The 51940-nt window shown below is 44.9% G+C and overlaps 1 protein-coding gene across 1 annotated transcript; it reads left to right on the forward strand.

Moving 5' to 3' along the window:
- Window positions 1-17752: 17752 nt before the first annotated feature.
- PRRT3 (proline rich transmembrane protein 3) lies at window positions 17753-45811 on the forward strand. The gene is made up of 4 exons (XM_081947402.1): window positions 17753-18398; window positions 22683-23970; window positions 30498-30641; window positions 41441-45811. The coding sequence occupies exons 2-4, from the start codon at window positions 22749-22751 to the stop codon at window positions 43372-43374; spliced, it is 3300 nt and encodes a 1099-aa protein (XP_081803528.1). The 5' UTR covers window positions 17753-18398; window positions 22683-22748; the 3' UTR covers window positions 43375-45811.
- The last annotated feature ends 6129 nt before the right edge of the window (window positions 45812-51940 follow it).

Here is a 51940-nt window from a genome sequence, read left to right on the forward strand (position 1 = left end):
CTCTCCCTCCCTCTCTCTCTCTCCCTCCCTCCCCCCTCTCTCTCATCAAAATTACTTTAGCTTAGCTTTCCACCTTTGCCACTGCAAAACCATAGATTAACCACCCCGTACATAACAGATAATAGCAGATTTGAGAGGCACCTTGGAGGTCTTCTAGTCCAACTCCCTTCTCAAGCAGGTGACCCCATAACATTGTGGACAAAAGCCTGTCCAATCTCTTCTTAAAAGCCTCCAGTGATGGAGCACCCACAACTTCTGGAGGTGCACAATCCATTCCAGTGCCTCAATTCTTCTGCCAGAATCCCCAGATTCCATGGAGATGAAGGTTCTTTGCCCAGACTCATTGAACGCAACATTTTAACAGTAACATCCAGGGTGGATGCTCCCTCAAAAGACTGGACAGCCTTTTGACTGCAGTGATATAGGGCCATGATGGCAAACCTATGGCATGCGTGCCAGAGGTGGCACGGAGAGCCCTCTCTATGGGCATGCACGCTGCCAGCTCCTCCTCCGGGTTCTGTCGTGCGCATGCACACTAGGCAGCTGGTCTTCACGCAAAGACCAGCTGCCTGGCATGCATGCGCGCAATGGAACCCAGAAGAGAGCAGCTGTCCAGCGGATATGCGCACGACAGAACCCCCGAAGAGCAGCTGGTCACCCCACACACATGCGCACCAGCCGACTTCTCTCTTACAGGTCCCAGTGCTCTGACGCGCACTCGCGGGCTCCAGTTTCGGCAGTCAGCGCCGAAAAGGTTAACCATCACTGATAAAGGGTCTCCTACTGGAGCAGGGGGTTGGACTAGAAGACCTCCAAGGTCCCTTCCAACTCTGTTATTCTGTTTTTCTGAGGCCCTGTGGACCCAATTGAGGGATTTAGTGTAGCAACAAGGTAATAGGGATTCGTAACCTGGCTTCTGTTTAAATCTTAAACGAAAGTGAAAGGGGACTGTGACTGTCTCTTCTGTCCTGAGAGATTGAGCTCATCCTTGTTTTTATCCTCAGCAGTTTATTGCTGGTCCTAACCACCAGGCAGGGAACTCCGTGTTCTGTTCCTTCAGCTGTTGAATAGCTGCTTCGTCTTATTTACATGCAATAATTTAAAAATATTTTTAGCCCACTGTCCAAGTAAAAAGCATTCAGAGCACTGAAGAAAAAACAAATCAAATCAGGATTAAAATATAATCTGCTTTAAAACTAAGATTCACCAACCATCTGGAAGGGTGAGAATCAACAAGAAAAACAACTAAATGAATCTGGCCAGAGCAATGGGAAAAATACCTCAGCCAATCTTGGATTTTGATGACAATTTCATATGAACCTTCTGGATTAGTTGGCTAGAGTCAATTTATCTCTGGTTCAGTGACTATATATTAGAAATTCAGATTCTCTCCCCCCCCCCCCGGCCCACATTTATTTTTAACGCTCCAGCTCTTGTGGAAGATCCATTTCCATTTGGAGGAATTTCAAGTGCCTGGTTTTCATGTCTTTCAAAGGAGAAAGTAGTTTGATACCTTTTAAGAGCAGTGGTGGCGCAGTGGTTAGAGTGCAGTACTGCAGGCTACTTCTGCCGACCGCCAGCTGCCTGCAATCTGGCAGTTCAGATCCCACCAGGCTCGAGGTTGACTCAGCCTTCCATCCTTCCGAGGTGGGTAAAATGAGGACCCAAATTGTTGGGGGCAAGAGGCTGACTCTGTAAAACCGCTTAGAGAAGGCTATAAAAGCACTATGAAGTGGTATATAAGTCTAAGCGCTATTGCTAAGCTCTCTCTTTTTGGCTTCCTCATTAGGATTTTATTATGCTTAACATATGGATGGGAAGGTGCATACAAATGTGTGTTACAGGTAGTCCTTGACTTACAACCATTTGTGGTTTGAAAGTTATAATAGCCTCTAAAAAAGTGACTTATAACCCGTCCTCAAAGTTACATCCGTTGCACCACCCACATGTCATGTGATCGCAATTCGGCTTACTTGCCCCGGCTCACATTTATGACAGTTAAGCAGTTATAACTAGTCATCAATATAATCTGACATACATCACTAGTCATTTGGTCAATGGTTTGACAACTGTGGCAAGAAAGGTCCTGAAATGGGGCAAAATTCATAAAATTCTGCCTTGCTTAGCAACGGAAAATTGGGGGCACAAGTGAGGTCATGTAATCTTCCACTCCAATCCCTGGGCACGGTGGCTTGGGCAGATCAATCAGTCAGAATACAACTGGAAAGGAACCATGGAGGTCTTCTAGTCCATTTCAGAAAGGTAGCTGTCCTCTCTTTTCTTAACTATCTCCAGTGATGAAGCCCTACAACTTTTAATGGTAAGCCGTTCCATTGGTTAATTTCACTGTTTGGAAATTTCTCCTTAATTCCAAGTTACCTCTTACCTTGATTAGTCTCCATCTGTTGTTCCTTCCAATGCTTTGGAAAATAAGTTGACCCCTTTATCCTCTTCTTTGTTGCAGCCCCTGAAATACTGGAACACTGCTATCATGTCGCCCCTAGTCCTTTTTTTCTCTAGACTGGCCATACGCTATTTCTGCAACCATCCTTCAGCTGTTTTTGTCTCCAGGCCAGTGGTGGGATTCAATTTTCTTACTACCGGTTCTGTGGGCATGGCTTGGTGGGCGTGGCATGGCTTGATGGGCGTGGCATGGCATGGTGGGTGTGGCAGGGGAAGGATACTGTAAAATCTCCATTCTCTCCTGATCCGTTGGGACACGGGAGGCAGAGAATAGATGGGGACGTGACCAGTCAGAGGTGGTATTTACCGGTTCTCTGAACTGCTCAAAATTTCCGCTACCGGTTCTCCAGAACTGGTCAGAACCTGTGGAATGCCACCTCTGCTCCAGGCCTTTAATTGTCTTAGCTGCTCTTTGAACTTTTTCCAAAGCCTCAACATCTTTTTTGTAATATGGTGATCAAAACTGGATGCAGTATTCCAGGTGTGGCCTTACTAAAGCTTTATAAAGCGGTACTAATACTTCATGTGATTTTGATTTTATGCTTCTGTTTATACAATCAAGGGTTGTATTAACTTTTGGGGGTTTTTTGGCTGCTGCCGCACACTGCTAGCTCATCTTTAAGTGATTGTCCACTAGGACTCCAGGGTCCCTCTCGCAGTTACTGTTTATGAGGGGGGGTCTCGCCTAATCTGTACTTCCAAGCATTCTTCCAAATCAACCGCTGCCGCCTTACCCAGCAGGTCTCTGATCCAATCCCTCCCTTCCACAGAGGGATGAGCCTGACAGATGACAAGAGGGGAGGGAGAGTCTCCCGCTGCATCACACAACACCTCCTGCCATGAATCTACTGCTAATTAGACTAAATCACAGGCTTTGTAATCTCCTGAAATAAAATAGCCTGACTGAACAGCTGACAGGCAGACAGGAGGTTGGTCTATGCAGCAGGAGCTTTCCTCCTCTGCTCTCGTTCCCTGTGAGCTCTGAGTCAGCTCAACTCGCCTCCCTCCCGCCACAAGCCAGTATGCGGAGAGGCCGGGATGGGCATTCAGCTGGTCCCTTCAGATCCCCCATGTCTCCAGTTCTATAAAGCAAGCATAGAAGTCTGGCAAATCAAGAGCTTTTGCTATGCTTTCTCCTGCCAGGATTCCTAGGGAGGGAAACGATGCTCAGAGGTTTTGCAAAAGAATATTGTGGTTAAATTAGCATGTGCCTGAGGGAGGTTTTCACTCTTTTAGTAGACGTGGTGACACAGTGGTTAGAATGCAGTATTGCATGCTAAATCTGCAAACTGCCAGCAGTTCAATTCCGACTGGCTTGACTCAGCCTTCCATCCTTCCGCGGCTGGTAAAATGAGGACCCCGATTGTTGGGGGAAATATGCTGTAAACCGCTTAGAGAGGGCTGTGAAGCACTGTGAAGCAGTGTATAAGTCTAAGTGCTACGGCTATGTGCAGGCGATTAACAACTACTTGTTAGCAACATTCAAACCAACAGGTGGTACTTATGACTGATCCTCATATTTATGTCAGTTTCAGTGTTCCCCATGGTCACGTGATTGTTCTCTTGACACCTGGCACATGGCTCACGGTTATGGCATTGCATGGTCTTGGGATCGCCATTTGCACTCTCCTTTGTTGCTTTCCTACAAGCAAGTGGGAAGCTGGCAGGAGGTTCTAAATGGTGACCATGGGAAATCCTCTCGTAACGAACGTGTGGGATTCACTTAATGAAAATGTCAGAATCTGCTGCAAAATAGGGCACTCTCACAATGGCTATGTTTTGCAATTCTTCGCTTAGTGACAGAAATTCTGATCTCAGTTGGTGTTGTTAAGTCAGGACTAACTACACATGACTGCAGCAGAATAGAGCTGGAAAGTGTCAGAGTATGAATGTTCATAGACTGGAATAGGCATGGCAACAGGTCAGCCAATGGGGACTGTTTGGAAACTGAAACCTAATATTTGTTTTTATGGGGCCATAAGAGACAGTTTGGAGTCTGGGCGTGGCTTAGACTTGCTGAACTGTATATAAGAGTTGGTTAGGCCTCTGTATAATATGCAGCTTCTGTACAGTATATGAGGCCTCTGTATCGCTCTACTGTATAATGACTTGCTTCTATGAATATTGCTTCTGTGTTCCTGATTTTGTATGCTGACTTTATGCTGTATGGTATGGTATGCAAAGAAGTTTCTTACGTAATTGAATCCTGCAGAAGTTCATTTACTTGTGTGCTGGTCGGATGTGCTGCACAAACTCTTAAATAAAACATCTCTACAATCAGCCAGTGGAACAGAAGTTGCCTTCGGAAGTTGTGGGAGCTTCATCACTGGAAGCTTTCAAGAAGAGACTGGACTGCCATCTGTCAGGAATGGTGTAGGGTCCCCTGCTTGGACGGAGGGTTGGGCTAGATGATCTACAGGGTCCTTTCCAAGTCTGTTAATTGTAAACACAAGGAGACCCCTCCTCTATTCTGCATCATGAAAAAAAAACCCATTTGGTAGATAGGGATGCTTAACCCAAAAGATGACGGTTAGCAACTAATCACAAATGATGGTTGTTTTGTCGGCATTGCCAACTTTGCAAATGAAGAGGATTTGTTCTAAGTGCAGTGGCCTTTGAATGATAAATCAATCAAGAGCTTGGGTACTTTTCTTACTGTGATCTGGAATTGCAAGTTGCCTAAATACTTTACCATCCGCTAAATCTACTCTTGTCCATCCATTGGAGTATGTTACAATTGGTTGCTTTTTTCCACTCCTTCATGCACATAGAATAAATGGAGCTCTATATTTCATCAGGTATATACACACACTTCTGCACAGATGGATTATTTGTTGCCTATTTTTATCACATAATAAGTTCAGTTATATTTTCATATCTAATTTGATAACTGCAGCATTTGAAAAATAAAGGCATGGCAATGGATTGGAGACCTGTTGACATTTGCTACCTAGGAGCACATGGAATATAGAGGTAGTCCTCAATTTATGGCTAACAATTGAGCCCAAGATTTCTGTTGCTAAGCAAGACAGTTCCTTGCCGTGGTTGTTAAGTGAACCGCTGCAGTTGTTAAGTTAGCGACACGGTTGTCAGGTGAACCTGCTTCCCCATTGGCTTTGCTTGTCAGGAGGTCCCTGTCGGGCCTGGAAGCCATCTTTTGCATTGGGCCTTCAGGCCTGCCACAATTATTGCTGTGGGAAACTGGGAGGGGAGATTATATGGAGCATGGGAGATATATAGTCTAAATAACATTCCTTTCTCAGAGAGTCAAGGTCATCCTGCCCTGCACCTGGAGTGGCGTGACTGGGAGGCATTTCCAGTTGGGACGGTGCTTGGACCCTGCGATGGACATGTGGGTATTGGACAGGGGCTTGAGCTTTCATTTACGTGGGGAAAGCTTTCAGATTCGGGTTTTCCCAGATGTGCCAATATGACATCTCTAATAAAATGGAACTTTGGGGAACTTTAAGCCTCTGAGTCTTCTTTTGTTAGGGGTGTTACTTGGAACCCTGACAGTCCCAACAGGTGATACATAACACACCAACCATCATAAATATGGATCAGTTGCCAAGGGTCTTAATTTTGATCGGGTGATCATGGGGAAGCTGCAATGGTTGTATGAAAAATGGTCAAAAATTACTTTTTTCGGTACCGTTATAACTTTGAACAATCACTAAGTGAATGGTTGTAAGTTTAGGACTACCTGTAGATGTAATCTTTATGTGGATAAATGTAAGGAAATGTGGGATTCCTTTATACAAAGTATACTAGGTTAAAAATTATGAAAGTCATATATTAGAAATTCTATATATAATTACCTAATGCTCTACAAACATTATTCAAGTAGCAATAACAATAGCACTTAGACTTATATACGGCTTCACAGTGCTTTGTAGCCCTCATTCAGTGATTTACAGAGTCAGCATATTTCCCCCAACAATCTGGCTCCTCATTTTACCGACCTCGGAAGGATGGAAGGCTGAGTCAACTTTGAGCTGATCAGGATCGAAGTGCCAAAATATATATGTTGTGTTACAACCCCTGGTATGCCCAAATATGGGAACACACTGCTTCCCTTTTCTGTCCTTTGGCTCACTCCAGGAGACCATCCAGGCATATTTTTTATGTTGCCTTTATTTATTTATCAGCACAAATACAACATATATATAAATATATATATATAATTTGTTTTTGTAGATTTTCATGGGTACAGGTATACATGTTTTGGTGTATTCGGGTCTTTTCCCGTATAAGATTGAAAGTATCTTGGCGAGGTTTCGACGAGATCCCACGAGGATGACGAGTATATATGCATCAACTTTATTGTCATAACAACATACTTTTTGTTGTCTTTTTTTAGTTTTAAAAACTCTTTTATATAATTTTATAACGTATGTATCATGTTTTGTTTCTTTTTTCCATTATTGTTTTAAAAGCAACAAAAGATTAGAAAAAATATTTCCATATCTGACTTTTTTCTTATCAAAACTGTCATAACAGGGTGTTGTTGTTTTTTTTTGTATAACTATTGATTTCCAAAAACACGTTTAAAAAATAAATAGACAAGAAAAAACGTTTTTGAAAAAAGATCAAGAAAGAAAGATAAAGGGGCAAAAAGAAAAGAAAAAGAATGGAAAAAGAATGGCTTCTGACTTTCTTTAGTACCGATATGAATAAAAAAATATACCAAATTCCTTCTCTAAGCTTAACATTTGTCAACATTACTTCTATAATCCCCTATAATATAAAAGGTCTTTTTTCCACAACACTCATGAATGTGTGATGATGCCAAATGATGACTTAAAAAACGAACTGGATGAATGCACACATTATGCGCTTTAAGCCATTCAAAAGATGCAACCACTTTTCCACAAGAATTCCTCTACACAATGGCATTCAAATATGTCCATCACAATGCCCAGTTAGAGCACAGAATCCAATCAAGTATAATATTTTTATTTATTTTATTTATTTATTTAGTTTGTCAAACATATAAAAAATAACAAGTATAAGTATAAACATAAATAGGAACACAGAAAATAGGTACGAATGAATGGGGTCAGTAGGACAGGGACGGTGTGCTTATGCACATCCCCTTTACGGACCTCTTAGGAATGGGGTGAGGTCAACAGTAGACAGTCTAAGGTTAAAATTATGGGGGTTTGGGGCCGGAGTGGGTTTATGCCGGCATGACTGCCAGTTCAGTGCATATCTGCGCTCCGCACGTTTACACAGTTGCCTATAAATAGATCTCCACATGCGCAGAACATTAAAAAAGGGGAAAAAACCATGTTGCAGTGACCGGAGAACCGGTTTGGGGGTGTGGCAAGCATGCTGTCCCTATTTTGCCATTTCCACTACTGGTAACACAGAACCAGTGCGAACCAGTAGGAATCCACCTCTGGTTTGAGGATGTAACAACGGAGTCAGGTGGAGCATTCCAGGCATTGACCACTCTGTTGTTGAAGTCGTATTTTCTGCAATCGAGCGGTTTACCTTGAGTTTGTATCTATTGTTTGCCCGTGTACTATTGAGGTTGAAGCTGAAGAAATCATCGACAGATAGGACGTTGTAGCAGACAGTATTGTGTACTCATATCTCCAGGCTAAAGATAAACACAATGTTGATTGAACTCTGCTTCAATTTCTTTGTGCATTGGAAATTGGTAATTAATTTCAGCACCCAACCCAATTGTTCACCATCCCACCGATGTTCAAATGTAGACTCAGACTCCCATGGGGCCATGCAGGGGCAACTCTGTAGCAGGGCTGGGTTCCTGCCAGTTCTAACCTCTTCTATGGAAGAGGTTCCACAAATCTACAGTGCCGTTTAGAACCGGTTCCAGCTCCCTCCCCCCGCCCGTCCGCACATCATCAAGATGAAGAGCGAGAGGAGGAATTCTGGGAGTTGAAGTCCACAAGTCTTAAAGCTGTCAAGTTTGAACACCCCTGGGGTTTTTTTCTAAAGGGTTAGGGGTGCAAGGATCTTGTAACTTGACAGCTTTAAGACTTGCGTGCTTCAAATGCCAGAGTTTCTGAGCCAACATGACTGGAGGAGGAATTCTGGGAGTTGAAATCCACAAGTCTTATAGCTGTCAAGTTTGAACACCCGTGGGGTTTTTTTCTAAAGGGTTAGGGGTGCTAGGATCTTGTAACTTGATAGCTTTAAGACTTGCGTGCTTCAAATGCCAGAGTTTCTGAGCCAACATTTTGGTTGCTAAGCAAGAGCGTTGTTAAGTGACTTTCACCACATTTTACAAGTTGGTCACACCCACCCAGTCACATGGCCAGGAAGCTACTCCCACCCAGTCACATGGCTGGCAAGCCACTCCCACAAAGCAGGCCACACCTACAGAAGAGGTTCTAAAAAATTTGAAACACACCACTGCTCTGTAGGCTGTCCTTAGTCCCAAAGTTGGTTGACTCTTGCTGGGCGATGATATGATGAAGTGGCTTTGGGATTCCTCTTACGGTTCTGCCTGAAGGAGGTTGATCTTTGTTATGTAGAATAGACTGGCCCAGGCCTTAATGGCCCATTGACAAAAGTGGGGCTGAATTTCTGCCTCCCTTTCAGGGGAAATATTCTGCCCTTTTAATATTTCCTAAAATATTTCATTTTTCAAGAAGAGGGATGGGTGTTAACTTCCTACTGTTGTATGTAAAAAAACAGGAGCTTTAATTGCACCATGGCAGCTGCCATCTGCACTCTCGGACCACACCTTGCAATCAATCTATAGCCATAGCTGCATTTTGATTCTTTTTGACCCATTCCCCGAGAGGCCAGACCCGGATTTCTGTTGTCAGTGGCTTCCCTTCCCCCTCCGGTCTGTGCAGATCAAGCATTCAGTGGCTTAGAACGAGCTATATTTAGCGGCTGCTGTCTTAATCAGTGACACAAGAATAAAAGGTGGGACAGAAGAGGCAGACTGCAGGGGAAAAGAGGGGAAATGAATACACATATACGCAAACAAAAATGGGGTGAGGATTTTGGCAAATGAGCTCTGAAATTCTCCTGCTCTGTAGGGGATCAACTAACATTTCCCCTTTCAATTTCTGAGATGCCAAACAGATCAAAACTTTGGCATGCAACCTCTAGCTGAGGAATGGAGACACCCGCACACACACGCTTAGAAAAGGCACTTTAAAACATGACCCAAAGGTGCTTTTTCAAGAGGCAACTGGACTTTCTGGTTTTTCTTTGAAGATGTTTAGCTGCCTGCTAGAGCTGGAGAAGCTTCTTGGATGAGAAGCGAAACATCTTCAAAGAAAAACCCAGAAAAGTCCAGTTGCGTCTTGAAAAAAGCTCCTTTGGGACAACCATGATCTGGATGACTGAGAATCTCCACAGGCACTTTAAAAGCCTTAAGGGTTTAATTCTGAAAGCTTCGAAATTTGGAAAATAAAGTTTGGACCATAAAAGCAAAAGGATTAAAAGAGGAAATCTTCCTGTCGGAATGTGAGAAAACAGATGGATCCCTGATTTAAGTTTGTGATGCTTGAGAATTGTAAGCCACCCAGAGTCACTTGGCTGAGATGGATGGCTATACAAATGGAATGAATGAATGAATGAATGAATGAATGAATGAATGGAGAAGCCTTTGCCCCTCCTCCCACCCCAAATCTTCTTCTAGCTCTAGATCAGGGACTTATGGATTTCAACTCCCAAAATTCCCAATACTGACTGGGGAATTCTAGAAGTTGAAGTCCACAAGTCTAAAAGTTACCAAATTTGAAGACCCCTGGCCTAGACTATCTGCCCTACATAACTAGATGTTGGGAGAAGATTTTTTTAAAAAAACAGTGTTTTTCAGCCTTGGCCGCTTTAAGATGGCTTCAATTCCCAGAATTCTCAGCCACCCATTCTTGGAGTCGAAATCCAAGTATTGGCATTTTGCAATATACTGATTCCTTGCATAAAAAGATAAAGGTAAAAGTTCCCCTTGCACATATGTGCTAGATGTTCCCAACTCTAGGGGGCAGTGCTCATCTCGGTTTCAAAGCCGAAGAACCAGTGCTGTCCAAAGATGTCTCCCTGGTCATGTGGCCCACATGGAACGCTGTTACCTTCCCACCAAAGGTGGTCCCTATTTTTTCTACTTGCATTTTTACATGCTTTTGAACTGCTAGGTTGGCCGAAGCTGGGACAAATAACGGGAGCTAACTCCGTTACGCGGTGCTAGGGATTCGAACCGCCGACCTTTCTGATTGACAAGCTCAGCATCTTAGCCACTGAGCCTCCGCGTCCCTTTTGATTCCTTGCATAAATATATACAAAATATGCAACGAATATAATTTTATTGAGGAATTATTTTTTAGCAAAATCAAAGCAATGCGAATATTACAAAAGAAACAAAAAAAAAACCTAAGAAGGAATTGTGAATACATGGGAAAGAAAAGGAATTCTGGGAGTTGAAGTCCATACATCTCAAAGCTGCCAAGATGCAGAAACACAGATGGGGGAGGGAGTGGTGGTGGTGGTGTCTAGGTTGCTGTTGAAACTGACCACTAGAGGGCCTCTAGGCTTCTCGTGCAATCTTCCCTGTAAGAAAAGCTTTGGAGTTTTTCAAGAGGAAACTGGATTTTCTAGTTTTTGGATGGTGGGGAATGGAACGATTTGGAAGGATCCATTCAGAGTTGAAGAAGCTTCTTGGATGAGAAGCGAAACGTCTTCAAAGAAAAAACAGAAAGTCCAGTTGCCTCTTGAAAATGCACCTTTGGGACAACCATAACCTGGATGACTGAGAATCTCCATAGACGAAAGGGTGAGTGATTCAAACTAGCATTCTTCAGACCGGAAGTGGTATTCAGCCAGTTCAGACCGGTTCTCCTGAACCAGTGGTGGAAATCGCGGGTGGTCTCACCCACCTGGCTCTATGCCATCCTATTTAGGCATGTTTTCAAGCTATGCGCATGCGTGCAAGCCGCACGCGTGATCAAAGCGGATACCAGTGGTGGGTTTCAAATTTTTTTAGAACCTATTTTGTGGGTGTGGCCTATTTTGTGGGTGTGGCTTGACAGTCATGTGACTGGGCAGGTATGGCCAACTTGACATCACTCATGCACACTCAGTCACATGACCACACACCCCCAAGCCATGTGGCAAAACATTTTGGGACTCCTATGAAGTGGGGGGGGGGAAGAGAGGGGAAAACCTCCCCAAAATAGACAACTGGAGGATTAAGGGCCAAAATTAGGGAGATCGGAGGAGGCAGGACAGAGGGGAATCCAGTAGAAAGCTATCACACGTTGGGGAAAGAACCTTGGGAGACGGGCGGGGTGGGGGGAGCGAGTGAGTGACAGGGCTGGGGCAGGCATTCTGGAAATTACTTCCAGGTCCACCGGTTGAACCTCCTCTCACCGGATCAGTAACTTTCACCATCCGGTTCTCCCGAGCCGGTGCGAACCGGCAAAAACCCACCACTGGCGGATACACAGAAGTTTGAGCGTATGTGTGGAGAGGGCACATGAGTTCACATCTGCAAACCGGTAGGGAAAGTAAGTGAATATCACTGCTGCTTAAGACCAAAGGTTGGGCACTTTGAGTTTTATGGAATTGGAGCAATCAAGACACCGTTTCCCCTCCCTTTGCAAATACATTCCAGGGTAGTAAGTGGGGCACCTGGATGATTCTTTATTCTGGACAGTCACATGTTTGAAATGGTATCCTTCTTGAGCAGAGGGTTACACTAGAAGACCTCCAAGGTCCCTTCCAGCTCTATTGTGATTGATTGATTATAGCTCTCATTAACACATTTTTATGAAGCAGCCTAAACAATTTTAAAGTGAAGCTTAAGTTGCATGTCATTCTTTCCACTTTTTTCTCATAAGAAACGTGCATTTTTTCCATCTTTCCATCTCATTTAATAAGCAGTTCAGCTTATATAATTTCTGTGTGATAGATTCCGACGCTGCACATCAGAACAACCAGACACAAGAACAGTTTTTCCCCAATTGTCATCACTCTGCTCAACAAATAATTTCCTCAACACTGTCAAACTATTTACTAAGGCTGCAATACTATTACTTTTAATCTTCTCATTGTTCCTATCACCCATCTCCTCCCACTTATGACTGCAGGACTATAACTTTGTTGCTTGTATCCTTATAATTTATATTGCTATTGTTTCCTAGTCTGATTTGATTGCTTATTTGTACCCCATGAAGAGGGTGGGTTCCTGCCAGTTCTAACCTCTTCTATAGAAGAGGTTCCACAAATCTACAGTGCCGTTTAGAACTGGTTCCAGTTCCCTCCCCCCCGCCCGTCCACACATCATCAAGATGAAGAGCGAGAGGAGGAATTCTGGGAGTTGAAGTCCATAAGTCTTAAAGTTGTCAAGTTTGAACACCCCTGGGGGTTTTTTTTCTAAAGGGTTAGGGGTGCAAGGATCTTGTAACTTGACAGCTTTAAGACTTGCACACTTCAATGCCAGAGTTCCTGAGCCCACATTTTGGTTGCTAAGCAAGAGCATTGTTAAGTGAGTTTCACCACATTTTAGAAGTTGGCCATGCTCACCCAGTCACATCACCACCCGGTCACATGGCCGGCAAGCCACTCCCACCCAGTCACATGGCCAGCAAGCCACTCCCACAAAGCAGGCCACACCTGCAGAAGAGGTTCTAAAAAAAATTGAAACCCACCACTGCCTATGACTATCATTAAGTGCTGTACTTTATGATTCTTGACGAATGTATCTTATCTTTTTATGTACACTGAGACCATATGCACCTAAGGCAAATTCCTTGTGTGTCCAATCACACTTGGCCAATAAAGAATGCTATTCTGTTCTATTCTATTCTCTTATAATCCAAAATAAATGTCTTTCATAGCAACCCAACCAGCAAATGGGGTATAGAAACAGACAGAACAGAAATGCAAAGCAAGATTCAAAATGGATGGTGGTTGCTGAAAACAACAAGGAGCGATAAAATCCTCGTAGGCTGAAAAGAGAGATGATTGTTAGTTGTTCTGACAAATCACTTCTGCCTGGCAGTCCCATTTTCGAAAGAAGGATTTCCCCAGGCATCTACTCTCTGCAGTCTCTTCAAGCTCTTTGCATCAGCTTGGCCAAACAACACTGAGGTTTTAGAAAGTGAAAAGTAACAGGCATTAAATGAACAGAGCAATTTATGGCAAGCATGGACAGATCAAAAGGGCTGGTATGACATGCACATTTATGTCAAGGCACAGTAGTGCTGGAATATCTGGCAAACACCCTCTCAGGCAGCTTTTACAAGCCACTCCCACCCTGTAACAGAATATCAGAATAAAAAAGTTGGAGGTCTTCTAGTCCAACCCTCTATTCAAGCAGGAGATTGTATACCATTTCCGACGAATGGCTCCCCAATCTCTTCTTTTAAAACCCTCCAATGATGGAGCAACCACAACCACAATGCCAGCGGGCGACACCTAGGAGTAGGTCCTTCTCTGTGATGGGCCCAACCCTCTGGAATGACCTCCCCCCCCGACATTCGAACTACCACCGACCTCCGTTCCTTCCGTCAGAAATTAAAGACTCACCTATTTTAATCAGCTGGCCTGGCACTCTCTTAGTTTACCTCCCGGGATATATCTTAATTGGGCTTGGGTTTTAATTGGGGTGTTTTTAGGGTTTTTTATAGTCTATTTATTTCTTGTACAGCCTTATCTCCTCCATCCAAATGTATTTAATTGTTTTATATTACTATTGTATTTTTATCTGCATTGGACTGTACACCGCCCCGAGTCCCTTTCTGGGAGAGGGGGCGGTTTAGAAATCCAAGAAATAAAAAATAAATAAATAAATAAAAACTTCGGAAGGCAAGTTGTTCCACTGATTGTTTTGTCAGGAAATTCCTCCTCAGTTCTAAGTTGCTTCTCTCCTTGATTAGTTTCCACCCATTGCTTCTTGTGCTACACTCAGGTGCCTTGGAGAATAGTTTGACTCCTTCTTCTTTGTGGCAGCCCCTGAGATATTGGAACAATGCTATCATGTCTCCCCTAGTCCTTCTTTTCATTAAACTAGACATACCCAGTTCCTGCAACCGTTCTTCATATGTTTTAGCCTCCGGGCTCCTAATCCTCTTCATTGCTCTTCTCTGCACTCTTTCTAGAGTCTCCACATCTTTTTTATAGTTTTTACATCAGTCTTTTTCTTTCTTTCCTTCTTTCTTTCTTTTCTTTCTTTCTTCTTTGCATAATGAAACAGTGAGAGCACCTTCCAAACATCAGCCACTAATTCAATCTTCATACCTGCTAAACAAGTTGCCCAGTCACTCCACAAGCAAATGATATCCAGTTAAACTGTCTGCATCTGCAGCTGTACCATTTTTTAAACATTACCAGACCATTCATTTCATTGTCCCCCCACTTCTACACTAACTTTTGTGTTTCAGTTCCAAATCTTCAATATATCCATCAAAATTATTCTGCATTTTCTCTAGCTCTTTTAACAGGTTCTTGCCGTCTTGTGCTATATTTCTGACCTATATTTTTATGCATATAAGTATTAGCATACATATTATCATTCCCTCATCTTCATTTTTGTAAAAATAATTTTCTTATTTTGCATTTGCCTTTTCCACAGCTTACATTTCATCTTCCTACCAAGCATCTATTTTGTACCTTCTATTGGATCAACTCTTCACAAACTCCAGCCACACAATTTTGTGTGATTTTGCAAGCGCCTTCCAACAATCACTTTCCTTACATCTGCTTGATTTATCCATGTATTTATTTGTGAACTTGATATGGCATCCCTGATGGCTTACAATGAAAACATTTTACAAATCTTTTAAAAAAGAATCACAGACAAAACTTGAGGAGGAAGATGTTACATCCAATATAACCACTTTGAAGGCTCTCTATTACCAGGGCATCCACAGACTTGGGGGTAGTGGGGGAACAGATGGACAGACGGATGGACCCAACTTTTTTAAAAAAACTTGTTTATTTATAAATTTTCCATTTAACATACATAAGTGCTTTATGAACAGTGTATTGTCTGGGTCCATTTTCTTACATAATAATACTTTTCTAGCTCCTAATTTCTACCTCTATTATCCAACCATTCATAAAATAAATAAACCCCATGTTTGAAAATACTTTTTGTCTTCTTTTTCTTTTATCTTTAATGTCAGTTGATCCATTTCTGCACTAATATTATTTTAATGACATCATCTTCTCTCGGCATTTCCTCATTTTTCCAGTATTGTGCAAATACAATCCTTGCTGCTGTCAAAACATGTAGTATTATATACAAATTCCCCTTATTCTACTTTTCTGGTATTATACCTAGCAAAAATATTTGACATCTTATTGTTGAATACTCATCAGTAAACAGATATAAGGGGCTGCCAGACAAATTGACCAATCCATTTAAACTATTCTTCCCGCCTGGATGGCGGGCCTGAGTGACGCCTCCGTTTCGTTGGCTTCACTCTGTTTACTGGTGAGTATTCAACACTTATGGAAGGCCATAATGATTGGGGCTAACATCACAACTCTGGCACATGGGGGGGGGGAAGCAGTCCCTCAGATAACCTTGGCTGCACAGAATCGCTGTCAGGCCTGCAGCCATCTTTTCTTTTGGATCTTTGGCCTGCCACACTTTCGATTATTCTACCATGCATTTTTCTATTGTGGGAAAATGGGAGGGGGGATTGTATGGAATTCGATGCTATGTAGCCATAACAACATTCTTTCTAGAAAGCCAAGGTCATCCTTTGTCTCTACACTTCTGCACCTGACCCGAACTGGATGGGTGAAACTGCCAGCATGGCAGTGGAAGATTGGACCATGTGATGGACTGGTGGGTTTGGGGGCAGGATCTTGAACTTTCAACTGGGTGGGGAAAACTGGGAAGCTTTCAGATTTGGGTTTCCCCAGATGTGCCAACATGGCTCTCTTAATGAATTGGAACTTTGAGGAATCCTTTGCCTCGGACTCTGATTTACTTTTGGATGCTATTTGGAACCCTGACAATCGCTTTCCATTGATCCTTTTGGGAGATGACCGTTGTTCCTCCTCCTCCTCTGCTGTTTAATCCTTGCCTTCGGTTTACAACAGTTCCTTTTGTGACTGTTCAAAGTTAGAAATCACCTAACTTCTGACCATTTCCCCCCACTTAATGACAGCTGCAGCATCCCCCTGGTCACATGATCAAAATTCAGATGCTTGGCCACTGACTTGTATTTATGAGGTTTGCAGCATCCCAGGGCCATGTGATCATCACCTTTCCCCTCGCTTGACCATTGACCTCTGACAAGCCATGTCAACGGTCAAGCGAGAGTCACTTAACGACCATGTTATTAATTTTAATAACTGCGGCAATTCACTTAAAAACGGTGGCAAGAAATGTCTTAAAAGGGGCCAACGTTCATTTAAAACTGTCTCACTTAGCAATAGAGTTTTTTTCAGAGTTTAGTCACAAGACAAGGAGAGATTCAACCTAGAAATAAGGAGAAATTTTCGGACAGTGAGAACAATTAACCAATGGAGCAGCTCTTTGCCTTCGGAAGCTTCAACACTGGAAGCTTTCAAGAAGAGATTGAAGAAGCTTTCAGAAGCCATCTGTCAGAAATGACGTAGGTAGGGTCACCTGCTTGGGGGGGGTTGGACTAGATGACCTACAAGGTCCCTTCCAACTCTTACTCTGTCCAATTACATTTTAGAAGCACAAGGCTTTTGATGGTCTTAAAGTAGCTTCTGATTCCTGGGGAAAAGGCAAAAATAAGGAAGAGGAGGAGACGAAAGGCAGGTCATTCTGGCTTGAAAACTTAAATCGCCGTTTTCCTTTCCCGCGATCGCAGCTACAGGTACGGCGGGGATTAGCCACCGCACGGAGTCACGTGGACACTGCGGCGTCCCGCTTCCCTCCTCCCCACAACGCCAGATCCCGCCAGTCCGGTGGCGGGGGGGGGGGGAGTGTGTGTGTGTGTGTGTGTGTGTGTGAGAGAGAGAGAGAGAGAGAGAGAGAGAGTGCAGCCGGACGTGCCAAACGGGTGGCTGATCTTCCGCCAGCCCCATAAGCCGAGCCCTGCCGGCCGCCTCCCATCCCCGGCTTTGGCTTTGCACGCGATCGTGCAAAGACGAAGCAGCGGAGCACACTCGGGGCCCTTCCGAAGCGCCATCTGAGCGGGCCTGTCCTTGGCGCCTTTTGGGCCCTGAGTGCGAATCCGGCACGGGAAAAAGCCTGCAGCGCTGTTCTTCTTCTTGCCCTGTCCCAACGCAAACCCTCCCACCCCTCTCACCCGCGGGGAGGGCGTCGGCGGACGGATCCGGGGCTGCAAAGCGCGAGTGGCGCCGCCGTCAATGGGACGGGACGGTAGCCGGGAGTGGACCTGCTGCCCACCCCACGCCGTCTCAGCTGTTGCGTCCTTGGCTGCCCTCGGTGCCGCTGCCCCGGTTGCGCGCAGGGGGCTTGGCGATCGCTTCCCCGCAGCTTCTCCATCCGGAGGCCCGCCGCGCTCAAGGACGCGCCGTTGCGCAGGGTTGCCAGGAGGAGCCCCGTTCGAGGTGGCCGCAGTGCTTCTCCGCCGCCTGGAAGCATAACCCGATGCCAGGGCGGGTGCCAACCTCCCCCGCGGGCACCGGGCTCTTGGGCAGACGCGACGTGCCCTGCTTAATGAATGAATGAGCCGCCTTCCCCGGCCGGGACGCCTGGCCCGCCCTCTCCTTTGCCGGCCTCGGAGGCGGAGACGCCCCGGCTCTGGCTAAGCTTGGGTGCGTCCAGGCAGGAGGTCCCGGGCTGCCCGCTTCTTCACTTCTCTCCCCGTCACCGGAGCCACCGGCCGCTCATCGTCATTGCTGAGGCGACTTTCCTCGCCGGCAGCCGCCACCGAAGCCGGGCAGAAGCTTAAGCAGCTCTTAGCCGGCTGCGTTTTTTTCGCTTCCTCCCCGGGAAGATCAGCCTCGGGCTGGCCGAGATAGGAGACCGGAGGTCTGCGTGAAGATCCCAGGTAGGTTTCAAGCACACGGGAAGATGCCTTCTTGGCAGGGAGGAAAAGGTGCCCTTGAATTTGGTACCCAGCCCTGACCCTTGCAGGGTTAGGGGTGTGTGAAGCTTGGGGAATGTGGTGAAAGAGCTGTTTTGCAAATATGATGATGATGATGATGATGATGATGATGATGATGATGATGATGATGATGATGATGATGATGATGATGATGTGGTTAATGAGATTCACAGCCTTTGGGGCTTGTTGGTAGCTCAACAGCTCGAGTGCTAACCAAGGACCTAGGAACTGTTAAGGATATAAGCTGTTCCAAGTAGGGTGGTTTTTTGTAGAGTCACAATGTTCAAGTCAGGTAAATTTAGAATTTTCAAATAGTGAGATAGCCCTTTAGGTATTGCTCCAAGGGATCCAGTTACAATTGGGACAACACACAGTTTCTTTTTCCACAGTCTCTCAACCTCAATTCGCAAGTCCCATTATTTTGTGATTTTTTCTTGCTGTTTATCTTCAATTCGTGCATCACCAGGTATTGCAATGTCAATGAACCATATTTTTTTCCTTTCAATTATTGTTATGTCAGGTGTGTTGTAGGCCGAATGCCTGTCAGTCTGGATTCTGAAGTCCCACAAGATCTTGACTTTCTCATTCTCTAAAACCTTCTCAACCTGATGGTCCCAGTGGTTTTTGCTGTACTCAAATCCAAACTTTTGGCACAATTTCCAGTGAATAATCTGAGCAACGCGGTCATGGCGTTGTAGGTAGTCAGTTTGTGAAATTTTGCTGCACCCACTGATCAAACGGTTGACTGTCTCATCTTTCTCATTACAGAGGCGACATTTGCTGTTGGTTGTAACATGTTGAATTTTTGCCTTCATGCAGTTTGTGGCTAAGCCTTGTTCTTGAGCTGCCAAAATAAAGCCTTCTGTTTCTTTTTTCAGTACTTCTGATCTTAACCAGTTCCAAGTTAGTTTTTGGTCAGCTTTGCCTTCAATACTTTTCAAGTATTGGCCATGCATAGTTTTGCTTTTCCAATTTTCAGCTCGCTTCTCAATTACTTCTTATATTCAGCTTTTAACTTAGTTGTCTTCAAAAGGCCTTCTTTATTTACTTCCTTAATCATTGGTTCTTCACTTTTCTGGATGTAATCATTCAAGCTGTGTCTTTCTTCTTCCACAGTCTGCTTTACTTGTAGGAGTCCTCGACCACCCTCTGCTCTTGATAGATACAATCGGTCAACATCACTTTTAGGGTGCAAAGCATGATTCATTGTCATAAACTTCCTTGTTTTTCTGTCCAAATTGTCCAACTCCATCTGGGTCCAGTCAATTATTCCTGCAGAGTATCGAATTACAGGTATAGCCCAGGTATTTATGGCTTTTATGATGTTTCCTCCACTCAGTTTGGACTTTAATATCTTGCGAATTCGTCAAATGTACTTGGCTGAGGTTAATTCCTTGACTTTATTATGCATTAAGTCAGAGGCCTCTAAAATCCCCAGGTACTTGTAGCCTTCTTCTGGTTTTATTGCCTTTATCATTTCTTCATTCTCAAGTTGTATTCCATCATCTTCTAGGACCTTGCCTGCCTTGGTTGCCATTGTTGCACATTTGTCAATTCCAAACTGCATACCAATGTCTTGGCTAAATTCTTTTGTGCTTTCAATTAATAAATTCAGTTCAGCTTTTGTTTTACCAAACAGCTTCAAATCATCCATGTACACCAAGTGTGAAATTTTCAGTCCTTTCTTTGCAAGTTCGTATCCACAGTTCACCTTCTTCAAAATGATTGTCAATGGTAGCATTGAGAGTATAAAAAGTAGGGGTGAAAGGGAATCACCCTGGATTGTTATTATTATTGTTATTGTTGTTATTGTTATTATTATTATTTTAAGAAGGTACTTGGTTGACGCTGGTAGCAAACCGTATCAACCATTAACACCAGTCACTGTTATTTGTGATGCATTTTTGAATGTTCAGTTGGCTGAGTTTCATGTTTAATGAATAAAGTATATAATAATTAATAATAATTAATAATAATTAATAATTAATAATAATTAATGATAATTAATGATAATTAATGATAATTAATGATAATTAATGATAATTAATAATAATAATAATTAGTAATAATTAATAATAATAATAAAAATTGTGGAAATTGTGCTAAAAGTTCACTGGAAATTGTGCCAAAAGTTTGGATTTGAGTACAGCAAAAACCACTGGGACCATCAGGTTGAGGAGGTTTTAGAGAATGAGAAAGTCAAGATCTTGTGGGACTTCAGAATCCAGACTGACAGGCACTTGGCCTACAACACACTTGACATAACAATAGTTGAAAAGAAAAAAGTATGGTTCATTGACATTGCAATACCTGGTGATGCATGCATTGAAGATAAACAGCAAGAAAAAATCACAAAATACCGGGACCCTACTTGGAACCACTTATATTCTCCGACGTTACCGTAACAGTTCCTAGGTCTTTGGTTAGGACTCGAGCTGTTGAGCTACCAACCAGCCCCAAAGGCTGTGAATCTCACCAAAGATTAACATGATGATGATGATGATGATGATGATGATGATGATGATGATGATGATGATGGTGGCTGGTGTTCCCCTTGCAAACATGACTCAGTGAAGATAAGCTATGACTAGCAGGTTGGTGAATTGACCAGAAAAATTGATGAATCTTATCAAGGTCAATTTTCTGAACAAGTCACTGAGATAAGCCATTATTATGCCCAGTTGTCGACACATTTTAATTATAAACCACCTGGAATCCATGGAAGACAAGACTGCTTATAAATTGTATAAGTAAGTGTGAATTTCCATGGCTGGGCAATTGGGTTCAAATTTAAAGTGAGACTGTCATCCCAATTTGGATCCTCCTGACCTTCTTGCGTAAGGATGGGTCGTGCCAACTTAAAGCCATCCAGGAGCAGTGGCTGCCTCTGAGAGAGAGAGAGAGAAAATAACTTTTCCCAAGCTGTGCAGATGAGCTTGGCAAAAAGAATCCCAAATCATGCAGCTCTTTCGTTGCAAGGGGTTAAAGTGTTGCAGGATTCCAGGCTCCAATCAGAGATGCAGGGCTCGGCTAGCTTGGTCTGAGCATCCCCATCCTCAAGCCGGGTTGGGATGGGATACTGACATTCAAGGTGAACTTGTGAGTGGGCTGAGGTCCTGCAAGACTTAGGGGCCAGGTACGCAGGGGCGATTGTTGAGAAGTGAAGTTGTTTGGTTGCCTTGTAGGATAGTCTGACTTCTCTGGAATACAGCCTTCCTTGCAGATTCAGTTCTTGGCATTTTAGCAGTTAAATTGTTCAATAGCCTTAGCGGGGAAGGGAAAAAACCTCAAAACTTCTGTGAGCTCTCATCAGCCTTAACATGGATCAGGCAGTTCCTTATGTAACTGTGAGGCTTCATTGCTGCAGGCAAAGGGCAGTGAAAAGAAGGCATTTTTTTGAGATGCCGGCACAGAGCATCAGAGAGAGAGAGAGAGAGAGATGCTCAAGGCTGTGAAGGACCTTGATTCTTCTTCCTGCTCCGGGTGATGATGCCACCAAGAATTTCCACATTGTTTCTTAGGGGCTCAGGGTCTTGCTGCAGCTCCTCTGTTCAAAGCTTCAGGGTAGGAGTTGCTGAGATCGGCCACTTCCATGTGGGAGCCCCTCCACCAATGCTTAGCACAAAGAAGGGAGGGGGAGAATGAAACGCGCTCAGCCATGTGAGGGAGGAATGGTGGATGCACATGATTTGATGTTTACATCCATGTGTCTCTTGGATGAGTGCACATGGTGCAGCCATGAACTATCATTCACCCTTCCTTCCTTCCTTCCTTCCTTCCTTCCTTCCTTCCTTCCTTCCTTCCTTCCTCCCTTCCTCCCTTCATTCCTTCTTTCCTTTCTCCCTCCCTCCCTTCCCTCCCTCCTTCCTTCCTTCCCCTCCCCTTCCTTCCTTCCTTCCTCCTTCCCTCCCTCCCTCCCCTTCCTTCTCTTCCCTTCCTCCCTTCCTCCCCTCATTCCTTCTTTCCTCCCTCCCTCCCTTCCCTCCCTCCTTCCTTCCCCTCCCCTTCCTTCCTTCCTTCCTTCCTTCCTTCCTTCCTTCCTTCCTTCCTTCTTCCCTCCCTCCCTTCCTCCCTCTCTCCCTTTGCATCCAACACCCACCATTTCTCCACCCCTCCCAGCAAACCTGCTGCTGTAATCTTTGTTATTGGACTGTCTCCCTTGCCTAATGTTATTCCATGTCTTCTTAACTCCTCCATTCTCACACTCACAAACGTTCCTATCCGCAGGATGAAGCACGAGCGGCCGTAACTAGCCACGCTGGATATTGAGTGACCTGCTGTCTGTCATCAAAGATGGCTGCCTTGGGGTTGTTCCTTATCTGGAGCCTGCTCTTACCTGCCTCCCTGCTGGCTTTGTACCTCCCGACTCCAGAGAACTCTACCTGGCACTTGCCCCTGAATTCTGTCCCAAAGTCACCTCTGTTGGAAGTCCCCTCCAAAAAGCCTCCTCAAAGGGCCCTGCCAGTTGTTCCCCGCTCAGATTCCTCCGGCCTCGAGTTTTCTAGTGGAGACGGGGAATTGAAGAATGAGAACAGGCAAGGGGCCACTCCAGTTGGCCACCCTAGAGTTACAAAATCCAAGAGAAGGTTCAAACTCCTTGCCAAGGGGGCACCAACCGGTTCTTCTGGTGGAAGTCTAGCTCCCCACTTGGCTGAGGAGAGTCTTGTCCTGCCAACCGAAGGCTTGCTGAGTGTTCAGGGAGAGGTTGAGGACGCCGGTGGTATAATTTGGGAACGAAGTCCGAAACAGAGGAAGAAAAAGCTCTCTCTTCCTTCTTCTGGCGTATCAAAGAGAAACATGTCCGCCTCTGTGACAGCCTCTCTTCCCACTTCACCCAGACTAGAGACCTCAGAATTACTTGTCTCCCAGGAGGGATCCTTGCCCAACCTTCACCAAGCAGGGTTCAAGCAGGGCCTCCCCGCCACTACCTTAAGCCCCAGGCCCACCGTCTCCACCATTCCTTTGGCAACGTTCCCTGTTAACAGATCTCTTGTCAAATGGGAGGTGGTGGAGGATGCCGAACCTAAGGCTGGTGCTTCAAGAGGGTGGTTGGAAAACAGAGTGCCGGAGCAGGAAGTGCTGGGCCGGAACTTAACCACAGTGAAATATTTGGCTTCATACAAGAATAGACAGGTCTACAGTGGCCTCCTTGACCAGGAAGAGCTTTCCACGTCTCCTCTTAGGCCTGTGGTTCAGGAAGCTGGAGATGCTCAGAATCTCCCTGGGCAAGACAGGGATGTACCACCAGCGACTTCCCCTCTTCAGGAAGGAGTAGTTACCCCACTGATTGGGAAGGGGCACAGGCAAAGCCCAGCAAGCTCCCATCCACCTGTTTCGGAGGACCACTTCCCTGTCCCTTTCACCCCTACACTATCAGGGGTGACCGCCCAGGAACCAAATCCTCACCCAAGAAGCACGCATTGGAATCTGATCATTGATACCACCCAGCAGCCAGGACGTTGGGACACAGCTGGAATGGAAACCACCGTCTTTCAAGGCAGCTCTGCTACCCCAGGTAGGTTTGGATTTGCCTTTGGTTTATGTACTTAAAGGAATCTTCTGCCCAGGGGTGAAATGCTACCGGTTTGGGCCGGTTTGCTTGAGCCGGTAGTAAAAAATGCTACTGGATTGCAAAAGTAAAAAAAATACTTAAAAAGTAAAAAAAACCAACATTCCGACGATCGCACGTCGCACTGCTGAGCTTCGGAACTTTTTTTTTTACTTTGTAAGCATTTTTTTTTACTACAGTTTCCCTGGAAACCTGGGGGCGGGGTGGGGGGGTCCTTGTTTGCTCCAGCAGGCTTCCCTGAGGCCTGCTAGGCCAAAAACGGGGTGGTGGTGGTGACGGGGGTTTGCTGAAAAAGAAAGAAAGAAAGAAAGAAAGAAAGAAAGAAAGAAAGAAAGAAAGAAAGAAAGAAGAGAGAGGGAGGGAGGGAGGGAGGGAGGAAGGAAGGACTACAAACCTGGCACTAGAAGCAGCTTCAGAGGATAATCCAGGGTTGGAAGGTACCTGGAGGTCATCTAGTCCAACCGTGCTCCAGCAGGACATTGTGAGTTTCTGTCTTTTGATCCCGCCCGTTACATGACTTCATAGCCACGCCCACCCAGTCACATGACCCCACCAAGCCATGCCCACAGAACCGGTAGTAAAAAAAATTAGATTTCACCACTGCTTCTGCCATTGAAAATTCTCACCCAGTCCCACACACCTGTGTCCTATCCTGGGAACAGGAGGAGGATGGGGCAGGAGAGGGCAGGAGGTGGCAACAACTCTAAGGAAAGACACATACCAAGCGCCGTGGGGAGCAGGGGGCTGGCACGGTGACAGGGAAGCAAGAAAAGGTTGGGAGTTCAGGAGAAAATCTGCTTAAAGGACTCTTGGAGGGCACAAATTAAATTAAAGGGGGGAGAACCATGATACAGGTAGTCAACTTACAACCATTATTTTAGCAATCGTTCAAAGTTACACTGGCAGTGAAGAAAGTGACTTAAGACTGATCCTCATACAACCATCACAAGCATCCCCATGGTCACGTGATCAAAATTCAGGCTCTTGGCTACTAGAGTGTAATTTACCGTGGTTGCACAATCCCTGGGGGTGTATGTCACAGGATTACCATTTGCAACTAACTCCCAACTAACTTCTGAACAAGTGGTTTGGTTTGGTTTTATTGAACTTATATGCTGACCTTCTCCCAAAGGACTCGGGGCGGAGTACAACATAAAAACTACATATGACAAAAGTTGAAAAAGATTAAATAGAAAATCCAATAATCTTCAATTGACAATTTATATCAAATTTAGGTAAATTCAAATTGACCATTTAAAATTACTAATTTACTTTATTCTATTCAGGCCAGGCCGGCTTACTGAAAAAGCCAACTTTTTAGGGCACGCCGGAAGGACCAGAGGTCGGGGGTTATGCAAAGCTCATTCCAGAGGGAAGGCGCTCCCACAGAGAAGGCTCTCCCTTGGGGGTCGCCAGCTGACACTGCCTGGCCGACGGCACCCTGAGGAGGCCAACTCTGTGGGATCGTACTGGACGGTGGGAGGCTACTGGTGGCAGTAGGTGGTCTCGCAAGTACCCTGGGCCTAAGCCATGGAGCACTTTAAAGATCATAATTAACACCTTGAATCGCACCAGGAAAACAGCCGGCAACCAGTGCTGGCCACCTAAAAGGGGCGTAACATGGGAGCACCTAGGTACCCCCATGACAACCCACGTGGCCGAATTCAGGACCAGCTGAAGCCTCTGTGTGCTCTTCAAGGGCAGCCCCATGTAGAGAGCATTACAGTAGTCCAGGCAAGAAAGGACGAGGGTGTTAGTGACTGTGCACAGGGCATCCCAATCCAGGAAGGGGCGCAACTGGCATACCAGGCAAACCTGGTAAAAGACCCCCCCACCCCCGGTCACAGCCGTAAGATGTTCTTCTAAACTAAGCCACGTATCCAGGAGGACTCCCAGATTGCGGGCCCTTTCTGAGGAGGCTAAAATTTCTCCCCCAATCATCAAAGATGGTACGTGATGCACAAATTGGGATGAAAGGGAACCACAGCCACTCAGTCTTGGAGGGATTAAGCTTGAGCCTGTTCGTCTCCACCCCGATCCATACAGCCTCCAGGCACTGGAACATCACGTCAAGGGCATCATTGGGGTGGTTAGGGTAGAGATGAAAAGTTGGGTATCATCAGCGTATTGATGATACCATACCCTGAAACCATGGATGATCTCGCCCAGCAGTTTCATATATATGTTGAACAGGAGGGGTGAGAGAACTGACCCCTGGGGCACCCCAGAAATGAGGTGCCTCGGGGTCGATCTCTGCGCTCCAGTCAACATGAACTGCAATCAATCCGAGAGGTAGGAGGAGAACCACTGCAAAACGGTGCCCCCCACTCCCAACCCCCCGAGTCATCGCAATAGGATACCATGGTCAATGGTATCGAAAGCTGCCGAGAGGTCTAATAAGACCAGGACAGAGGAACAACCCCTGTCCCGGGCCCACCAGAGATCATCAACCAACGCGACCAATGCCGTCTCCATGCTGTACCTGGGCCTGAAACCCGACTGAAACGGATCCAGGTAGGCAGCTTCATCCAGGTACTGGGGAAGTTGACGTGCTACCGCACTCTCAACAACCTTCGCTACAAAGCGGAGGTTGGAGACCAGACGATAGTTGGCTAAAGAAGCTGGGTCCAGGGAAGGCTTCTTAAGTAGGAGCCTCACTACTGTTCCTTCAAGGTCGTGGGAAAGAACCCATCTCTCAATGAAGCGTTGGTAATCGCCTGGAGCCAGCCTCCTGTCACCTCCCAGGAAGCCGAAACTAACCAGGAGGGACACGGGTCCAGCACACAAGTGGCAGCACTGAGACTCCCCATAATCCTGTACATGCCCTCGGGAGTCACAGGATCAAACTCATCCCAGATAGTCTCCACAAGGTTAGTCCCCGCCGACTTGCCCGAATCTACCCAGTCAGAGTCGAAGCCTGTCTGAATCTGAGCGATTTCATCCTGCAGATACTGGACTAATTCCTCAGTCCTGCCCTACAAGGGGTTTTCCCGAGTTCCTTGATTAAGTAAGGAATGGGTCAAGTGTCTTGACAGGCAAGAGGGCCATCCCCGGGAAAGGGGGAATTCCCGAAGGGAATAAAGTTCTGCCGCAGTATAGCATAGCGGAGAGTGTGGCATCAGCCAAACAGAATGACATCAAGGGGAGATGGGATAAAAAGATGACATATCAAAGGGGGAGCAGCCGACAGTGTCCAAGGGGGTAGCGGGAGGCATATGTCCATCATAGCCATGGTCAATGTTGAAGACAATATGAAGGGTACTGGCCAGATATCAAAGTCATAGTAGATGATAAAGTTGCAGTAGAAGATAAAGTTGCAAGATGGCAAAGCGGCCAATAATGGCGATGGTGAAGACTGCAGCGGCAGCAGCGGCTGCTCCAACAATTGAGCTCTGTCCATGCCAAGCACGCTCATATCCATCGGCAGAGCCACTCTCCTTTGACCCAGTCCATAGTGTCACAAGCGGGGGGGGCAAACGGCCCAACGGCACAGTACAGTGGTCCAGGCAATGGCGGTAATACCGGGGGGCCCACAACAAAGGACCCCCCCCACGCCAACCACCCCCACACCAACTACCGAAGCCATCCTCCGCTGGCATCAATGCCCATGCCAGCCGCCTCATCCGCTCCCCTCTAGTCCAGTCTATAACGTCCATAAGCAAGGGGGGAGCAACTGGAATCGTACCACGGTGTGGGCAGCGACCATGGTGGTGGTGGCGGCAAAAACCCCTAAGCAAGGAGTCCCCCCACCACTGCCGACCACACCCACGCCGGCAGCCAAAGACGCTCTCCATTCTCCGCCAATCCACCCCATTTCACTCACAACATTCTGGCTACAGGGCAGGAAATCGCGGCACAAGGGTACCCCTGAGGACCCAGGAGGTTCCCATAGCTGGACCTGGGACTGACGATGAAGTAGGGTGCTCCCTGCATACCCCGAGGAAGGAAAAAAAACATCTCCCCAAAGTTCTCCTCAAATGCGGCAGGACACCGTCTTGTGCATGCGCATTTTGTGAAGTCAATGGGGGAAGCTGGATTCGCTTAATTGCTCTGTGACTCATGTAACAATTGCAGCGATTTACTTAACAACCCTGGCCAAAAAAAGATGATAATACTGGGCAAAATCCACTTAACAACTGCCTTACATAGCAATGGGAAATTCTGGTCCTAATGGTAGTTTGTAACTCGAGGACTACCTGTAATATAAATGCATCTTTCACTTCCAAGAATAGCATACCAGCAACACAATTATAAGACTCAAAATTGGCAGGGAAAGGATTAACTAACTTGGAAGACGCTGTCAGGAGCTGGGATGCACCTCTTCTGACTAACAAATTGTATTAAAAAGCAGAAGCTGAGCTCACCAAAGCTTATGCCTTTTAATTAAATTTGTTTCTGTCAGAAAAGGTGCTATCAGAGTCCTCCTAACCTACAAGGTAAATGTCTCTCTAATAAGCTTCTTTACTGGTTGCAGAGTGCTAGAAATAAGAAGGGTCTATTATTTTTATAAAAATAAACATTCTGGACCTTGTTAGCCCAGAGTACTCAATACTATCCCACGTCACTATCCGTTTTAATAATAATCCTCCTCCTCCTCCTCCTCCTCCTCCTCCTCCTCCTAGCAACTCTTCACCCCTTAGTGGTGTCTGGGCACTTCCTGAAACATGATCATGTTGTTGTTAGTTGCGAAGTCGTATCCGACCCATCGTGACCCCATGGACAACGTTCCTCCAGGCCTTCCTGTCCTCTACCATCCTCTGGAGTCCATTTAAGCTCATGCCTACTGCATCCGTGACTCCATCCATCCACCTCATTCTCTGTCGTCCCCTTCTTCTTTTGCCCACAATCTTCCCCAGCATTAGGCTCTTCTCCAGTGAGTCCTTCCTTCTCATTAGGTGGACAAAGTATTTGAGTTTCCTCTTCAGGATCAACCTCCAATAACAACACAGCCAGATGGGGAGCCTAAAAACAAAATGCCAGCCTGATTTCCATACACCGGTTTTTCATAAGAGTTAACCAAGGAAGCCCCCTACGTAGGCCAGAAAAAAAGCCTGGAAAAATACATAGCCAGAGATGACCTTCGGAAAAGAAAATGGCGCTCAGAGAAGTGAAGATGGCTCAGTTGGTTGGTAAACATCCAAACCAGACCCACGTTTTGTTGTTGTTGTTGAAGATCACATCAATTTCAAGTGCCATTCTTTGTCACTTGGTTTAGTATGAGAAGAAGAACAACAACAACAACTGGTGCGATGGTTGTGAATATTGAATGTTTGGAAGGGAGGGGTATGTACTGTGGAGCTGCATTCAACTTGACCCTGCATACAATATGCGTACAGCTGGCAGCCTGGCAGATGATTAAGTGACTCCTTTCATTAGAATGCCAACATATTTGGTTGCGATGAAAGAAACATGGGATGGGCAGGCAGATGGGAATAATAGGAAGAGCTGGTAGGAATATTTCAGGGTGTTGTTTTTTTTAGGAGCTGATGATGGATTTTACAGGAGGGAGAAGTGATCTCTAAACCTGTATAAGGTAGTTTAATTCGATGGTTAACCTGATCATGGGTTTACAAAACAGTAATAACTAGTAATAATAAAGGGACGTGGTGGCTCAGTGGCTAAGACACTGAGCTTGTCGATCAGAAAGGTCAGCAGTTCGGCGGTTCGAATCCCTAGCGCCGTGTAACGGAGCGAGCTCCCGTTACTTGTCCCAGCTTCTGCCAATCTAGCAGTTCGAAAGGACGTAAAAAATGGAAGTAGAAAAATGGGGACCATCTTTGGTGGGAAGGTAACAGGGTTCCGTGCGCCTTCAACGTTTAGTCGTGCCGGCCACATGACCATGGAGACATCTTTGGACAGCGCTGGCTCTTCGGCTTTGAAACGGCACCACCCCCTAGAGTCAGAGGTGAGGCGAGCACATATGTGCAAGGGGAATTTTTACCTTTACCTTTAATAACTAGATCTTGAGAAACCTAAATAGGATAAGCTGATTTATATTAAGCTGGGAAGTTTTTTTAAAAACCCAACTCCTGCCTTTGATGTGATGTTTCAAAGAGCTGCTAGAAGAATCTCCTTCATTCTCTTCCTCTGTTCGGAATGACCTTCCTTGAGAACAGAATTTCTGAGAGGAACTAGGGCAGAAGAAGGAGGGCAAGGTGGAGAAATCTCCTTTGGAGCAGAAGCAGACAGAGAGGCTCAAGGACAGGCTTATCATTAAATGTCCCAAGTCTCAGATTTGAGGTGTAATGCCAAGGAAGCCAACTATTTAATTCCTTAAAGACAGAAGTGATGGGAAAGATACCAGCAAGCTTTTCTATCATGGGGGTGGGGGGGGGATGTCCAATGAACTTGGGGGAGATTTTTGCACTTGGGCTACTTTTGCTGTTGGCCTACAAGACAACATTGTAGGCCAACATTTGAGACCATCAATTTTGCGTTCCACTCAAGACCTTTTCCTTTTGTTTTTTTTTCAGGGACTGGAGAAGCGTCTGATATTGCAGAGCCCCAACGAGTCAGGGGAGCTGTGAACCGCAAAGTTTCCCTCACATATTTTGGCTCCTCTACCCCTGGACAGAGCCCCTCCAAATTGCAGGATGATGCAGGGATCAAGCATTCAGGTGAGTAAGAAGACCGTGAGATTTTTCTAATGTGGAGAGGACTTCGCTAGATCAAACCTACGTCTGCCTAGGTCAGCATCTTGTTTCCACAATGACCAAGTTCATATACTGTGTGTGTGTGTGAGAGAGAGAGAGAGAGAGAAAGGGAGGGGGGAGGGAGGGAGAGAGAGAGGGAGAGAGAGAGAGAATGTGTGTGTGTGTGTGTGTGTGTGTGTGTGTAATCCCCTTGTTCAGACTCAGTCCCAAGGAATTAGAGCTCAGCTGAAACATGCACTTGCATAGAATTTCTGTTAACAGTCATAGTTCATTTTAAGATGTGGGAGTGCCATGATTGAAGACCAGAGTAGGCCTTGAGAACTGGGTCCAGTTCTGCATTCAGTTGTGATTTTCACTGGGGGTCTTTGTCGGTCACTATTTCTTAATCCAGTGCACTTAAAAAACCTGTTGGATGAGTGAAAAAAAAGAACCTTATAGCAATCAATCAGAACAAAGCTGGAAGGGACCTTGGAGGTCTTCTAGCGCAGCCATCTGCTCAATCAGGAGACCCTGTACCTTTTCATAAGGTGGCTGTCCAGTCTCTTCTTAAAAACCTCCAGTGATGAAGCACCCACAATTCCCGAAGGCAAGCTGTTCCATTGGTTAATTGTCCTCACTGTTAGGAAGTTTCCCCTTTATTGCTTCTCTCCTTTATTAGTTTCCAACCATTGCTTTTTGTCTTGCCCTCTGGTGCTTTGGAAAATAAATTGATCCCCCCTCCTCTTTGTAGCAATCTCTCAAATACTGGAATACTGCTATCATGTCCCCCCACTAGTCCTCTGTTCTCTAGGCTGGCCATACACAATTATGGGCAACCATTCATCAGATGTTTTAGCCTCCAGGCCTTTAATCATCTTAGTTGCTCTTCTTTTAACTTTTTCCAAAGTCTCAACACCTTTTTTGTTATGTGGTGATCAAAACTGGATGCGGTATTCCAGGTGCGGTCTTACTAAGGCTTTATAAAGTGGTACTAATACTAATAATTAGAAGTACTGAAATTACTATATAATATATCATAATACATAATTATTAGAAGAGATAAAAATAGTAAGAGCTGACCTTTTCAATATATTTATATATATTTGTATATTAAATACAAATTTCAGATTGGGAACCTGTATTTGTTTTTTTCTTGGAAGTACAGTATATGAGAGAAACCATGCAAAGTACCAGATTTATTCTCAATTATTTTTTGCTTCTTCTCTGTGCGCTTCAGAAATTACATCTACAGTCTTATGTGACTCTTAAATTTTGGATTAAAAATGAAGAGCAATGTCATGGCTTTCAGTCTGCTGAAAGGTCCCGTTTACCCTGTCCATGCCCTATAAACAATCCATTTTAATAATAGAGCGGGAATGCTATTGAAGGAGCTGAATCGCATTATTGCTGGAGCAGACTTCCAAAGCAATTGTTAAGCTTGCTGTGGTGGGAAAAAGCTGAATTGGCTGATATTTTGATGTTGACGGTGATGAGTGCTGCCTGAGTTATTCTGCCTCTGCAAAAACAGGAGGAGAGGTTTTGAGTTGGAGAGATACTGTGTTGTGCATCAGAATGGCTACAGGCCTCAGATGGCCGCTTCCATTTCCCCTCAGTGAGATGCTCCGATTTCTGATTGGATGGTTGAATTCATATCCCGCTGCTGATGGAGTTTAGTAAACCAGGATTTGATTTGTAGGGACTTTGCATGCAGAGCATCTGGTATATTGTTGCTGGCAGGGCTCCACTCCAGGAAGGAGCGTCAAAGCAACCCTCACTTCTGGGCTGTTTCTGGTCGCCCATGAAGCTAAAACTGAGGAGGAATCCAAATGGAGTTTAGAATTTGCATTAAGTACTGCATTTATTCTGCGAGAAATCAAATTCATATGATTTGGGTGGCATATGAAATCAGTGTCGATCCCTGATATCTCTGTTTCAAAGAGTATCGGATAGGAGACAATTTGTGGTTTAATAAGTAAATGTGTCGCTGTTGCAGCCATACTGCCGGCGGGGTGGGGTGGGGGGAGGAGTATGGGTTTTTATGTTGTGGATTTTAATGTTGTAAGCCATCTAGAGTCCCCTCTGTATATAGGCAGCCATATTAAATTTGTTTAATAAATAATGTAAATAAATAAATATATTTATTATAAAGAGCTATGAGAAAGAGGAAAATATTAATCTAGGTAACCTAGTATTACAGCCACAGCTTCTTTCCATAATCCATTGTGTATTCAAACTCTGCCTCCTAGACACTACAAAACTGATTCAGCAACTCCTCTGGCATCTTGTGAAATACTGTTTTTGTGCATTGTGTGGGAGGATCCTTGCAATGGACCAGTTCCTCCATTGCTGATTCAGGTCGACTTATTCACAACTAAGTCGTGAATCCAGTTATTCACAGCCAAGCTGTTATACAACTGGGAGCATGATTACCATCTTATTTTCTTGGAAGGCATTTGTTATTCTTCTCCTCTTAACAATAATAAAGGCTTGGAGGAAACCTTTTCTCGTGGCTTGAGCTGAGAAAGCCTCAATACTGAGTAGATGAGATAGAACAACTATATTTCAAAAGAGGGCAGTAACTGTAGAGCAGAATTAATAAGGAAAGTGGAATGTAGATTTAGAACAAGCTTTTAAAATATGTATTTAGGTTTTACATTTTAAAATAGAAATCACAAGAAAATTGAGAAAACACCTAAATGCGCTAAAAACAATCCATACAATGCAGTGGTGGGTTTCTGCCGATTCACACCAGCTCGGGATAACCGGTTGGTGAAATTTACCGATTTGGTGAGAGGAGGTTCGACCGGTGGACTCAAAGTAACTTCTGGAACGCCTGCCCCGGCCCTGTTGCTTGCTCGCACTGGCTGTCCCGTCGCAGCTCGCTCGCTCCCCCCCCATCCGCACTAAACTAGCCCAGCCTGCTGCTCACTGATTGGCTGGAGTCCAGCCAATCAGTGAGCGGGCTGGAGGCGACCCATTTAAAAGTGTGGCGCCATAGTCCTTCTCCTTTCCCAGCAGCTGTCGCATTGCGCTTGCTGATCGGTCCTCCCTTCGCTTCACTTCGCCTTCCAGCAGCTTGCTGCTTCCCTCAGGTAAGCAACTAAGCGCGAGCGGGGCAGTGGGAGGCCAGCTTACACCAGCTAACGGCTTTCGCGAGGGAAGGCCTTCCAGTACGTTGCATGGCTGAAAGCAGGTGGGCAGCGGCTGGAGCGGCGGCAGGCTAGCTTTCACGAGAGAAGGCCTTCAGGGCTTGCCTCGCGAAAGCTGCAAGCTGGCATACCCCGCATGGCCAAAAGGCACTGGTCGGTGATGGTGCTGGTGGTGGCTTTTGCTCGCAGCTGAAAGTGGGTGGGCTGTGGCGGTGGCGGTGGCGGCGGCGGGCTAGATTTCGCGAGGGAAGGCCTGCAGGCCTTGTCTCACAAAAGCAGCGAGCTGGCTTATGTCATGTGGCTGAAAGCGGGTGGGTGGGGGTGGCGGCAGGCTAGGTTTTGCAAGACAAGGCCTTCAGGCCTTGCCTTGCGAAAGCCACGAGCTGGTGTATACTGCGTGGCCGAAAGCGGGTGGGCGACGGTGGCGGCGGCGGCAGGCTAGATTTCATGAGTGAAGGCCTTCAGGCCTTGCCTTGCAAAAGCCGCGAAGCGGCGTACGCCATGTGGCCAAAAGCGGCTGGGTGCTGGCGGCGGCAGGCTAGCTTTTGTGAGACAAGACCTTCAGGCCTTGCCTTGCGAAAGCTGCAAGCTGGCGTACGCCGCGTGGCCGAAAGGTGCTGGTCGGTGATGGCGCTGGTGGCGGCTTTCGCACGCGGCTGAAACCGGGGCAGCGGCAGGCTAGCTTTTGCGAGGGAAGGCCTTCAGCTGGCATATGCCACGTGGCCAAAAGCGGGTGGGCGGCGGCAAGCTAGCTTTCGCGGCTTTCACATGCCACACGGCTGAAAGTGGGTGGGCAGTGGTGGCAGGCTAGCTTTTGCGAGCTTCAGGCCTTCCCTCGTGAAAGCCACGAGCTGGTGTACGCCACGCAGCCGAAAGTCCCCCAATCCCCTCTCCAGCCTCACCTGGCTGGCTAAGCCTGCCAGGTGGCGTGCCTAGCTAACCGACAACCCTTATCCAAGCCGGTAAGTTTACCTGTCCTGCTGCCTTGATGCCTGCCTGCTCCCTGCTGCATCCATCGCATCAGAGAGCTGCTGAGTCTGCCTGCTGATAAGTGACCTGTTTTTTTTCTTTTATTCTTTTTAAAAAATTTAAAAGAATGTTTTATTTATTGTGCATAGAATTTTTTAAAATCGTTTTACTTAAAAGTATTGAGTATAGAATATTTTAAAATGGTTTACTTCAATTTATTATGTGTGGATTCTTTTTTAAAACTGTCTTAGACTATTTAAAAAAAGATTCTATCCAAAATAAATTAAAATAAACCATTTTAAAAAAATCTATACTCAATACTTTAAAATGTATTGTGTATAGAATTTTTTTAAATCGTTTTACTTAAAAGTATTGAGCATAGATATTTTAAAGTGGTTTACTTCAATTTATTGTGTGAAGAATATCTTGAAATGGTTACAGTATAAATTATTGCTGGTAGAATACCTTGAAATGGTTACAGTATAAATTATTGTGTGCGGAATACTTAACAATGGCTTTTAAGGATTTTTTTTATTTATAGAATATCTTTTTTTTAAATTATTTTTAGGGAATTTTTCTTTTTTAATTGTTTATATTTACTACAAGAAATGTTATTCCTTTTTGCAAATGTTTTCTTCGTGATGCAATATGTTGCTTTTAAGTGTTCAGACCAGGTTTATGTGTCTCAAAGTGGCTGTTTTTCTATGGTTGTTTAGGTAATTGTGAGGTGGTTGCTGGTTCTGTGAGCTTCCTGGTAATGTCCTTTATAATTTCCTACAATGCCTTGATGGTTTTTATTCCAGTGGCTTTGTCTTTCCTGTCCTTAGCGTTAGGGGAAAAAAACTGGTTTCATTTGAGGTCTTTTGCGGGGGGGGGGGGTCTTATTTGTGGTATTTTCCTGGCACTGTCATAGTTTGTGTGGGTGTGGGTGTGTAATGTCTCGCAGTTATCTACACATTAATAATGATCAAGAACTAATAATATTTCCTTCTACATTTTAGTGACCTTTCCTTACATAATTGGTGTCTTGTTTCATACTTTTGGATTTCTAATTTCTGTTTCTGTTAGTTAGCAATTGCTAAAACAAATCCCACGTGAAAAAGTATTCAAAGCCTTCTTGATTTTAATTGTCAATTTATTTATTCCTGCACATTGTAATATTTATTCATTTTCATATCTCTGTTTTCCACTGTTCTGCAAACATAATTCCAGCAGTTGCTAACATGTGTAAAATTAAATATATATTGTACTCCCTTTCAAATAGCCAACAAAATATTTCTGGTTTTAATTCCATATCTTGCTTTACCATTGCTTTTAACCACTAACTTCTGAATAGCTACTTGGACCGACCTAAGTACTGAACCTAATTCATATATTCCTGTTTTTTGGAACTGAGAACTAAATTTCAGAAAAAGGAAATCTGTATTGCTCTGGGAATCTACCGATGACATTCATTCTTGAACTAACTTCTTAGTTAGTTCAAATTAGAACTTAGTTAGAATAACTTCTTAGTTCTTAGATGAAAGACTGTATCTTTCCTGTTTGTTTATATATTTCCTGTTTCTCATCCTTCCTGAAAAGACTGTACATTATTGGTTGAAAGCAGAGGTCCCTTCTGTTACCTGTAGTCCTCAGTTTACAACCACAATTCAGTCCAATATTGTTTTATTTCTTTTGCAGTTAGTGTTATTTATTTTTGTACTTATTTTAATCTTATTGTAGTTCATTCATTGGGGCAAATAATTCAGTGACATTGTCTTGGCCACTCCCACCCAGTCACATGACTGCCAAGCCACTCCCACCCAGTCACATGGCTGCCAAGCCACTCCCACCCAGTCACATGGCCGGCAAGCCACTCCTACAAAGCAGGCCACACCCACAGAGTAGGTTCCAAAAATTTTTGAAACCCACCACTGATACAATGAAGCGAAACTCTGTGAAAATGGGAAATAAAACCCACAGGAGAGAAAAGAAAATGTAAAAATCCAAACTGGCTAAAGAAAAGAAAAAGAAGAAAAAAAGACTTTATATATTCAACATATCAATGGTCACTGGTTTACTCATTATCGTACAGTGCTATAATATAAATAAAAATTTTAAATACCACAAAAATCTCTGCTATAGCAGCACATATTCCATTTCTGATTAGGAGAAAATATTATCTTTTACATAACAGATAAGTCATACATTTCCAAAAACCATTCTTTACAATCTGGAAAAATATGAATTTTACAGTTTCTCAGTGTAATTTCTTTTAGCTAACCCTGTAGCCCCATGCTTGATACAGCCATAATTTATGATAAACAGATTCCAGTGTTATTCAGCAACACATTAACATATTTAACTTTTAAGGATTACCTCACAAATCTACTTATCTGCATTAAAACACTTCCAAAAAGTTGCCAGTTGATGACTCAACAATATTGTACGTGTCAGCTGAATCTTCCAGTGTTTGCACCTCCAACAAAATCTAGAACAGTCTTACACTTTCTAATGCCTTCCAAATATGCTTTGGTTTCAATTACCAGCCAGCCTGAGAGCTGAAGTAAGATATGCCTGGGAGACACAAGCTTGCAAGTCTGAACATATTAATGTTTGTATTCTACCTATATTACACCATGAAATTCAAAAGGGTTTGTTCATTCATTCATTCATTCATTCATTCTGGCTTCAAAAGCTTTGAGCAGCTTACATTCAGCAATACAAAAGATTAAATCAATAGTCACAGTATGTGGTTATAAACATCCACTAACTATCATACACAACCAGTCCTCATTGACCTTCCTTCCTTCCCTGAGATTCCATCTGTTCAAGCATTCTGGTACACCCATGGAGAAGGGGGCAATCTGTAACACAGAGGGAGGTGATTACTGAGAAGGGTCCCCATCACTGGAATCCTCTTAGTACCGTGTTTCCCCGAAAATATGACAGGCAAGCGCCTGTTCCGCCCGCAGCCTCACCAAGCCCTTGCGCAGCTCTCCCAGGGCACTGCCGCTGGCCGCCGCTGGCAGAGAGTCTTCCGGACAGAGAGTCTTCCAGATAGAGAGTCTTCCAGCAGCCGGCCCACCATAGAGAGCACTCCTAGAGCGGCCAATGCTGGAAGACTCGGCCCTGAGTTTTGGAGTTTGGAAGTTATGCTCAGAGCGGGACAGTGGCCAGCGGTGGTGCCCTGGGAGAACTGCGCAAGGGCTTGGTGAGGCTGCAGGCGGAATAGGCGCTCGCGCCACCCCCCTCTCCAGCCGGGCAGAGCTCTATGCGCTGACCTAGGGGGTATCCCGAATGTGCCAACTCGCGGGAACTGGGGGGCGGGCAGAGCGCCACATGGCTTGGCACCTTAGCGATATCCCCTAGGTCAGTGAATGGTGCTCTGCCCAGCTGGAGAGGGGATTTGCCGGGCGGCTGCTCATGAGCTTGGTTACCTCATGGCTGCTTCGCCCCTGAGGCTGTGCCCGGCTCTTCGAGAGCCAGTTCACAAGGGAACAGCCGCCCGGCAACTCTCCCCTCCGGCCAGGCAGAATGCCACTCCCCAACCTAGCGGTATCCCGAAGGCAGCAAGCAACGTGAGCGGTCCCCCCCGGCTCCTGTGACTTGGCGCTTTTGGGATAATGCTAGGTCAGTGAGCGGTGCTCTGCCTGGCCGGAGGGGGGGTTGTCCAGGGGGTTTATTTTCGGGGGTGGGCTTATATTTTTGCCCATGCAAAAAATGTGGCAAGGCTTTAGTTTCGGGACAGGTCGTATTTTTGGGGAAACACAGTAAAATAAATTTCTGGCTTTCTCTCCTAATCTGGGTGGGCAGATTCAAAACGGAGAAGATAATCTTGAAGATACCTTATATTCCCTCATGTTCATGGAAAACCCAAGATACTTCGCGCCTCCTAATTTAGAGCCAAAGCCAGTTTGGTCCAGTGGTTAAGGCATCAGACTAGAAAGCAGGAGATCATGAGTTCCAATCCCATCAGATGGGTGATCTTGGTTAATTACTTTCTCTAGCAATGGTAAACCACTTGTGGAAAATCTTGCCAAGAAAACTGCAGGGACTTGTCCAGGCAGTCTGCAAGAATTCAGTCCACGACTGAACAGGACAAAAAGAAAATTAGGCTCAAACAGATTGAATAAGTTTCCCCCTCCTCCAAAAAAAAGGTGTCATTTTTAAGGCTGGTAGGAAATCTGAGCTCCAGAGAAGAGTGGAAAACAAGTACAGATTACTAGAAGATGAGGGGATAAGCTGGCTTGCAATGTATTTATTTAATGTAGTTCCCTACCACACACCTCATTTCAAAGTATTAATGAGTAAACCACTTATCAATATGTTGAATAGCAAGCGCACTAACACTTAGACTTGTATACCGCTTCAAAAGTGCTTTACGGCCCTCTCTAAGCACTTTACAGAGTCAGCCTATTCCCCCCAATAATCTGGGTCCTCATTTTACTGATCCTGGAAGGATGGAAGGCTGAGTCAACTTTGAGCCTGGATTTGAATTTGATTTGAATTGCCAAATTGCAGGCAGCCAGCAATCAGCAGAAGTAGCTTGCAGTACCGCACTCCAACCACTGCGCCACCGTGGCTCAGTGTATGGTATAAAGTTTTCTTTTCTTTAGAAAGTTTGGATTTTAAAAATTGCTTTTCTTTCCTTTGGGTTTTTTTCTCCATTTTCAGTTTCATTTAATTGTACGGATTGTTTTTTAGTGCATTTAGGCACTGTTTTCTCAATTTTCTTGTGATTTCTATTTTGAAAAGTAAAACTAAATACATATTTTAAAAGCTTGTTCTTTATATTACCACTTTCATCATTAATTATTTATTATTAATAGATACAATATATAATAGATCTAGAGATGTCTGTGTATCAGCGAAACAGAAGCCAAAAGAATGACTAGCAGTCAACTCAAATAGAAATCCAAAACAGTTAAATTAAAATACATAGATTATAATTGCATGACTTGCCGTAGTACAAAATAGCCAATCGCATTTAGGCCCCTAGTAGGATGTGCAAATCTATCCCCTCTGGTTATATGGTCCAGTGAACTTTATGAGCTGAGGAATTTGGACTAATTAACTCAATTGTAATTTAATTAATGAGCTTGGATAAATGTCTCCTATGAACCCAGCCAATCTGCCTATAAACCATGCCTGCTTAAAAAATTGCCAAAGATAATGCTGAGGAGAAGATATGTTCAGGGGATGGCAGCCCTTTGAGAAAGTCCATTCAAAGAAGCATCAACCATGAATAGTAACACTACCTTTATTGTTCAGGTTTTTAGTTAATGAGGGTAATAGGGTCCAGCAATTCTGTCACTAAGGGGCACAGTTGTAAAGCGAGGTGTCACATGACCGCACCAACTTGGCAGTTCCAGTTGAGATTATTAAGTAGATCCCGGAGGGTCACTTAGCATGATATTCCACGATCACAATATGTGACATCCTACCAGCTTCCCTGTTGGTTCTGCTTGTCAAAAGCTGGACACTAAAGTCAACCACGTGACCTGTGTCTGCCATAATTGTGAGCCAGTTACTTTTACTCTCTCGAAAACTAAGGAGGAACCTTTGTGAGGCACTTTCTCCACCCCATCCGTCCTTCGGACTCAGGGTTAGTTTATCTGACCATTATCTAGCCCAGGGACGGGGGGGTGTCTTCAAATTGGGTGATTTTAAGATTGGTGGACTTCCAACACCCAGAATTCCCCAGCCACCAAGTTTGCATCTCTGATCTAGGCTGTGACTCTTCCTCCTGTCTCCGCAAGCCATTCCCACATATCATTACAGGGGACACACCTGCAAAGGCCCTCTTTTTAATATTTGTAAATAGACCTCAGATAGTTCTTGAAGGCAGCTCAATGAGCAGAATGGGGACATTTTCAATTTAGCTCCAAATCTTAAAAAAAATAATCTATCAAATTTACTAAATTCTACATCGCACCAAATTCTTCAACCATGTATTTTTAATGCATTTTTTAAAGAAAAAAAAGGGAGGAGCAAGAATCATACAGACCTCTGAAACTGCTCCAGTAGTTGGGAAATATTGGGAAAGTTTCCCAGTTTGCCCTGCCCTTCGGGCTCAGAGAGATCTGGCAACTCTAATTTGTTGCTTCCTATTTAAAGAAGTTGAGGGACGTGGTGACTCAGTGGCTAAGACTCTGAGCTTGTCAATCAGAAAGGTTGGCAGTTCAGCAGTTCGAATCCCTGGTGCTATGTAACAGAGTGAGCTCCCGTTACTTGTCCCAGCTTCTGCCAACCTAGAAGTTCAAAAGCATGTAAAAAGGCAAGTAGAAAAATAGGAACCACCTTTGGTGGGAAGGTAACAGCATTCCATGCATCTTTGGCGTTTAGTCATGCTGGCCACATGACCACGAAGACATCTTCAGACAGTGCTGGCTCTTTGGCTTTGAAACGAAGATGAGCATTGCCCCCTAGAATCAGGAACGACTAATACATATGTGCGAAGGGAACCTTTACCTATTTAAAGAAGATGATTAAAGTTTTGGATAAAATAAAAGTTAAATTTATTTCATGATTATCATAGTACTTGTATTCGACCTTAACATGCTAGCCTCTGTTTTATTATTGGGAGCACGGGTCAGAATGACAAGGAATCAGGAAATTATGCTGTACTGCAAGCCCAGTGCTTCCTAAGTCTTGATCATCCTTTCGCCTCTTTCTTATTTTCAGATCCAGCTTGGAAGCACCCTTCTGGGCAAAGTAGCACCGTGGTCTCCACTACATCTGCTCGTCTTCCAGCTACCCCTCGCCGTGGGTTAATCCAAGTCACCACGCAAAGAGTTGTGCAACATCCTCAGTTGCCGAAGCCGGATCCCAGCCTGCCTGCCGTGCTCTCTGCTTCGAGTCCACCTTGCCCCCGTCTTGGAAGCACCTGCCACCAGCTCTTGCCCAACAAGACCTTTCTGCACTGGGGGGAACTTGAGCAGACTCTGAGTTTTGCCTGGGCCCTGCACGTCTACGGGGCTGGAGTCCTTTTTCTCCTGCTAAGCCTGTTGAGCTTGGCATGCCTGGGGGTATCCCTTTCTTTGCACAGGTCACAGCTCCCCTATGTCCTGGCTTCCAGTGGCCTGCTCCTGGTGTTTGGGATACTGAGGGCCACGTTCTTCCTGGCTGATCCCTATGGCTCTCTGGGTCGGCTGCCTGCCCGTGCTTTGCGACTGTTATACACTGCCCCTTTCCCTCTGCTGATGAGCACTTTCATGGTGCTTCTGCTCCGCCTGGTTCATCAGGCCCGGCTGAAGCTCTTGCCCCCCAGATGGCAGAGCTTGCCATTTTGGGCGGCGCTGAGCTCCCTACACAGCATTGTTCTCTTGGGGGCTGACTTGTTGTCCCCTCCCATGCACTCAGCTGTGTCTGTGGGACTCCACACCCTTTCCTGTACTGCCAGCCTCTGCCTCCTGCCAGCCACCGTGTTTGTGTACTGGATGCTGCGGCACAACCAAGGGATGGAGGGCACCCTGGAGCCAGGCATATGGCGGGAAGCCTGGGTGTTGTTGGCAAGCAGTGGGTTGGTCCTGCCATGCTGTGTCCTGCAGTTCTATGGGGTACTGTGGCTCTCAGGGGCATTGGGACAGCCGGACATTTTCACCTGGGGCTGGTGGTTTGTGCAATTCTGGTTCCGGATTGGCGAACTGGCACTCTCCTTTATCCTGGTCTCGCTGGCTTGGCAGGCACTTTGCCAGCACCACGACACCACCGAGCATTCTTGCTGGGCCAAGCTCTTGAGCTACCTCTGCGCCTACCGCAAGGCTGAGGTGCCAGAGTACCCCAACAATTGCTACGACTGGCCTGGCGGGGTCCTGGAGAAGATACCCAGTCACAACCTCAATAATAACTTGATCCGGAATTCCCCGGCTGGTGGGCTACTCTGGGCTCTCAAGGACAGCAATGACCTGCGAGCAGGACCCGGGCAAGGTGCTAGCCCCTCTCCGAGGCATGCGGGCTACAGCCCCAAATGCCCCAATGTGGCTGTGGCAGCAGCAATGGGCCGCTCTTACACCAGCATCTGTTTTGAGCGGGAGTCAGTCCTCTCATTGGCAGACCTGGAGTTCCGCCCACCCTCGCCCATCAACCTGAGCCGCAGCATCGACGAAGCACTCTTCCGCGAGCACTTGGTGCGCGATTCCATCTTCCTGCGTTCTAGCCTGCGTTTCCCGGCACGCCAGGACTCCTGTGCCTCGCTGCGTGGAGACTGCTCCACGCTCTCACATGCAGCCCAGCCCCTGCTGCCCCAGCCCCGTCGGAGCAGTGATCCCGATTGCCTGTATAGCTTAGTGCGGACCAGCTCAATGGGCGATCTCGTCGGCCGAGGCCTGGCCAGCGAGCCTGCCACAGACACATCCCTGGGCAGCTTCTCGCGCACCTCCTTCTCCCGGGCATCCCTGAAAATCAGCTGGAACCCCTGGCGCCATGGGGTGTCCTCTCCTGAAAGCCTACCCTCAGAGGAGCTGCCCAGCCAACAGCCCCAGCTGCAGGCAGAGGATCTCCCGCTGGCGCCACCCAGCAGTGCTCCAAACTCCGAACGGGAGGCCCGGAAGAGCTTTCTGGCACTCAGCAAACAAGTGGATTCCCGCAGCCTCTCAAGTGACACTATTGAATTGTAAGATGGGACGGGAGCTAAAAACCTGTCCACTATCAGGAATGAGAAGCTGGGGTATGGGGCTCAGAGCAATTCTACTCCCTTTTTAAAAGCTGTGGGGCTTTCTGCAGCCCCAACCATTTGTGAAATGGACCCACAGAGGGTACCAAGCCTTCCTTGTAGTGCCCACCACGTAATAATGAGTAAAAACACACCCTATGCTTGCCGGCCTCTCAGTTTTAAGAGCTGTACTGTAGCAACAGGCAGATCCCCGGAAACTGTGCAGCATGAATGCTGAAGGAAGACATAGTTTGTCTCTGGCATTGAGGCCCGAGAAAGATGCCCTTGGAGAGAAGGCAGAGTGGGGCAAGGAAGCATTGAGCAAGGGGATGAGGGGTGGGCCTAGGGGAGCTTTGCATGCTGAACACCCCCCACCCCACCTTAAGACACTATTGCATAAGCCAGCGATCCTCAACCTCATCCACTTTTAAGATATAGGTAGTCCTTGACTTACAACAGTTCATTTAGTAGCCAAAGTTACAGTGGCACTGAAAAAAGTGAGTTATGACCGTTTTTCACACCACAGCATCTCCGCAGTCATGCGATGAAAATTCGGGCGGTTGGCCACTGGTTCGTATTTATGACGGCTGCAGTATCCCAGGATCCCGTGATTCCCCCTTTTGCGACCTTCTTGAAAAGCAAAGTCAACAGGGAAGCCTGATTCACTTAACAACCACATCCCAACTTAACCACTGCGGTGATTCGTTTAACCCCCATGGGAGCGGTCAAGAAAGGTTGTAAAATGGGGCAAAACTCACTGAACAAATGTCTTGCTTAACAAACAGCAATTTGGGGCTCGATTGTGGTCGTAAGTCGAGAACTACCTGTGTTGGCCTGCTAGCTGGCGAATTCTGAGAGTTGAATTCCATGCGTAGAAGATGGTGATAACACAGTAGCAAGGCTGGGAGGGAATTTGACCCCAGTCCATGTGGTGCCAATGAAGCGGTGATAATCCTGAGCTCATTTGGCAACAGTCGAATAAGAAAATGTCTTCAGGTGGAGCACCGTAACAGGCAATTTGTCTTGTGAATCATAGAGCTGGCTGAGGTTTCTGGTTCAGTATCTGTAGTTCAAAGGGCGGTGATTAATTCCGCTGCTTCACCTTTTTGTCTGAAAAGCTCCTTCGTAAGTCACAAGATTGGGGCAGAAAATGTGAACTGCAGAATAATCAATCGGTGCGACCTTTCCCCGTTCAGTTGCACAGATGCAGATATGAATGTGTAGATCCAAGATGGCGAACCTATGGCACGCGGAGCCATTTTTAAGGGCACGCGAGGCGTTGCCCTGTCAGCTCCAGAGTGCTGGCCAGCTGATATTCGTCCTTGATTTTTGCCCATTTTTTGCCCTCCGGAGGTTCGCTCCGGAGGGAAAACTTCCAGTAACGGGAACGAACTTCCTGTTTGTGCATTAGGCTGTTTTTCGCGCTCCAAAGTCTTCAAGGAAGTCTCCGTAGAGCGAAAAATCACCTAACACGCACACCGGAAGTTTGGGAACGGACTTCCGGTGTGCGCGTTGAGCTGTTTTTCGCCTTCCGGAGTCTTCAATGAAGCCTGAAGCCCCCGATAGCTCTTACGCACTTGCTTTTGGCACCCGAGGCAAAAAAGGTTCACCATCACTGCTCTAGACGCATTTTCAAATGCTACAGATCTTGATCTAAAAAAAGAAGTTTTCAGAGCCTCTTCTGGCAGACTATAGTGTCTGTGCATCTTTTAATCGGACCACATTTTAACAGATAGTCCTCGATTTACAACCATGTGTTGAGTGGCTGTTTGAAGCTACAGTGGCACTGAAAAAAGTGACCTATGACCATTTTTTCACACTTAATGACCGTTGCAACATCCCCATGGTGACGTGATCAAAATTCAGATGCTTGACAACTGGCTTGTATTTATGACAGTTGCTGTGTCATGGGATCACCTTTTGCGACCTCCTGACAAGCAGAAGCCAGATTCACTTAATATCCATGTTATTAATTTAACAACTGCAATGATTCCCTTATCACGTAACAACTGTGGCAAGAAAGGTCGTAAAATGGGGCACAACTCACTTAACAACTATTCTGCTTAGCAATGGAAATGCTCAATTGTGGTCGTAAGTCAAGGACTACTTATATTCCACTATTTATTTTTTTGAATCCAAATCCAAAACTTGCCTGAAATTCAAACCTTGATCTGGATTCTTGGGGGTGGGGGGTGGAGGAGAACAAGAGTTGTACGCTGGAGAGGAAACTGTAGAGATAATGTTTCTCCTAATAGCACAACTTGTATTTGCCCAGTATTATCTTATCGGTTGCTGCAGTGGCAGAAGAGAAGAGGGTTCAAGCTGTCCAGATCTGAAGTTGAACAGAGGCCGCTGAATGTTATGTGGTCTATTTGTGCCAAAACAAAATAAAAACTTTTGCTGGAGGATCGTATGTCTTGAAGTTTGCTTTTCATTTCCATTTTAAATGCGGGAGACTTACGTCATCTCCTTCATGGTAGTGCAGAGTGAAGGTAAATAGTTGAAAAATGAATGCAGTTAAATCATAGTAATTAACTGAAAAATGGGTTGAATCACCTGGTCCAATGCAGCTTCTATTTTACTTTCAACCCTGGAGCTGACTTAACTCGGTTGGAACCTTGACTGAAGCTGCTTCTGTGACTTTTCATATTTCGGTGGGTATTCTGTCATGTTATATTTTGTATCCACATTTTTAAAAAAGAATCTATTTTATATATATTTTATATATTGAAGAGCTGTGATGGTGCAGTGGTTAGAATGTAGTACTGCAGGCTACTGCTGACTGTCGACTGCCAACAGTTTGGCAGTTCGATCTTGACCTGCTCAAGGTTGATTCATCCTTTTATCTTTCTGAGGTCAGTAAAATGAGGACCGAGATTGTTGGGGGCAATATGCTGACTGTGTAAACCACCTAGAGAGGGCTATAAAGCACTGTGAAACGGTGTATACGTCTAAATGCTATTGCCATTGCTATATTTGATCATAATCATTTTAGCCATTCTTTATCCACTGCAGGATGAAGGCCTCTTCCGCAGGTTTCCAACCAATACAGTCCTGAGTTTTCTTTTGCCAATTGGACCAACAATACTTGTTGATGTTGTCAATCCATCTTGTTTTAGGTCTCGTTCGTGGATGCTTTTTATCAAGTGGGATCCATTCTATGACTGCCTTGGTCCATCTGCCATCAGTTCTACTTGTTATGGGACGAGCCTATTTCCATTTAAGTTCTTCTATTCTCGTGATAATATCGTATACTTTCGTTTCTTCTCTAGTCCATGTACAGGTCGTTCTATCTTGTCTTGTAATGCCAAGCATGTATCTTTCCTTTGTGCCACTCTTTGGTTTTGTATTGATTGTGAGGTTAATGTCCATGTTTCAGCAGCATATATTAGAGCAGGTAGCACACACTGATTGAAAACGTTTCTCTTCAGGCATAGGGGGTTGTTCATAATTTTCATGAATCTTCCCCTATGCCAGAAAATAGATGATTAGATAGATTGAGAGATAGATATGGATGATAGAGAGATATAGATGATAGATTAAGAGATAGATATAGATAGATGATAGATGATAGATAGATGGATAGATGGTTATGATGGATGATAGAGATGGATGGCTGGATGGATGGATAGATAGATATGGATGGATGGATAGATAGATGGTAGGTAGGTAGGTGGATGGATGATAGATATGGATGGATAGATGATAGATAGATAGATATGGATGGATAGGTAGGTAGGTAGGTAGGTAGATGGGTGGATGATAGATATGGATGGACAGAAGGTAGGTAGGTAAGTAGGTAGGTAGGTAGGTAGATAGATAGATAGATAGATAGATAGATAGATAGATAGATAGATAGATAGATGATAGATAGATAGATAGATGATAGATGATAGTTAGATAGATAGATAGATAGATAGATAGATAGATAGATAGATAGATGGATGGATGGATGGATGGATGGATGGATGGATGGATGGATGGATGGATGGATGGATTGAGACAGACAGACAGACAGATGATAGATAGATAGATAGATAGATAGATAGATAGATAGATAGATAGATAAAATTATCATTGCCTCCTTCCATGTAGTATGAATTAATGGCCATTATAGTGATCATCTGCTTTTGGCCTCTTCCTATATTGTTACTGCCCAATGTAGGCACCTGCTTGGTTTAGCTGGGCAGTTGGGATGATCTTCACGCCTTTAGTGATCCTGCTGGAAATACATAATCTGAACATCTGCCTCCAACAGTTCTCGCTCATCCTTCCCAGGAACAGCCCCCTGCCACAATGACTTGGTAGGGATTTATTATCTTACAGTACTGGTAGTCCTCGGCTTACAACCATTCCTTTAGTGATAGCTTGAAATTGCTGAGAAAAGTGACTTATGGCCATTTTTCACTCTTAAGACATTGCACCATCTCCATGGTCGCAGGATTAAATTTGCACGCTTGGCAATTTATGACAGTTCCAGTGTCCCTGGATCATGTGATCACCTTTGTGACCTTCTGATAAGCAAAGTCAATGAGGAAGCCAGATTCACTTCACAATTGTGTTACTAACAACCAGTGTGATTCCCTTAATGATGCAAGAAAGGTAACAAAACTCACAACTATCTGACTTAGCAATGAAAATTGCGGTCATAAAACGAGGATTAGCTGTATCTAAAAACAGTTAAATATAAATATGACCTGGGACATAAGACTGGAGCTTTACTTCTTCCTTCCTATCTGAATTGGAAGAAGAGGTATAAGGTTTCCTGCCTAAGCAGAGAGTTGGACTAGAAGACCTCCAAGGTCCCTTCCAATTCTGTTATTCTATTCTAGAGGTATTAAAGAGATTCTCAGTCATCCAGGTCATGATTGTCCCAAAGGTGCTTTTTCAAGAGGCAACTGGACTTTCTTGTTTTTCCTCTGAAGGTAAAGGTAACGGTTCCCCTCGCACATATGTGCTAGTTGTTCCTGACTCTTGGGAGCGGTGCTCATCTCCGTTTCGAAGCTGAAGAACCAGTGCTGGCCGTCTCCATCATGTGGTCGGCATGACTAAACGCCAAAGGTGCACAGAACGCTGTTACCTTCCCACCAAAAGTGGTTCCTATTTTTTCTACTTGCATTTTTACATGCTTTCGAACGAAGTTGGCATGAAATGGGTCAAGTATCGGGAGCTCACACCGTTGCACAGCACTAGGGATTCGAACCGCCGAACTGCAGCTTTTTCTGATCAACAAGCTCAGCGTCTTGGCCAGTGATCCACTGCGTCCCTTTCTCTGAAGACTTTTCGCTTTTCATCCAAGGAGCTTCTCCAGCTCTGACTGGATGGTGGGGAATGGAAGGATTATCCTAGATGTGTTTTCTCTTCCTTTCTGGCAAGGAGAATCCTAACTTGGAATCTGCTTGGCGCTCCTGGAAAGGAAGAGCAGAAGATCTCTGCCAGTTCACCTTCTTCCAGTCTTCTCCATTAGTTCCTCAACCCTCCCAAGCGTTCAAGGACAGCAAAGGAGGGGGAGGTCCTGGATGTGAGTTCTGCTCCATTGAACATTGCCAAAATTGCCCATTAAATTGTTTCCATGAAAAGTCCATTTGCTTTTTCCTTCCTTGTCAAAAGACACCCCAACCAGAAGCACCACCATATCTGATGTGTCCGAAAGTTGAATTGTGACAACTGGCTTAATTTTTGTTAGCTTAAGAGATTTTTCTGCCCATCTAAGCAGCTTCATCAGTCAGAGCCAGTCAGAGAGGCAGAGAGTCGTTGGAATGTTCCAACTCCTGTTGGACCAACCTCGGGGGTTTCCTGTGTTGCAATATGTCGCCGAAGGCTCTCACTCAACCAGGCAAAGGTGTCAGAAGGTTGAATCATGGCAACCACATGAATTTTTGTTAGCTTGAGACATCTCGCTGCTTTATCTGTTATTTTGGGGAGCAAAGCCCTGAGGACGGTGTGGCAAGAGTTGGTACATTCCAACAACTCTCTGCCTGTCTTACTTGGACTGATGAAGCTGCTTGGATGAGCAATGAAACCAATTGAGCTAACAAAAAAATAGTCCAGTTGTCATGATTCAACCTTCTGGCACTTTTGCCTGGGTGACTGATAGTCTTCATCTTATCTAATACCAACATCAGGGAGAGCTCTTTCGGCAGCAAAACAACAGATTCATATTTTAGTGAAGATTGCTAAAGTGCTTGCCTAGCTCTACATAACATAACAGACAAACATCAGTGAGTTTGTCTGAAATCAGAGGTGGGTTGCTACCAGTTTGGACCAGTTCGGCTGAACAGGTAGTGGCTTGCTGGCCTGGGCCGCCGGAACCAGCAGCAACACCAGGAGTGCCACACCTTCAAACTGGTTCCCTGGTTGGCGCGGCATATTTCCCCCCCCCATTTTTAAAACGTTCTTGCATGTGCAGTCCTATTTATGGGCAACTGTGCATGTGTGTGGAGCGTGCATCTGGCACTTGCGTGAGCGAAGCAAGCATGCGCACGCAAAATTGCACATGTACTAAACCGGCAGTAATGCCAGCAGCAACCCACTCCTGTCTGAAAATGAATTTCAGGCCATTTTTCAGCTGTTTTGGGCTGTTTTTTGGGCTGTTTTCAGGCTGTTTCCCAGCACTCAAGCTCCTGCAAAGACCAGCTGGTGGAAACCAGAAGAGTAGCTGGCGATGGCACACGTGCCCACAGAGAGGGCTCTGTGCGCCATCTCCTGCCTGAGCAAGGGGTTGGACTAGATGACCTCAAAGGTCACTTCCAACTCTGTTATTCTATTTGTCTGAATATATATTCCCCCATTTTAGGCTAAGCCAGTTAATGCATTTATCAAGCACAGCAATATTTCGATATTGATGGAAGCTGAGTTTCTCTAATCTTGCTATTTAGAGACAGGTTAGCTGTACTTTTCAGAGGTTGAAGCCAAGGCATTTGAATTACATCAACAAACAACCCTGATTACGAGAACCTTTTCAAATGCCTCCTACAAATTTTCTGGCGTGGAAGCCGTTTCAGCAGCAGAATCATTTGTGAAGGCACTAGAGGATAGGGGACTTGAGACTAAAACAAATGAACAGTTGCAGGGATTAGGTATGTTTTGTTTAATGGAAAGAAGGACATTCCGTTTTGGTCACCACGATGTAGAAAAGATGTGGAGACTCTAGAAAGAGTGCAGAGAAGAGCAACAAAGATTATTAGGGGACGGGAGACTAAAACATATGAAGAACGGTTGCAGGAACTGAGTATGTCTAGTTTAATAGAAAGAAGGACTAGGGGAGACATGATAGCAGTCTTCCAATATCTCAGGGGTTGCCACAAAGAAGAGGGAGTCAAGCTATTCTCCAGGGTACCTGAGGGTAGAACAAGAAGCAATGGGTGGAAACTAATCAAGGAGAGAAGCAACTTAGAACTGAGGAGAAATTTCCTGACAGAACAATTAATCAGTGGAACAGCTTGCCTCCAGAAATTTTGGGTACTCCAATACTGGAGGTTTTAAAGAAGAGATTAGACAACCATTTGCCTGAAATGGTATAGGACTTCCTGCCAGAGCAGGGGGCTGGACTAGACAATCTCCAAGGTCCCTTCCAACTATGTTATTCTGACGTGACACATTTAATGTTCGCACTGCTGCATTTTAAGAGAAGCTTTGTACAATCTAGTTTCCTTAGTAAAATAATTGCATCTGATTTGCAATTCAAAGATAATTATCAAGGATCAAGAAGCTGCATCATCAGTCAAAAATATCAGGAGCATCAAGTCTCTGGAGTTTTTATGAAGTGGATTGGGAGGGGAGGGAAATTGCTAGAAACACAACTGTGCAATTGGATCATAGTTTAAAAAAAGAACAAAAAATCTGACAAGATTCTCAAGTGGTTATGCATCCATTTACATATAAAAGACTTTCAATAGAACAATTTGATTAGGATTTTTAATAATTCTCCTAGCAACCTTAAGATTTGAATAGTTGCATTGAATTTATAAATATGAATTTTCTACCATGTAAACATTTATACTGTATATCTTTCCAGGAGATTATGTATATATAATCAAAGTAAAATATTGATTTTTTATTAATAGTTGTAGTCCAATATTGTCTGACAAATGAGCTTTGAATGCAGTCCTTTCTCGTCTGTCAATCATCTATCAGTCATCTATATCATCTATCCTCTCTTTATCATCTCTCCAGCTATTATATATCATCTATTGCATCATCCATCCATCCAATTCCATCACCTATCAATCATCTATCTATCATCTATCTATCTATCTATCTATCTATCTATCTATCTATCTATCTATCATCTATCTATCATCTCTCTATCTATCATCTCTCTCTCTCTATCATCTATCTATCTATCTATCTATCTATCTATCTATCTAATCTATCTATCATCTATCTATCTATTTATCTATCTATCATCTATCTATCATCTATCTATCTATCTATCTATCTATCTATCATCTATCTATCTATCTATCATCTATCTATCTATCTATCTATCTATCTATCTATCTATCTATCTATCTATCTATCTATCTATC

Source organism: Natrix helvetica (genome assembly GCF_964273705.1).
Source record: "Natrix helvetica genome assembly, chromosome: 1".
NCBI classification, from domain to species: Eukaryota; Metazoa; Chordata; class Lepidosauria; order Squamata; family Natricidae; genus Natrix; species Natrix helvetica.

Excerpts from the sequence above, each read along its gene's own strand:
- PRRT3 (XM_081947402.1), top strand. The coding sequence starts at position 22,749 with ATGGCTGCCTTGGGGTTGTTCCTTATCTGGAGCCTGCTCTTACCTGCC. Across the intron at positions 23,971-30,497 it reads AGGCAGCTCTGCTACCCCAG|GGACTGGAGAAGCGTCTGAT; the intron begins GTAGGTTTGGAT and ends TTTTTTTTTCAG. Across the intron at positions 30,642-41,440 it reads TGCAGGGATCAAGCATTCAG|ATCCAGCTTGGAAGCACCCT; the intron begins GTGAGTAAGAAG and ends TCTTATTTTCAG.